We start from the raw sequence: 71,580 nt of genomic DNA, 5'->3' as shown, positions 1-71,580 counted from the left end.
ACGCCCTCACACCAGACGCTAACCACCGGACACTCCTAGAGAGCGTCCGGTGCTCAACTGTAGCAGGATCAAGCACACCGGACTCCAAGGCCAGCGTCCGGTGCCTCTGCACTCAGCGTCCGGTGAGTGTTTCTCAGAGAGAAAACACTCCCGCGACTTCTCCAAATTTCCCACCGGCGCAATAGAAAATGTACACTTATTTTTCTCAAAAGCGCCGAATCCCTCTCAACCCTAGGAACTCCACCTCCTTTGCAAATGTGCTAACACCAACAAGTGTCCACCACCAAGGTGCATGTGTGTTAGCTTTTCACAAACATTTTCACCAAAGGAGTTAAGTTAGCAATTTACTAGATCCTAATGCATATGCTCAAGAAGTGGACCAAGTAGCACTTGATTCGAGGGATGACCGTGATTTCCCCTCTTGATAGTCGGCTATCTATCCTAAATCCGGTCAATCACTTCTCTACTCATCTTAGACCGGCAAAAGTAAAACCATATGTTTATACCTTTGCCTTGATAACTTTGCTCCTCGTCTATCATCATGATCTCCACATCAAGCTTCATCCTTTGTGATCATGTGGCCACCTTTCCATGCCACCATGCACCTTCATCACACGTGTTGCTATGCCTAACTCAAATCACTTAAACACAAGGCATTAGCAACTTGGTGTCATTAATTACCAAAACCAAACTTGGGCTTTCAGATGGTTCTTGGCGTTTGTGGAGGAGAGATTTACTTGTGTGGTCTAAAAAAATGTCTGTTCTTTGTATGGTTTTTTTTGAACTTCTTTCTATAGCATTCAAACGAATTTTTATTTCTTCTATGTCTTTTTGTCCGTTTTCAGCACTTAACGGTGTTAAGTGGAGGATAAAAAGACCATAATGCCCCTAGCATGATTTTTTTTTCATAAAATTTGGTTTGTTTCTTGTATAAAAAAAAATTTTGAGCACATACTGTATTGTACTGTGATGCTGTCCAAATATTTATTATAATCCAAATATGTACTGTTATAATGTCTAAATTGTCAATTTATTTGTTTACTATTACTCAAAATATACAAGAAATAAATCAAACTTTGTAATTTTTTACACCAGGGGCATTATGGTCTTTTTACCCTCCACTTAACACCGTTAAGTGCTGAAAACGAACGAAAAGCCACAAAATGAATAAAAAAGTTCGTTTGAGGACCATAGAAGGAAGCTAAAAAAAAGATGAAAGAAGCATTTTTTTTAGAGTCATACAAGTAAATCTCTCTTTGTGGAGTGGTTCCTGGACGCGAACATGGCGGCGCCCGTGCTATGGCACTGCGATCGCGCAGCAAGGATGCTTCCGCAACTGAAACACGTCAAAGACCGGTGATGCAGCGCAACCCGGTTTTCCCACAACGGCTTGCGGCCGCATGCTTTATGGAGTGGCTAGTAGCTCTTAGAGATTCGTGCCATTAAAACCTCACCAATTCACCATGTTTCATTCCCACACATTTGATTTCTACCTTTTTCTGTATTTCTATTCCCAGCTCTTCTCTTATCTTTTTCACTGTCACTCTATCAGAGCTCTCCTCTCTGTCTCTGTCATCGCGCTCTCTCTCTCCATCACTCTTTGTCTCTCTCTCATACTGCTTCTTACTCCTACTTCATTACTTTTTTTTTTCTTTTTCAAGTCACTGGTATTTAGTCTAGGGCCTTGTTTAGTTCACCCCAAAATCCAAAAAATTTCAAGATTTTTTGTCACATCAAATCTTAGAGCACATGCATGAAGCATTAAATATATACGAAAACAAAAATTAATTACACAGTTTGTCTGTAAATCACGAGATGAATCTTTTAAGCCTAGTTAGTCCATAATTAGATAATATTTGTCAAATAAAAACGAAACTACTACAGTATCAAAATCCAAAATCTTTTCGGAACTAAACAAGGCCTAGATCCCATTTCTGTTGCTGTATATGCATTTGATTTTTTTTTCAACCGTCTAGTTCGTACTCTCTTCTCTCTATGATTTTTTTCGCCAACCTTCTCTGTCTTGTTTTCAACCGATGGCTTTAGATATCTTATTTCTCATTCCCTCTTCATTCTATCTCCTGTTTTTTTAGAATCTAGTACATAGATATTTCATCCGCACCTTTTGTTTAGTTCGCGAAAAATTTTAGATTCAGGTATTGTAGCACTTTCATTTGGATTAAGGCTTTGTTTGGTTGGGACTAATCGAATGTTTCATCACATGCATGAAATACTAAATATAGACTATTTACGAAATTAAAAATAGTTAGAGAATAATTTTTAGATGAATTTTTTAAGTCTAATTAGTCTGTTATTGAACACTAATTGTCAAATAAAACAAAAATACTATCATACCTGTTAAATTTTAACATCTTTAACTAAACACCTTCTAACTAGGCTCAAAGGATTCTGTAAATTACAGACAAATTGTATAATTAGTTAAAATTTTTGATGTGACAAGAAATCTTAAAAAAATTTGGAAACAATGCCTTGTTGCAAAACTAAACAACTGTCAAGATATAAAAATCTTTGGTGCATCTCGCTACTATACTTCTCATCATTAATTAGGATCAAAAAATTCGTTTCATAAATTATTTTTTAATTGTTGTTTTAGTTTTGTAAATAGGAAAAAGTCTACATAACCCTCTAAACTATTAAGGATGGACTACTTCACCCCCCGAACTATAAAACCGGATATTCTACCCCCTGAACTTTCAAAACCGGTCAAATAATCCCCTAGAGTGGTTTTGGATGGTGCTTTTGTCCTTTTCTTTTTTATTTATTTCTGCTAAATCTTTAAAAGATCATAATAAATTATAGAAAAATCATAAAATGAAAAACTCAATTTTGTTGGACTTTTAATGAGTAGATCTACACAGTAAATATATAATATGGTATACTTTAGTATAAATTTTTTGTTGTAGCTTTAAATCTATGTTTTTCTGTAATTAAATCGAATAATTGATATATACAGTTTCTATGATCCAATTGTGATGAAATTTTTATGGTGAGCTCATTATTGTATGCTTGAACTATGGTAAAAGTTTCATACCTAGTGGATCACGTATAACTTAGTTATCAATTTATTAACTTTATTCTTGTTAAATCTATGCTTTATCTATAACTAAGTTATACTTGATCCAATGAGTATAAAATTTTTACCATAGTTCAAGCATATAATAATGCACCCACCATAAAAATTTTACCACAATTGGACCACAGGAACTGCATATATAAATTATACAAATTAATTACAGAAAAACATAGATTTAAAGCTACAGCAAAAACTTTGTACTAAAGAATACCATATTATATATTCACTGTAGATCAACTCATCAGAAGTTTAACAAAATTAAAATTTTCATTTTATGATTTTTCTATGATTTATTATGATTTTTCAAAGATTCGGCGAAAATAAATAAAAAAGAAAAAGACAAAACCACCCTCTAAAACCACTCGAGGGGGTTATTTGACCGGTTTTGAAAGTTCAGAGGGTAGAATATTCGGTTTCATAGTTCGGAGGGTGAAGTAGTCCACCTAAATAGTTTGGAGTTATGTAGACTTTTTCCTTTCTAAATAGCATATATTTTATACGATGAGTGACAAAAGCTGCAAGGTTTGGCGGCAACGTGCTATGCTGATGGTTGCAGAGGTGGACGGCATGACTTGTCAAATCAGCTCGCGTTCGTTCATCTGTGCTGGCTGCCCAGTAGCCGCTAGCCGCCTAGCAGCACTAGGGTCTTGTTTAGTTCACCCAAAAACCAAAATGTTTTCAAGATTTCTTGTCACATCGAATCTTTCGGCACATGCATAAAGCATTAAATATAAACAAAAATAAAAACTAATTGCATAGTTTAACTGTAAATCACGAGACGAATCTTTTGATCCTAGTTAGTCCATGATTGGACAATATTTGCCACAAACAAACGAAAGTGCTACAGTAGCGAAATCTAAAATCTTTTCGCATCTAAACAAGGGCCTTGTTTAGTTCGCAAAATTTTTCAAGATTCCTCGTCACATCGAATCTTGCGGCACATGCATGGAGCATTAAATATACATGAAAACAAAAACTATTTGCACAGTTCATCTGTAAACCGCGAGATGAATCTTTTGAGCCTACTTACTCTATAATTGGACAATATTTGTCAAATAAAAACGAAAGTGCTACAGTGCCGTTTTTCACCCGTTTTTGCCAACTGAACAAGGCCAAGGCCTAGGTCTTGTTTAAGCCTCGTTTAGTTTTGATTTTTTTTAAATTTTGAATATTAAAGTATTTTTATTTTTATTTGTCAAATATTATCTAATCATAAATTAACTCTCTGAAACTAAAAAGACTCACAAGTCATCGTCAGCCGTGGCTAATCGCCTCCCCTCGCGGTAAGCTCCCCACAACCGCACGTTCCAACGAAAAAAACCAAGTGCGCACTAATCGCTGCCGCCTCGCGCGCTAATCCCCCGCTCGCGTCGCTCCGGAGAACCACCACTGCATCACGCACGCACTTTGCCCAGCTCCCCGTTCATCTCGCTCCAAGGAACCGCCGCCCCTGCGCCCTCGCCCTCGTCTTCGCCGGCTGCTCGTCGCCCTGCGTCGGCACGCGTTTGACCCTGCCTCACTCTCTGTGTCGTGCAACCGCCCGCTGCGCTCCCGCTGGCCTGCGACTTCCTCGCGCCGACTCCCTACGCGCCGCCCTCCGGCCGCCGTCCTCTGTGCCGGCGACGCGGTTCCTCGCGGATGAAAAAGCAGAGCAGTTCCTCATGGTGGTGACGTGGTTCCCCCTCGCCGCAGTTCCTGTGGCACAACGTCGTATCGTTAGCGTCATTGGCCTCTTGACTGATATGAGGTATGAACCATTTGCCATTTGCCTTCCGATCTATTATCCATGAGAGGTATCTCAATGGCTGAGGATATGGCATAATATTTCATTTATCCCAATGAACCTCTTTTGGCTGCAGATCGTTGCCCTCTTGGTGTTGATGCACTGTAGCTGATTTTGCGAAGGGAGAAGACAGGAAGCGGCATCTGGATGAGGGCAAGTTTCTGATCTGTTTGAGGTATTGAATCGTAGCACTTTTTCATCTGTGTTGTATGTTTAGCCCTGTCCGTGTATTGTAGTAGAATATGCAGCACGGTACCAGATCGAGGTCTCCCATTCATATAGCTGTCGAATTAGAATATCCCGTAGTACCAGATCGAGGTCTCCCATATAGATTGTAGAACTTTTCATTACCTTTCCAATTTAATTGAGTACTATTGGAGATATCGTGTTGTGAATATTAGTGTCAGTTTCTCTCAGAGTAATTCAGTTTGGACAATTAGTTTTGGAGGTCAATTTAGGAGTTCGTCGAGGCCGAATTGGTCCAGTATGCTATGGAGTTTTTTTTATAATACTTTGTATGATCTTCCTATCAAGTATTTTAAATCTTGTCAATAGGTAGTTTTACACTGAACGTATATTCATTGTTCACTACGAATTTAAATGTCTTCCAAACTGCGCTCAATATCAAATTAGTTCATTGATATATGTCTCGGTAATAGCTGCATTGCTTTCTCAGATGAGTGATCGTTTTTAAAGATAAACTGATTTTTCCATCTCTATCATATTGTCACATATAATTTTCCTTGACAAGCACATGCCTGTAATCATATTTGTTTGGTTGATTATAGTCCTCACTCATACAAGATCTGGTGCAAGTGATGTTATTCTGTAAAGCAGTCTGAGTGTCCTTATCCTCCATGTGTATATATATGGTCTATCTTGGTGTTTCAATTTGTTATACTGCAAATCATTTGTCTGCATTAATGATGTCGTATGTGTACCCAGTAGAAATTATCATGGACTGCATAGGGTTGTATGTATGGTTGTTTAGAAGTTGACAAAATTAGGCTTGCTCAACTAGGATGGGTGATTTATTTAGCCTCTTGAAATGTAGATAGCATTCCAGTTAGGTTAGGAAATTTCAAGTGTGTGATTTTGGACATGGGGAGGGGATGATTTGTTTTACGTGGTTCGGATTTCTTAGGTTGTGGTGTGATCTGTTTTAGGCTACATGTACACATGGATGGTGGAGACTGTTGCTGGGCCTATGAGATGATGGACGCCATCAACAAGGGGGTCTTGCTGTCCTGCATCCAATCCTATAGGAATTTATGAAGTTGCCCTTCTTCATGTACTTCAAGTTGAGCACTTTAGAATTTTTCCCCAATGTTGTAGACTGTGATTTTGGCACATTAGTGAAAGTTTACGATGTTGTGTTCCAAACGGAGAGATAGAATGGTTAGAATAGAGTCATGCGTGTTTGATTGGAGAATTTGATGCTTGGTTAAGGAGTTTTGGAGTCTCTACTCTCTCTCTCTCTCTTAAGTGCTTCTGCCATTTTATATATGGAAGATTGTCATGACAATTGTGTATGTTTTTTAGAATTTTTTAACTAGAGCAGTTGAGTGTGATTTTTTAGTTTTCTACTATTCTAAGGTGAATGTTTCTAACCTTAGGATCAAACTTTTTATGTACTTTACTGTTGTAATGTTTGTCTTTTGATTAGTAATAATTCTAATGAACAGTAATCGACCATGCTGATGCAAATCAGGAATGGAAAATAGATACAACAAAGTGGGAGAATTTTGTCAGAAGAAATCCTTCCTCTATAAAGATTTTCAGACCTCAAGGAAGAATGTACCGCATAGAAATGCAGATTTATTTTATAGAGACTATAGTGGATATGACATATGGTAGAAAATAAAAATTCAGGAGCATTGTTTTCTGTGCTCAGTGCTTTATGTCTAACTAAGAACTTTGCTCTCATGAAGAAATTAATTGTTTCGGTGCTCTGCAAATCTTAAATGCCTCCCTCACATTCTAATACATAATCTTCTGTGATCTACTGTGGTCAGGATGGAATTAGACATCTAAAAGCACTTGTGCGGGAAATATCCAGTGAAATTAGGCATCTAGAAGCTACTATATCAGTGTGTCTGTGCAATAGATTTTCTATAATTTCAACATGTGTATAGATAATATTTTTTTTCAGAGCCCCACTCTTGAAGTTTATTAACTGATGATGTCCTGGTTGTGTAAGCACCAAAAATTTGGATTTTGTAAGCAAATGCATATGAATGTCAGCAAAACATTGCTTCTCAGCCTATTTAACAATTCATGTTTTACTTTTATTTTGATTGATAGCAAAACATTGCTTCTCAGCCTGTTAAACAATTCATGTTTTATTATACTCATGGCAACATATGTTATAACATTCATGTGTTTTTAGTTCCTGTTTTCCTAATTCAAAGAATGCAGCAAAAGATTTTAATCATTGTAAGTTTTTGCTATTCTATTCTATTCTATTCATGTATACTACGAAGGATCTTTTAAAAAGGTTTTCTAGAGTTGTGTTTGTGATATCTATGTTTTTTTACAACAGTGATAATCTGTGTTTGTTTGAAGTGGAACACTCAAAGCTATTTTGTTTGAAATAGAACATTCAAATTTTATTGCAATTAGAGCTACATACAGTGGTAAAGTGTCAGGTTGTGTCGCCACAGACCTTGACTTTGGCTGTTGTTGGACCATGCTAAGTTGGTCAAATATTATTCCCGTTGCAACGCACGGGCATTTAGCTAGTAGATTTAAAAGATTCATCTCTCGATTTAAAAGCAAACTGTACTTTAATTTTTGTTTTCGTCTGTTAAAATTTATCGCTTGTCATATCAAATGTTCAAAAACATACTTAGAGTATTCGATAATAATTGTCCAATTTAGTGCAGCATGTGACTGGGCCCCACGGAAAGTGACAAAGAAAGATAGAGACAGTAGGAATGGAACAACATGTAGAACGGAAGGCTGGAATGGACATAGCAGGTGAAAAGGCTGGGAACGGAAAGATGGAAAGGAAGGAGTGGGAAAGGGAGTTGACTGGGCGTGGATCCTAAAGCAGGCGTGGATGGCAGGAGATAAGGACTGTGGCCGCATGCCGTTGCGGTCTTGTTCATTCGTGGTGCAGCGAGATCGGGAAGCCAGTGGAGATGGCACCACACACCCGCGGAAGCAAGCGGCGAGGCCACGACACCCACTACCATCAGCGGTGTGGCCAACGGCATGCCAGAGGAGACGATAGAGCGGATGAGCAAGAAGATCTACAAGTACGACCTCCTTACCAACGTGAACTTTTTTTAGAGCACGCCTTGGCACGTATTTCATTAAGCAGGAAGAGTTTCGAGTACAACAAAAGAGCTAGGTAACCCTGGTTACCCTAGGCAAGAAAAAGCCCACCACACACCTCCCCCCTCAACAACAAAAGCGACTACATCGAGATGAAACCTACAACAGAAAACACAAGGGTCTAAGCAACACGGGCAGCCAGCGCCGCAAGACCCCTGTAACCCGCTGAACACCACGAACTCAGCTCCTGAAGGACGTCATCCGCGAGCTTGGACGCTGATCTCTGAACCCTCTGAAAGGTTCTAGCATTCCTCTCCTTCCAAAGGTTCCAGGCCATCAAGAAAAAGAACGAGTCGAAGCCATCCCTGAAAGGTTTTTGGAAGGTCTTTCTTTTCTTGAGCCACCAGTCGATGATCGGCTGCTCGACGACGAGAAGATGCCCCAGCTGTAACCTGCGTAGAAGGATTCCCCAGACCTCCCTGCTGAAGACGCAACCCAAGACCAGGTGATCCATCGTTTCAGAGCTCTGGTCACAGATGATGCAAGTGTCACTGGTCTGCAGCCCATGGCGGAACCTCCTCTCCGCTGTCCAGCAGCGTCCATGAAGAATTAGCCAGACGAAGAAGCGAACCCTTGGCGGGGCTCTGGTTTTCCACAGTTGCTTTGCTCCAACCGGAGTCGACGACCCAAGGAACATTGCCCCGTACGCCGACGCCGCCGAGTACTGGCCATCCGCCGTGAGGCCCCAACGAAACGTATCAGGCTCTGAGGATAGGTCGATGTCCATTAGTCGATCAAATAAACAGCTTAGCTCCAGAAGAAGCTGTGCAGTGACCGGGCCATTGACATGTCGCACCCAGGCATCATTTTGGAGGGCCTCCTCAACCGTCGCATTCCTCTTCCTAGGCTTGACTGCAAGGACAACTGAAGGCGCGAGGTCCTTGATGCACTGGCCATCAAGCCATCTGTCCTTCCAGAAAAGGGTAGACCTTCCGTTTCCCAATTTCAGCACAGCAGCCGCACGGAAAAGCGCTTGCACCACCGGGTCTGCCTGTGCGGACACGCGACCTTGCACACGCTCCCGCCACAGCCATCTAACCCGCAGCGCGATCCCAGCACGGCGGCGAAGTGGTGCCGGCATCGGTGGCGAACAGGAAGAAGGGGTGATGGTGGTCGCAGTGCCAGGTAGGGCTCTCGTGGCAACGATAACCGCATCAACATCGGTGGTGGTGAAGTTTGGTCGGGATGCATTCAGACTGCATAAACCCAATACAGTACCTTAACTTAACGAGATTTCAGATGTGCATTCTAGTGCTGCTGTGGCATTGTGGCAAAATGCCAACATGGACACAAAAGAATATAAAACATGATGTGACTATCTATTGACAAAGCCTGTCTAGAGCACATGCAAAAAAATGACATGTTGCTATTTGATTCACAATGTCATCTGTGTAACAAATAGCACATTCTAAGGCCACTATCAATCTCCCAGAACAATAATTAATCTCCCAAAAACTCATGAACAAAACAAAAAACAAAAACATGTCCATTTCATATAGCTGCCCGCCCGCAGCAATGTTGTTGGCCAATCCAGCCCTCGAAGAGCACGGGCTTGAGCTCCGCACAGGTCGGGTAGATGGCTGTCGTGTGCGCCGCGGGGCCGCTCCGATGATGCAAACGCGCGTGCCTTGCTCTCCTCCGTGCGGGTAGGGTCGTAGATGGCTGTCGTGTTCGACAAATTGCTTTAGAGGCGGTAAAGTTACCTACACAAAGAAGATGTGACTTTATTAATGCTAAACCAGCCAACCAAACAAATAAGGTGTTAACCTTACTAGTAGTGTAGACAACCAAACAAGTTTATCTTGACTTGTTGGGGATGCAGTATTTGACTAGCATAGCTTATTTTCTAGCCAGGCTGAAAGGAAGTTAGGTAACTAAACATACCCATAAGTCCATTTCCAGTCCAAAATCCAACTAACTCAACCGTAAGCACACACTTTAGCTTTTTATCTTTCCTTCTTTTATTTTAATAATCTTGGTGTTTGTGTCCTTCTCTTTGAAAAAACAAAGCGCAAAGCATGATTGCATTGATGACACAAGGCCCACACGGTGACAAATAGCGATTCGTCTTCTTCCACCTCGCGCCACTACTGCATGCTGATTCTTTGCCGAGTGTCTGAAGCACTCGACGAAGGCGAAACTGCACTCGGCAAAGCCTTTGCCGAGTGCAACACTCAGCAGAGAGTTACGGCGAAGATGTTAACGGTAAAAGCGGCTTTACCGAGTGCCAAAATGCGGGTTCTCGGCAAAGGAGTTACCGAGTGCCATGGTGACGCTCGTTAAAGATTTAACGCCGTCTACCGGGCAGGTCACGCCGTTTTTTCTTTGCCGAGTGCAACACTCGGCAAAGAGTTTTATTTTTTAAAATTAAAAACTTTCTTTGCCGAGTGCAACACTCGGCAAAGACTTGATTTAATATTTTTCAGTATTTTCTTTCCCGGGTGCCCTATCTCAGCACTCAGCAAAGACATGTTTTAATATTATTTCAGTATTTTCTTTGCCGAGCGCAATAGTCATGGCACTCGGCAAAGACATGTTTTAATATTATTTCGGTATTTTCTTTGCCGAGAGCCATGACCATTGCACTCGGCAAAGCCACCTCTGAAAATTCTTTTTTTTTGTTTTACCCCATCTAGACAACAATGCATATATATATATATACATATATATATATATACATACCAGAAACCACGATTCAACAGCAAATAATCACAAGCGGCTCACAGTCCATAGTCCATAAGTTCACAAGTTCAATAGTTCAACAAGTTCACAAGTTCAACGGCAAACAAACCACAGCTCATAGTCCACTAATTCACAAGTTCAATACATAAAAAAAAATCCGCAAGCAGCTCACGGCGATTGTGAGGGATGGGACGCCCCAACGTGCGATCCCGGAGACGGTCCGGGTGGGGACGGGCCGACTTGCGATGCCGGCGATGCTGCACAAAAGAGAATAGATTGCATGTGAGTGAGAAGAAAAAAATGTAAATAGTTCAAACAAAACTTAAAAATTTTAGCAGCACCTCCCCTGCACGGGAGGTTCCCAAAACCTGCAACAAAAACGTCGGCACGAAGGCTGACAAACACATTTCCAGCACGTAGCCCGACATATGAACAAATCTAGCACGGAGGCCCACACATTAACAAATCCGCCATCACTAAGTTTGACACTAAGCATGAGCATAGAAAGTAACATATTCGTATTCGTACTCACAGTAGTAGAATCTACATGATGTGTTGGTCGTGGTGGTGCGAGTAGGTTTTCTGGGATCTGCCAACCTTGCTGCTGCCCAATTTGTTGCACCCACTTGAGCAAACCTTCTTGCTGGGCCTCCAAAGCTTGTATTCTCTGACGCTCGGCAACCCGCACAGCCAGGTCAGCCTCCTTCTGGGCCCGAAGTTGCTGCAGCTCAACCTACAACAATTTGATCCCAAGGTTTGAATAATGCAAAGCTAAAGAATATAAAAGCCAAAGAACGACGAATGAAACTAGAATACTTACTTGGAGTGTCGCAACTGTTGTTGGTCGTTTGCTTATGGGCACGCTAGAGCTCGTGCTCACTGCTCGGAGGCGGTTGAGAGGAAGAGTAGAGGTCGTGTTGAGGCCTATCCAGAACCGCCCATGCTTCTTACCTTCTCCCACCCTCATCACAAGCTCAGGATCAAGGCGCTCCTCGGTCCTAGGATCGTAGTCCGGCCCGTGGACTGACCTTGCTGCCTCCGTGTACGAAGTGAGGCGGGTGTGGACGCTGGAGTTCGTGTATGCCTCTAGGCCCGCATCCGGGTTGTACTCGATGTTGGACTTTGCCGGACCCATGTGGGCCAGAGCATACGCCGTGAGTTGGCCAATTGGTTGGCCAACGTGCTTCGCCGACTGCGAGAGAAACAACATGTGGTTAGAAGAGAGGGAGAATTGAGCGTGGTTAGATTATAGAACTGGTGGAGACTTACATATGTCTTTGCGTATTTGCTGAGGCTGGCGTTGCCCTGATGGTGAGGTACACCTGGCATCATCATACGGTGGTCGCTCTTCTCTTAGTGCGTCTTCTGCCATTCCGTGTCCAACCATTTGTCCACTATAGCAGCCCAGCAATCGCTGATTCTTCTGTTGCAGAACTTGGCGTTGTAGTCAACGTGTGCCTGGACACGGGCCTCGTAATACAAGTTTGTGACACACCTTTTACAGGAAGCGTAAGCCACCTGATACGCCCTTTCCTCCTGTCCTGGCTGGCATCTGAAGAAGTCCTGCACAAAGACACAAGGTTTCCGCTATTTTATTTGAAGAATGTGCAATGAATGCAAATAATTGAGGGCCGTATTGCGAGAAAAAGGCTTACCCACAACTCCATAATCACCCGATCCGCCAAGTTTCTGTGAACATCATCGGCGACGAGGGCGTACTGGTCGAACGAGGGTATCTCTGGGTTCCCATCCTCTGATGGCCACACCAGGCCAGGGAAATGTTCCCTACACAAAAGTCCTAGGATCCCATTGACATTGCGAGACGGGACCCCCTCCTCCACAAGCATCCAGTTCCTGCACAAGTGGTTCACAATAGTCATTATTAGCTCTTATTATTATTTTTCAAATATTAAATGAAGAATATATCAAGTTACTTACTTATCCCCCTCGGGTGCAATCAGTGGGCGACACTCAACAGGAATCGATCGCTTTGGGAGCTGGCTGGGACCTCGCAAGTAGGGTTTCGAGACTGTAGAGGAATTCGACCCCCTGCCCCCTCCTCGGACGTGTGCGGAACCTCCCCCTCAGACGTGTGCGGAACTGCCCCCTCGGACGTGTGCGCAACGACAACGTCGTACGTCTGTGGAATCGCCTCCTCACCCACCATGGGCAGAGGGATGATGTCGTCCCTACAAGTGTGCGAGGAGCCGCGCTCGTGGTCAGTCGATGGCTCTCGCCTGGGCCTGCCCCTCGGCCTCCTCTGCCTCTGTGACGGCTCTGCGTCCGTCTCCTCAGCCGGTGGCGTGTCCCTCGGTCTCGAGTAAGTCGATTGACAACTCCTCCTATTGGGCCCCATCACCTGCAATTAAAAAGAATAAACCAATATTAGTCCAGATAAACGAGAAGTAATTAGCAAGGGATGAAAAAAATAAAATGCAATTACAAAATAACATAGTATTACATGTATTTCTAATATTCTTCATGATTAGGATTATCTAGGCGATAGGTATCGTCGTCACTATCAAGAGCCTCCAAATCATCATCAGCCTCATCCTCATCACTGTCATTGCCTAGTTCTAGTCCGTCAAGCATTTTCAAGTCCCTCGGATCACGCACCTCATCTGCAGCTTCCTCGTCAACAACCTAGACATCCTCGTTTACTTCCATTTCAATCTCACTGGTTAAGTCTATCTCAAACATCCCTGGTAGCCCCTCGTCTTGTTGATAGAACTCTTCGTCATGCATGGGTGGGTTCAAGTTGTAATCATCATCGTTTGGGCGAGGTAATTTACCATGTGGTGATACCTTGTGCACAATATACCAACCCTGAAGACGTGGGTCAGTTTTGCAAGCATATGGACAATAATAAACTTGCTTGGCTTGTTGAGCCACAATATAGACATCATCTCCTGGATAGAAGGAATCCTGTATAGTTTCGACTATCCCAAGTTTAGGGGACTTTCTCGACACTGCAGGATTAAACCACTGGCATTTGAATATGACTGGCTTAGGTGCTTTTTCACCATAGTATTCGAGCTCATATATTTCTTCAACTATGCCATAATAGTCCTCCTGCTCAACGCCGGGCGTAACTACTCCGGGAGTAAATACTCCGTTATTCATGGTCTTTGCATTGGGTCGACCCTTGTCGTAGCTTGTTGTGTGAAAGAGAAATCCATTCACATCATAAGCGCTAAATGATGAGACCTTATAGTCAAAGCCTCTGCCCACTTGTCGTAATTCGGAACTTATAGACAAATCACTTTGGCACTGCAAAGCGCAAGCAGAAGAGAAATGAAATTAGACAACTAGGTGGCCTTGACGAGACCTTATAGTCGGTCAGAAGGTACCTTTCTTTGGAACCATGTAATGGAATTAGGCGAACCATGTTGAAGAAGAGTCTCTCGTTCATGATCAGAAGGTGGCCTTGAATGATGCCAGTGTGTATCAAAAAATTCCCTGCACCGAGAAGCATCAAGGTTGTTGGATGGAGAAAATTTATGGATTATGTAACAAGTTCGTTACGAACATACCTCTGGTACTTGTTGACTTCATCAAGGTTCATCAACACGTAGAGCATGATCTTGCGCCACTCTTCATTGGTCAAGCACTTTTTGGCCGCTCCGCTTGATCTCCCGCGTTGCCCTTTGAATAGGCGGAGGGTCGATTCATTTTCATCATCGTTGTAACGAGGGGGTGGATTATGCACGCTAGGAAGGTTCTCACTATAGTATGATGTTGTGAAGTTTGACACCTCCTCACGAATGAATGCCTCTGCTATGGAAGCCTCAATCCTGCCTTTGTTTCCACATTTGTGGTGAACAGTCTTTAGACATCTCTCAACTGGAAAGCACCAATGGTTCTGCACAGGACCCCACATTCGTACCTCATTCAGGAGGTGCAAAATCAAATGTTGCATTGACAAGAAAAAGGCAGGTGAAAAGATCTTCTCCAACTTATAGAGCAACTCGGGTGCCATTTTTTCCAGCTCGTCAACCACTTTTAGAGATATCTCCTTAGCACAAAGCTGGCAAAAGAAAAAGCAAAGCCTGCGACTCTCAGCAAATTTCCCTTCTCCCATAGTGTCGAGTCTATACTAGATAGAGGGTTGGAGAAATTTCTTAGATCTAGCCTTCCCAATTCCCATGATCCACTGCGAACGAGCAGATGAGACGTGGTGCCGGCGATATATGATTCCTCGTGAGGATCATTTTGGAAATGAAGATATGGCAGAAGCCACATCCATATATATGATGAAGAATTGTAAATTTGTGTTCCTTTGGAGAGGCGATGTTATTTAAGTGGATCATGCATGGATCTCATTCTCAGTTTTCAAAGCCTTATATGGTGAGGTTTATTGTAAATGTCTGTTGCCTTTGTTGTCTCTTCAATGTGTTTTCCAATTGTTAAACTCAATTACCTTCTCGGTCAATTAAAGATCGATGCATACATAAGCTTGAACAGTGTTGAACTGCCTAATATCTCCTACAACTAGAAAGAACAAAAGTAAGACCACCACATGGTGCGACTTTTTTTTGGGTCGCTCCCCCTCCCGTACCTGCGATACCTCTAAGAGGTGGAAGGGTGAAAATTGAAATAAAACAGGAAAGGATTCCTGTTGCAAATTTACGATAGAGAATAATATATAATCAAGGATGTGGAAGGGTGCGAAATGAAATAAGGAAAAATAAAGGATTCCTGATATAAAATTTCATCTACGACAAAAAATCTCGGTCCCTCATTGAGGAAAGAAAATTAATCGCTCCTCATCTAAAGGAAAGAAAATTAATCTCACCACCGAATCTTATCATGCGGGTGGAGGATCTCGACGAGGCTATCTCATCGCTGTCCCTGTTCCCGACGGGGAACGCGACGGAGGAGGACGTGAGCCGGGGCCTTGCCGCCTGCGACGCGATGGTCGCGGCCGCCGCCACGTTCCTGTATGTGGAGCGGCGGATGAGCGCCGGCATGTGGGACGGCAACGGCGTGTCCAACGACGGGAGCCTGCGCCGGCTTCAGGAGAGCAGGCCGGACCTCTCCGCCGCCGTCCAGGATTCCTACCAGGGCGCCTTCGCCGCTCCGGTGGCTCTTCAGCGGAGCAACGGCGAGCGGGTGCTGGTGGACAACATGCGTCGTGCCGTGCCCCTCGTCTCCTTCCTCGAGAACGCAGACTGCAAGAAGACGACGACGACGACGACGTGGGAGGCGGCGGCGGTGGACCAGCGGCTTCCCTTGCTCATAAGGTCCGTCGTGCAACAGCCGCCGCCGGATGAGGAGGACATGCAGATGCAGCTGGGCAGTTCGCCGGCGGCGGCGGCGACGGCGTGCGGCCAGGCCAAGCCGACGGTGCGGCTGGTCGGTCCGGAAGGGAGGTGCGTGGACGTGCCCTACGGCGTCTACTACAACGACAAGCAGGTGCAGCTGTGGAGCTGCAAGTCCAACGGCGACGTGAACCAGCTCTGGACGCTGAAGCAGGACGGCACCATCCGGTCTAACGGCAAGTGCCTGGCGGCCAGCAGCAGCGACACGGTGGGCGTGCGCGTGGTGATCGACGACTGCCCGCCGCGCGTCCCGACGGAGCGCGTCGTCTAGGAGGTCCGCGTGGACGGCACCATCGCGCTCAATGGGTCGTCGTCGTCCGGCAGCGGCGGCGGTGAGCTGGTGCTGGCCGTGACGTCGTCGACGCAGTTCGCGGGGCTGACGGTGCGACGGGACGACCGCGGGACGGGGCAGTCGTGGACGCCGACCAACGACACCGCGCCGCTGGACGCCGCCATCGTCGGGTTCCGCGACCTCTTCCTGCAGGCGGACAAGTTTGACCAAATTTATATGGTAGTATAATAACATTTATGATATCTGTTGGTGCAAAACTGATCTGCAAACACAAAGGGCTAATACCCGATTCAAACGTTAAGGCGTGCCAGCCGATTTGACCTTACTATCGGCAAAGGTGGTAACTCGAATACTTTAGTCCTGACAACAGCGATGCGCCCGGATGTCACGGCTAAGAGGTACTCACGCGGAACTTGAGAACGCGCCGAGCTTAAGTCGATGAATTCCTAAGAACTCGTAATAAAAGGAAAAAGTATGACGAAGTCGTCGAAAAAGTAGATACTGGAATATGAGTAAAAATGTGTGTTTGATTGATTGATAGATTATTCATTACAAGGCCCTTAGGGTCGATATTTATACCCTGCTCAAAGAGCTACAACCAGACACGACTAGAACTCGAATTCCAAATTACACAGAATCCGTATACAAAACGATTTAAATGACTAAGGAAAACATAAAGCTATTCCCCCGTGACAAGCTGGAACACCTCTACAAACCGACCAGCAGCTCCCGGACTCTCCCTCCGTATCATCGGCAGACTCCCTTGTCATAGTCATCGGCAGACTTCCTTGTCATGGCCATCGGCACAGACACATCACCAGCTATATACTTAGTCACGTTCAAACCCCTCCTTCATCGGCAACTCATCCTGTAGACAAAACACCGCCGTCTCATCCTGCCGGCCCGCACTCTACCAAACATGGACACGTGCCCAAAAACGGTGTCAACACATGCCCCCCAATTTCGGAGTATGAAATCATTAATGCTCTGAAATTCTCTGCAGTAATGATGCCTTTTCCCGCAATTAATGCTCCTAATAAGGTAACCGACAACCTCAATCTGAACAACTCTGATCCTATTCTTTTGCAGATCCCTCGAAATCCTCAACTTCCTAAACGGGCATTTCCTTTTTAACCGCACATCGGCAATATTACCGTTACAAAGATTTGCCGATGGACTGACCAGGACGTTCGTACAAACGGCTATCTCCACTTTATTCGCCCATCGGCAATATGACCGTTACAGGACGCTGCCGATGGACCGACCAGGAGATCCCGCATAGTAAAATATCTCTGGATAATGACCGCTTCCCGTCAAATCACCTGCACAATCCCTTGATTACCGTGCGAACAGTTACCATATCTACCTGACCACCCTCGGATTTCTCGGATGCGGCAAAGAGATAAGTCAGATTTGTCCTTGCCCGTTTTGTCCTATAAATGGTTCCTTCTCGGGTACTCCTTCTCCATCACATCATTCCACAACCCCAACCTCACCTTTCCGGCGGCGGCGCTATTCCAAAAGCTCCAAGACCTTCGACGAAGCCCCTTCTTCACCAACTCCGAAGTCCTCGTTCATCTCCCTCGTGGCAAGATGGCTGTCAACTTCATCATTCCTGAGGTCAGTTCTTTGCGCCATCCTTTGTACCTTTTCTCGCACCCCTGTTCATCCGCAATCTTACTGAGTATTTTTCTTTCTCTTTCTTTGTATTTTTCCTTTCTTCCTCCAAAACCACTAGGAATTGGCTAACAAAATTGTCATCCCCACCGATCAACCACACCTTCAATGCCTCGGCCCGCTAGGGGATCCAGATCCAACCGATCTCATTAACGCAAAAACCAACAGGATCCCTTTTAGAGCTGAAAATTTTTCTTTAGATCTGTGGAAAGACACCTTCCGTTCTTGGCCCAGCCCTACTGTGGGGTGGAAAGACTGGTTCTTGAGGGTCAGCAACTCCAATGAAGTCCAGTGGGGTGAAAGAAAGCTAGATCAATGCATTAGGTTGTCCATTGCCGATATGCACAGGAATGAGTCACTGTTGATAGCTGCATCCTACTTTTGGTCAGACACCCTCAATGCTTTCGTCTTTGGTCACGACCCTGCTTCCCCTACTCTTGCCGATGTAGTCATGCTCACCGGTCTAGATGTATCTTCCACCGATAGCACCCACTTTTTTGACACTGCTCCTAGCGCCAAAGTAGAAACTCGCTCCATCGGCGGCTGGTCAGGGTACATTCAGAAGTACCGTGGGACGGGGCCCGTCAACATAAAGGAACAAACCACCTTTCTGAACATGTGGCTGGACAAATTCGTATTTTGTGGTCGATCGGCATGACCGACCTCCGTCTATCTATCGGCAGCAGAGAGACTGGCTAACGGTGGTCGATTCCCTCTCGGCCGATACTTGCTTGGTGCTGCCTATCATCTTCTCCATCAGGTAGCCAAGAAACTCCTGCTCGGCCAGTCCATCGGCAACTTGGGAGGCCCCTGGTGGTTTATCAACATGTGGCTTAATCTGCATCTGCACAAACGCCTCGACTTTAACTTGTTCACACAGCGTTTCCCAAGAGATATAGCTGAAAATCATGTGTTGGGTGAAGAAGAATCGGCAACACGTGCTCCTTTAAACTTCGGCGAAGCTGTCATAGTTCTGCCTGGTTCAGGGGGTAATCCAGATCAGGTCAGCCGATTCTTCCAGACTTTGTATGAGGGTTTGGCCAGAGATCAGCGAGCATGGTTGGCCTATGATGACCCAGACAGTGTGCTTCCCCTGGTTTTCAACCCATTTGATGAAGCTCTTGACAGGGATAATGAAGTGATGATGGCAATGGTGACTCCTAGAGCCATACCAGTGAATTTCTTTGGTAGTGGAAAAACCTCCCCCCAGACTTATGAATTTTACAACCCATCGGCGTTAGCTCGTCAATTAGCTTTTGGCCAGTTGCCGATTGCACTCTGTTATGCCGATGTGATAAAACCCAGGGAGCCCATCACTAGCCTTCTTGAATGGATTCGAGTAGCTCAACTGCCGCCGAATGCCGATACAGATGCAGATTTGTCAGAATGGGTTCCAGCCGCCTTCATTACTCAGGCGTACAAGCTATGGTGGACAGAATGGAAGGAGCATCTATTCTGCAAATCAGCCCTTTCATACCGCGGCATGATCGATCCCGAGTACGAAGTCCCCGATGATGTCGTAAGTATTTCCAAACCGATGTTTCAATTTTCTCAATTTTATTTCCATCGGTGATTCACTTTTGTATCTTTTTGCAGGTTGACAACACTCCCTCATCGGTTAGCAGAAGTGGTAAGCCGATTGACCTGTTTCCACCAGGCCCAATCTCTTCAATCGACCACAATGCTCCCACTCTGGCCACCATTGCGCATCGAGGTGTGCGCCTTAAGAAAGTCACCACCAAGAGAACCCAGACATCACCAACGGTAGCTGCTTCCACTCTAGCACAGGCTTTCAAGGCAATTGTCAAACTCTTTTCATTTATACCGATCTTCCTTTTACATCTGCTGCACTGATACTCACAAATTTTCTTTTTTGTATCAGCAAACCAGTGCATCGACAAGGGCCAAAAGTAAAGATGCCGATGCCCCCAGTCCAGCCAGCCAAAGAGGAAGGGCGCCAAGGGTACCAGGGCTGGAACAAAGCGCCAGAAAGTGGCAACTCCTCCTCCTCCTCCTCCGGTATCTCCTATTCCGGTGGAATCTTCTCCTTCCCCTCCAGATGTAGAGATCCAGCAAGCACCATCTCCCCCTCATCCGCAAGAAGCACCAGAAGTAGACGAACCCCAGCAGGAAAAGCCCCAAGCAGAAGGTACAGCAACTGATGTAGGTGAGCAAACAACTGGCCCGGCAGGTTCAATCACGTCATCGGCAGTTCCCCCAATTCAGACAAGCATCGTTCCTCCTCAAAGTAACGTATTTTTATATCATCACTGCCGATGAACTTATCCCTTTTCTGATTCTACAACCCTTTCTGTTACTTTTCAGCTGACGTCGTTCCATCGGCAACCCTGGCCGATCAATCTGTAGCTCCATCGGCATCTTTGGCCGATCAGCCTGCAGCCCCATCAGTACCTCCCAGTCAAAGGCAAGAGATCGCCTTGAAGCAAGTAAGTCATCCGTCTGCCGTCAACATTATTCGCCGTTTCTCCGAGTATAAACTAACTTATTTTGTTTTTCCTTTTTAGGAACAAGACTCTCCTGACAGCTTATTCTCTTTCGCCATCGACATCTCTGAAGAAGAAGGTGAAGAAGCAAGCTCCTCCCAGACAGTTGGAATTACATCGGCAGAGATCAGGGCCAAGCTGGAAGAATTGTCAGCTCTCCTTCACCAAGACACGGCTCAACTGGTCGATGACTCTGATCCAGCCAAGGTTCTGTTCAGGACTCTTAGAGGCCAGATTCCAGCCGATGTCGAAGAAATCCTCTTTCAAGCCGCGCATCTGGAGAGCCGTCAGCTGCAGTACCAGAGGGCTTCTCGGCGCCTTGCCGATAGAGCTGCTCAGACTCAGCTTTCTGAAGAAATGATGAAGGAGAAACTCTTAACCGATGAAAAGCACAAAAACATCAGCGCTTTGAAGTCTTCAGAAGGTGCACTGGAGCAGAAGATTTCTGATCTATCGGCAAAGAGAGAAGCTTTGTTGGCAGAACTCAAACAAGTGGAGGATGCTTTGTCCCAAGCCCAACAGGAGAAGAGCCAACTGCCGGAGACCATCAAGCTCCTCGAGCAAGAAAGAAATGCCCATGGTCGCAAGGCGCTGCAGTTGAAGAAGAGGTTGAAGCCGATAGAAGGCTCTGCCGATGATGATATCAGAGAGATAGAAGCAGCTAACCAAATCCGGCTACGCGCCATATCGGCGATCCAGGCACTGCTGAACACATGAAGCTCTCATCGGCGACATATCTGTTTTTTCCTGCTCTTTCAGCTTTCAGTCTAGCCGATAGGACTGTTATCGGCATCTTTTGAAACATTAAGTCCTGCCCCCAAGCATTTAAATCCAGCCGATAGCAGTGTTATCGGCACTTAAACTTTTATGCATCGACCCATATGCTGGGGTAGTACTTCTTTAAATATTTGCCATTTAATGCTCTGGGAAATTCAACTCCTTCGAGAGTTTCTAGAATATAGGCATTACCAGGAGCCGATCGACTTATCCGATAGGGACCCTCCCAATTGGGAGACCACTTTCCAAACTTCGAGCTTTTAGTCCCGATCGGTAAAATTAACTTCCATACTAAGTCTCCATCGGCAAACTCCTTAGCCTTTACTTTCTTGTCATACCATCTAGCAACTCTTTTCTTATTCTCTTCTATACTCATCAAGGCTTTCAGCCGATGCCCTGCTAGATCATCCAGCTCGTCTGTCATCAAAGTAGCATAATCATCGGCATCCAACTGATCTTGAAAAGATAATCGCCTAGACCCAACCTTAATCTCCCAAGGTAACACTGCATCATGTCCATACACCAGTTGATAGGGTGACACCTTGGTTGATCCATGACAAGCCATCCGATAGGACCATAACGCTTCATTTAATTACGTATGCCACCGCTTAGGATTTTCTTCAATATTTCGTTTGATAAGCTTGATAATTCCTTTGTTAGACGCCTCGGCCTGCCCATTGGCTTGAGCATAATAAGGAGAAGAATTCAACACTTTAATCCCCATACCGATTGCAAATTCATCAAACTCCCCCGATGTAAACATAGTGCCCTGATCGGTAGTAATTGTTTGAGGAATCCCAAACCGGTAAATGATATGCTCCTTCACAAAATCAATCATATTGGCCGATGTGACTTTCTTCAAAGGAATAGCTTCGACCCACTTAGTGAAATAATCAGTGGCAACTAGAATAAACTTATGCCCTTTGCTAGATGGTGGATAAATCTGGCCGATCAGATCAATAGCCCATCCTCGGAACGGCCAAGGCTTTATGATAGGATTCATAGCCGATGCAGGTGCCCTTTGAATATTACCAAACTTCTGACACCCTTTGAAATACTTAAAGCAATCCTCAAGTATAGTCGGCCAATAATATCCATTCCTCCTAATCATCCACTTCATTTTAAAAGCCGACTGATGTGCTCCACACACCCCTTCATGAATTTCTCCCATCAAACTCCTAGCTTCATCATCACCTAAGCATCGGAGAAGAATTCCATCAATAGTTCGATAGTATAATTCATCTTCGAGGAGCACATACTTGGTTGCTTGAAATCGAACTCGTCTCTTAACTTTCTTAGATGGATCTTCCAAATAATCAATAATTGCTTTCCTCCAATCATCGGCATCGATTGCCGATACTGTATTAATCATAGGCTGATATCCTGAGGCATGCTGAGCTAACCGATTGGCCTCTTCATTATGCAATCGGGGAACATGCTCTAAACAGAAATCTTTGAATTCCTTTAACAGTTGCATGCTCTTCTCGTAATAAGTTATGAGAACTTTACTTCGGCATTCATAGCTCCCGGCCAATTGATTTATAACCAACATAGAATCCCCAAAGACTTCGACAGCGTCAGCACGAACTTCCCTTAACAACTCCAATCCTTTTATCAAAGCCTGATATTCAGCCTGATTATTTGTCGATGTAGCAACAATCAGCAAGGAAAATTCATACTTCCTTCCCTTAGGGGAAACTAATACTATGTCGATTCCTGCCCCCCGGTCACATGTAGATCCATCAAAGAAAAGCGTCCAGGGCACAATTTCCAAAGCCTCCACTGTACCGCAATGTTGAGTCACAAAATCAGCCATAATCTGCCCTTTAACTGCCTTAGCCGATTCATAACGCAGATCGAACTCCGACAGCGCCAAAATCCATTTACCGATCCTGCCACTCATAATCGGCATGGATAGCATGTACCGGACCACATCATCTTTGCAAATAACGGTGCATTCGGCCGATAACAAGTAATGCCTTAACTTGACACACGAAAAATATAAGCATAGGCATAGTTTCTCAATGGCCGAATACCTGGTCTCAGCATCAATCAACCTCCTGCTCAAGTAATAAATCACACGCTTTTTCCCTTCAAATTCTTGAATCAAAGCTGAACCGATAACCATCCCATCGGTAGACAAATATAATCTGAAGGGCTTTCCTTGCTAAGGTGGAATTAGAACCGGAGGATTCACTAAATACTTCTTGATTTCATCCAGAGCCAACTGCTGTTCTTTCCCCCAAATAAATTCTTGATCGGCTTTTAACTTAAGAAGAGGACTGAAAGCACGAACTTTACCAGACAAATTAGATATAAACCTCCTGATAAAATTTACCTTGCCGATCAAGGACTGAAGCTCAGTCTTGTTGGTAGGGGCCACTATCTTATTGATGGCAACAATAGATCTTCGACTAATTTCAATCCCCCTTTGATGTACCATGAAACCAAGAAACTGCCCTGCCGATACACCAAATGCACACTTATTGGGATTCATCTTCAATCCATGCTTCCTTGTGCACTCCAATACCTTTCGTAGATCGGCAAGATGCTTTGCGAAGTCCCCAGACTTGACTACCACATCATCAATATAAATCTCTACCAGTTTGCCGATGAACTCATGAAATATAAAATTCATGGCCCTTTGATAAGTAGCACCAGCATTCTTAAGGCCAAAAGTCATGACTATCCACTCGAACAATCCAACATGACCAGGTCATCTGAACGCAGTCTTTGAAATATCTTCTTCAGCCATGAGTATTTGATTGTACCATGCATTGCCATCCATAAAGCTAATAATCCGATGCCCAGCCGCAGCGTCAACCAACAGATCAGCAACTGGCATTGGGTATCCATCCATCGGCGTAGCTTTATTGAGGTTCCTGAAATCAATGCAGATCCGAAGCTTCCCGTTCTTCTTGTAGACCGGAACAACATTGGAAATCCATTCGGCATACCGACACTGCCGAATAAATTTAGCTTCAATAAGTTTGGTTATTTCGGCCTTGATATCAGGAAGAATATTAGGATTACATCGGCGAGCTGGCTGCTGATGTGGCCGAAATCCAGACTTGATAGGCAACCGATGTTCAACAATTGATCGGTCCAGACCAGGCATCTCAGTATAGTCCCAAGCAAAGCAATCTTTATATTCCTTTAACAAATCAGTTAATTGTTGCTTACACTCAGAATCTAACTTAGCACTAATAAAAGTGGGTCTAGGCTTATCACCACTACCTATATCTACTTCTACTAGATCATCGGCCGATGTGAATCCCTGGCCTAATTTTCCATCATCGGCAAACCTATCCATTAAAAACCCTCATCGGAACCGACTACTTGGATCGGTGGAATTTCGTAATCGGCAACCTTGAGAAAATCTTTTTCCCAAACTTCCCCTGAAATACACCTAGTCCTCTCATAGGTGTCTGCTTCTGCCGATGCAATGACATAAGAAGAATCTCCTGGGACAATTTCAATCTTGTCACCTACCCACTGGACCAAGCATTGGTGCATCGTAGATGGGATGCAACAATTGGCATGAATCCAATCTCTTCCCAACAATAAGTTGTAAGCACCCTTTCCACTGATCACAAAGAAAGTTGTCGGCAAGGTTTTGCTGCCGATGGTCAACTCTACACATATTGCCCCCTTGACCAGAGACACATTCCCTTCAAAGTCTTTGAGCATCATATCGGTCTTGGTTAAATCTTGATCTCCTTTTCCAAGCTTCCGATACACCGCATATGGCATGATATTGATAGCAGCTCCTCCATCAATTAAGATCTTAGTCATCGGCTGCCCATCAACCCTTCCTTTGACAAACAGAGCCTTGAGATGCTGTCTTTCATCATCGGCAGGCTTCTCGAAGATAGCCATCATCGGATCTAGAGCCAACTGAGCTATTTGATCGGAAAACTCCACCTCATTATCACTGGATGGCGCAAGGAGTTCCATCGGCAACATAAAGACCATGTTGACATCTGCCGATGGACCTTCCCCCTTAGGATCTGGTTGTTGCCGATCCTCAGGTTTTCCAGAGCTCTTGCCCTTGCTTAGCCCTTCTTGCCTTTCACGCTGCAATCTCCTCTTCTGTGTCTTGGTCAACCCTTCCGGACACCATGGAGGAAGTGGCTTCTGCCTTGCTGCTGGGCGTCGATTCTCCCTCGACTCCATCCGATGCGTATTAGCATCCCTTCAAAATATGAACTCATCGGAAACTCATGCATTAGCCATCTCCTCGAGCTCTTCCTGGTTCCTGGGAAAATATTGGACACGATCACCAAGCCTATCGTGCACACTGAGCCTGCCCCCCAACCGATCATGAACTGATGCTCTTCCTCTGATCGGCCCATTAAATCGCCGATTGTCATCATGATAACGCCGATCGTCCCTATCATATCGATCATAACCATTGCACTCAGGACAGTCCCTGACAGTGGGAAGCTTAATATTCTCCTCCCAACAATGGATGAAGAACGGACAGTTCCAGTGATCTCTATACCGATTCCACTCCTGTCGGCGTCTTTCTTCTTCCCGACGATAATCTTCTTGCTGGCGCCGATACCGATCTTCCCGTTGCTGCCAACTTTCTCGAGGCCTTCTATGAGTTATAACGATGCCAGACCGAGGAGGCCTACCTGAGCTGGTTCCTTCCTGAACCAAGCCCCTACCTCTTGCATCGGCAGTAGTAACCTGATGCTGAGGATCCACCGATGCACTTCTCTTGGCTGCTTCTGATGTTAAGACCTTAGCCTTTCCCTTGGCATCCAACATGTTTGTTGGGAAAGGATGTTGGTCTATCTTCATCGGCTTTTGGGCCTTGGTACTGTCAAACTTGATTCTCCCAGACTCTATAGCCGATTGCAGCTGCTGTCTGAAGACTTTGCACTCATTGGTGTCATGAGAAGTTGCATTGTGCCACTTGCAATATTTCATCCTCTTTAACTCCTCAGCCGATGGGATCACGTGATTAGGAGACAACTTGATCTGACCTTCCTGAAGTAGAAAATCAAATATCCTATCGGCCTTAGCGGTATCAAAAGCGAACTTCTCTGGTTCCTTCTGCCCAAAAGGGCAAGACATCGGCTTCTTGTTCTTCACCCACTCTGCCAAGCCGATGACTGGTTCCTCATCAGAATCTGAGCTTGTTGCCTCATCAACAAATGATACCTTCTTGTTCCATGCTCTTTTGGGCTCGAAAGGCTTGATATCTTGATCAGAAATCCTCTGCACCAAATGACTTAAGCTTTCAAACTCCTGAGAGGCATACTTATCCCTGATGTGTGGCAACAAACCCTGGAAAGCTAAATCGGCTAGCTGCCGATCATCCAGAACCAGACTGTAGCATTTGTTCTTAACTTCCCGTATCCTCTGTACAAAGCTTTCAACCGATTCATCATTGCGCTGTCTCAATTTGACCAAATCGGTGATCTTCTTCTCATGGACCCCAGAAAAGAAGTATTTATGGAATTGTTTTTCCAGATCAGCCCAAGTAATCACTGAGTTGGGAGGCAACGATATAAACCAGGTGAAAGCCGATCCAGACAATGACGACGAAAACAAGCGAACCCTCAACTCGTCCCTGTTACTAGCTTCTCCACATTGAATAATGAACCTGTTGACGTGTTCCATGGTTGACGTGTCATCTTGTCCAGAAAACTTAGTAAAATCTGGCACCTTGTACCGATGCGGAAGCGGGATCAAATCATATGCGGGAGGATACGGTGTCCGATAAGAGTAAGTATTGACTTTGGGTTTTATCCCAAATTGGTCTCTCATTACTTCAGCAATCTTATCGGCCCAGTATGCATCGGCATCCTGCCGATGAGGAGGTTGCGGATCTGGCATCTGGTGGTGAGCCTCCACATGTCTGTTCAGGGCACGATCCGCACGGAACATCGGGTTGATCATCTGACCTCCAATCTGCGGACCACCAAACTGCTGTCCACCAATCTGCTGCCCCCCGACTTGCTGTCCGAGATTCATTGGCTGGTTAGGGATCCCCTGATTCTGGAACCCGGGATAGATCTGTCCTTGCTGGAACCCTGTAGCCTGGTAACTCTGTTGGGGCGTTTGCGGAAAGACTTGCTGCCCAAGCCATCTATTGTTGGTGTTCATCAGCATAGGCCCTGCCGATAACTGGTAATTGGGCATCATCATTGAATTGACATACCCTGACTGAGCCATAGATCTTTGTTGCATCAGCATTGAGTCTGCCGATGCGTTAGGTATCTGGAACATTGGATCTTGAGGATTCCCAGTATGAGGTCTTGCAGTAGTAGTTGTAGTATACCGGGGACTCTGGTTCGTCGGCGCATTAGGAGGTGCCGATGTCATAGGAGTCTTGCCTCTCATGTCAGTTAACCAGTTGGGAGGAAGAGTCAATCCTGACATTGCCGATGCCAACATATCTGTAGTCAGTTTATTCTGCCCACCTGAAGTCTGCGGGTTAGTCATCGGCACAGATTGTGCATTAGTAGCTCCCAACGTACTTGGAGGAACGGCAGATTGTGCACTCGCAGCGGTCATAGTAGCCGATGGAGCCGTGACCTCTGGTGACCCTGGCTGGTGATGAGAGGGGCCCACATAATCTGGTGGGATTTGTCCTTCCTTGAAAGTTCTTGCCACGACATTGAAAACCGTATTAGACAGTACGCCAGCTTGGTTAATCAAAGCACGGTTGATAGCACTGTCAACCATATCTTGAAGCTTGCCAGGATTGGCTTCGAAAGTAACCTGCCGTGGTGTCGGCAGTGCATCTTTCTGGATCACTTCGCCGCTCCTGTTCATGCTGAAGGACCTCAGGCATTGCAGCTTGTATTCCTCCATGGCTTTGGCAATAGCTTGCTTCTGCTCATCCTTGAGATTGGCTTCCGTCACGGGGATGACGTTCTCCTGATCAAAGTCAGAGGTCGACATGTTGATCTTGATTTTGAATCGGTCCCACTGGGCGTGCCAAAAGATGTGTTGGTGCAAAACTGATCTGCAAACACAAAGGGCTAATACCCGATTCAAACGTTAAGGCGTGCCAGCCGATTTGACCTTACTATCGGCAAAGGTGGTAACTCGAATACTTTAGTCCTGACAACAGCGATGCGCCCGGATGTCACGGCTAAGAGGTACTCACGCGGAACTTGAGAACGCGCCGAGCTTAAGTCGACAAATTCCTAAGAACTCGTAATAAAGGAAAAAGTATGACGAAGTCGTCGAAAAAGTAGATACTGGAATATGAGTAAAAACGTGTGTTTGATTGATTGATAGATTATTCATTACAAGGCCCTTAGGGTCGATATTTATACCCTGCTCAAAGAGCTACAACCAGACACGACTAGAACTCGAATTCCAAATTACACAGAATCCGTATACAAAACGATTTAAATGACTAAGGAAAACATAAAGCTATTCCCCCGTGACAAGCTGGAACACCTCTACAAACCGACCAGCAGCTCCCGGACTCTCCCTCCGTATCATCGGCAGACTCCCTTGTCATAGTCATCGGCAGACTTCCTTGTCATGGCCATCGGCACAGACACATCACCAGCTATAGACTTAGTCACGTTCAAACCCCTCCTTCATCGGCAACTCATCATGTAGACAAAACACCGCCGTCTCATCCTGCCGGCCCGCACTCTACCAAACATGGACACGTGCCCAAACACGGTGTCAACAATATCAAACAATATCAATAGGTTCTTCATTAATTATATTTTCATAGTATATCTATTTGATGCCACAAAACTTTATAATCTTTTCAATAATTGGTCAAACTTGAGATGTTTTGACTCTCTAAGATTCTTGGAATGACTTACAATTTGGGATGGAGGGAGTACATCTTATCCGCTCATTCAAATGCCGAGAGGGTAGACGGGGGCTATGCACTGGGCTTCCCTTCCCTATCTTATCTGCTCATTCAAAGCCCGCTCCAATCTCATTTGATTTCTTTTTTATATATGTTTTGTCAGGTGAATTCATGATTGGTTTGGTCAAGATTTCGCTATTGTTGCTACTCGAGTAGACAGACTATGGTCGGACTATGACGACGAGACCTGGCTGTCGTGCTGTCGCTACACCCAATTCAACATGGACAATGTGATTGCTTAGCCACGGGCCACAGCCTCACATAGTGTTTTTTTTGTTGAATTACTCTTGGCATTCCTGAACAAGGAACTGTTTGTTTTGCGGCATGTTTTTCTATCTAGATGATAAACCTGTGCAAGTTGGTTGTACACGCTGCATACATAACAAGGAAAGTAAGCTTTGTTCACCAGATGTCTAGAAAATTAGATAATGCAAGTGTGAAAAAAATTGATCATTTGTTTGGCTCCTGATCCTTCCACTAACCCGTTGTCAGGATTTGTTCATGCTACTTCTTATACTCTGAAGAAAAACAAGGTGAATAGCCCTGCAGCTGTACATTTTCAATGTGCCCTGTAGCACACCAGTAATGATTTATCAGTCTTCTAGGTGTATTGATATCGTCTAGATCATTATTTGGTCGTTACAAATACAAAGTTTTTAAATAACGAATGCACAAATAAACAATTGGTACATTCACAAAAACTTGTCTATAGTGTTGGGCATTTGGGTTGGGGATCTGATGACAAAAAAACCTGACGCTCCCCTACCCTTTCCCTCTAAATGAGAGCCCTCGTGGACCAACACGAACGCTTCTTGATAAAAAATGCCACCTTGCGAAATGGACGACCGTCGTCGTGTCATCGCAGTAGGAAGCAATGCCCCACGCTGATCGTGGCTCGCCTTCCGCATCCACCGTCTCCATTGCCTTCGTCATGTTTGTAAGCCAGCGACGTCGTGCTCTTCATGATTGTTAATTTCATGAACTTTGATTTTTTATTAAATATCACTTTAACATCGGTATTTAATTTTACAATATTATTATCTTATCGTGTGAAACGTGTGTTCTTAGTATAAAAATTTAGTTGTCCCGTAGCAACGCACGGGCACGCTACCTAGTTTAATATATATGTATAAAACTATCATGAAACTCCTCGTACCCGAGATTTACCTTTTCGATCGATTAAGATATCTCTCTCTCTCTCTCTCTCTCTCTCTCTATATATATATATATATATATATATATATATATATATATATATATATATATATATATATATATATATATAAAAGCTTGAACAGTGGTGTTCAACTGCCTAGCTGGCAACTTGCATGTTTGTGGAGGCAGGTGCGACTACGACTACGACTGCGACTGCACAGGCGTCATGCGCGAATGGAAACGTCTGCTAGCTAGTACAACGTTCCATTTGCCTGCTGTCCCCTCGTCCTCGTAGGCCCATCCCCTCTCACTATCGATCGATACGCGGATCGCCCATAGACGTTGAACGTTGACCCAATCATATGACTAGTAGGTGCCGCCGCCGCGTTTCTACGCCTCTGATTTAAGGACATGCAGGGTTCGGCCGCCGGCGGCGTCGTCGTCGTCTTTACTCCGCGTTTCCTGCATGCCCGTGGTGTGCTACTGTGCTAGCGCGCTTCCTCCGTCCGCTCTGACGATCCGCCGGATCGGACGTGCAAATCCTCCGATCCGGTGCCCTGCGCAGCCGGCCGGTGAGTACTCCGATCCTTTATCTTGTATGTATCTTGTAAGTTGGTATTTCGTATTCAATTTTCGTACGTCGACTGTTTTCGACATAATTCCGATCGAATTGGTTCGTTTTCGAATACCGTAATTTCGCTTTCGTTTTCGTTTCCGACTATACCGTTTCCGTTTTCGTGTTCGTATTTAAATATAAATATAGAAAACAATAGAGGAGTTTTTCGACCGTTTCCGACCGTTTTCATCCTTAATCTTGTTTATTTCTGAAAATTTAACTAGCAAAAACCAATTAGGATATATCGCTTGTTGTCGTCATTTCTTCTATACTTTGTTGTTCGACGTGCGTGTGCGTACACAACTTCTCCGATCCATGTGCATAGACGATATGCGCTTACGAAATGATCGTTTTGTTCGTTTGGCTGATAAGTAAACTATAGAAAGTATTATTGTTGGCTGAATTATACATGTTGTGAAAGAAAAACACTGTATCTAAATTCAAGACGAACGGGCCGAGTCTGCACCATAGCTAGTTAGTTTAATGTTTGCTCTTGCGCATGCATGCATGGTTGAGGAACATAATGTAAAACCGAGTTCCACCCGCGGAGGAAAAAAATATTAAGATTGATTTCGGCCTTTAGTTGAAGTTCTTATGAAAACCAGTCTCAATGCATAGTTTCATGACACAGTTACCAAGACTATAAACTAGGTAACCGAGCCATAGGAGTTTTATAGGGATGAAACTCCTCTCTCATATGATGAAACTCATTCATTTAATGACCCTGCCAAGTCAGCAATTTTGCTTACGTGGCACCCTATTTAATATGCATAACACTCTTATGAAACATGCATTGAGATTGGCCTTAGTAGTTACATATAGAGACTTGCAGCGGCCGCTAGCTCCCCGTCTGTCGAATCTACCCGGCCGTCTGATGGATCAGCTGAGATGAGACACCCTCCGTCGTCGTCCCGCTCGCATATTCGCCGGCCGGCCGGCCGGTACGGCGGAGCCGGAGGAAGCAAATTGAAGGAAAGGCATGCAAGCTCGCCGGCCAATAATCGAAGGCAGTTTATGCTTAAGCTGATTTATTGTGAGAGAAAGCGCAAACGAAGAAGGCGTTGTCCACTCGATGAAGCCAGGAGACGGAGCAAGCGACGATCCAAGTGGGGCTCAAGCACGTGGCACATAAGGGAGTAGTATTCTATTTTTAACAGTTCTTAGAGAAGATTTCGAACAAACTTTACTTTACATGCTCAGAGGCCCACTTTGAGTAATGCAAGAGAAATAATATAGTTTGTTTTCTGTATGAAAATGGCCCTGGAGGGAGAAATAAAGAACCAATAGTACATTTTGGGCTCATGAAATAAAAAAAATTAATATGTTTGCTAAAGAATAACAAGAGACAAGCTATCGTATGAATTGGCTCTAATTTGCCGATATGTCTTGTGTTGTCTAGACTAGTATATTATCCGTGCTAACACTACGGTGACATCTAAAAAATAAATTATAAAACTAAAATAAAATCCATAAAAATAATTTTTTTGAAGGCAATGGCTATAAATTCAACCCAATGCTCACTAAAGCAAATCCACAAACACTTGAACGGTGAGAGCAGAGAAACACCCACCGTCCAACTGCAGAGCACAATGTTGATTCACATATACCCATTGATTCAATTCCCAATCATAATGTACCTGCAGATTAGCATGATGAAGATGTTGATCCACAGCTGAAACCAACTACCTTAACAACAGCAACATGGATGTGAAGCCAATTAGCAATTCTGGGTTGGATCGCAGAAAAGCAAGCCAATTAAGCCATGTTTTAGCAAAAAGCAGCAGATCCAACCAAGAAATACACTTATACATCATGATGTCAAAAGAATAAGAAAGGTCAAAAGCTTTCGACGCTTACCTCACGGATTCTTCACATGGACTCAAGGAGCTAGCTCAATCTGAGGATATGAAGTTCTGAACCGTAGGGGAGAAGATTTCGTGAATGGGGTCCTGTTGACCACCGCCAGTGGTTCTTGCTAATCCACTTGCTTGTGTTCATGGGCCCTCACGCTCCAAGGGTGGTGGCGTTCGTATGCGCCGGACTTGGCCCAAGCATGGTCCTCCTCCTCGGCCGGGCGCAGCGCATTCCGGCGACCAGCCTAGCGTCCGTCTGCCTGCCCGCTATAGATGCAGGCCTGTCCTCATGCTTGCCATATGCATCCCTGAAGGCGAACACCTGCACCCTCGGCTAGGCCACGTTCTTGCTAGGTCTACCCTTGGCGTGCAGCGTAGGGAGAGGGTCTAGGGCAACGAAGAGGTGACTGCCCGTTCGTCGATGAGGAGGGCTCGGCTCACGGCGGCGTTTCTTTTTTTTCGCGAGGAGGCTGGGATTCGATCCCTGTCCATGGAGCGTGTGTGGCCATGCAGGGGCGGCTCGAGGTGGAGGGAGGACTCAGGAGGGACCATACACGAGATCCTGACCGTCAGATTTGAGTGAGTAAGGACAGAGAAGATTTAGAAGTAATCTGGACAGTTCGTTTTTAATGTGCTGTATTTTTTGGTACAATTTTTTTGGTGGATGGATGAAAGGTATCTCAGTGGGCGATGTTTTATGGTGTAGATTTAGCAATGAAAATGTCGGTGCATTAGTAGGGTAGATAAGTAATTGACTTAATTATTAACCTTGCTCTAATCATGCTAGCTACTGCACATTAACAAAAAAATATTATTGCACATGGATCGGAAGAAGCAAGAGTGCTCCACTTTATATTTCTCAGTTTTGCTATTCATTCCATTCAAATGATGATCGTGAAACCCCTCGCCGGTGTACCTATATATTGCGCCCTCAAGGTTTTAAAGGCTTAATATAACTTGAAGTTCATAAATGCCTAAGCTAGTTTTGTAACACACATTTTCTTTCTCATACTTATTATGCCCCTCTGGTAAATAATCATTTTTAATTTTATATAAAGGTCCTTCAATTTGGTCCAATTCATAGATATAGGTATTCTTTTAGAAGACAAAACAGGTCAAATAGAGTCAATGTTTCTGAATATTTTAAAATTTCTGCGGTTTACTTTCAGAAGCACATCTTGTAAGGACTAATATGGAAGCTTCTTTGGAGTCTTCAATCAGGCTATTCTCTATTTAACTCAAATTTTGGAAAACATAAGTCTTCAATTAGGAAAATTATAATTGTGTTCATTTTGCCTATCATACAGATGTGGAAATGATACTCCTATGCTTTAGAGCATCTCCAAGAGGTCCTCCGCCACAAAATACAATATATGGTAGTTTTCTCATGAATTTAAAAAAACACCCTTCTCGCTCTTTATCATAAATTTAGAAAACAAACAAAAAACATGCTCAACTCTCTTGACCACTCTCTACTTTTCCACCCTCCAAAACCACCCTTCTCGCTCTCCCTTTTAAGAGGCTACATTAATTTCTAAATATACACACCTAAAAAGACTGTAACGTCATCATCTATCCGCTGATACCAAATCTTGATCTTGCTCATATATCCATGTCCAACATGAATAATCCTCCACTCGGGGCTCATGCGTATGCGTCCTACCTGATTCCAATATGAAGACCAGATCCACATATCTCATACGATGTTCTTGGGCTCATGCGTCTGCATCCAATTACTAAGGTTCAGTAAAAAAATCATGGTCCTAGTGCAACAAGCATACTCTAGCACAATATATAATACCTTTATGATGATTTTTTCACACAAGGAATTTTTTGGTAAGCTACTGGAGTATAGAGAACAAAGAATGAAGAGTCTATTAGAAACACGAGAGATATACATAAAGACTATCCTTTGGATAGCTCTACAAATAGGGATCTATAGGCGAATTGCTCATGTTTCTTAATAAATATTTAGCACTATGATGTCATGTCACTTATTGTCTTTTATAGTGGATTGATTATGTAAAATATTCTCCATATATACCCCCCCCTGTTGTACTACAAGGTTAACTTACATCTTATTTATTTTGTGTAGTAGGGAAACATATTTGATCTTCTACAAACGTACAACAAATAAGAAATGGCCCCTCAAGATGATACATTTCACACTCTTGAGGACATGTTATGTAATAAAATAGGAGAGCCATTGAGTCTTAAGCAACACTTCTTGGAAACCATCACAAATAACTTCTCCAAGGACAACCTTATTGGTTGTGGCGGATATGGGGAAGTTTACAAGGTATGTGGGACTTTTTCTTTCTAGTCACAAAAGCATTTCAAAACCTAATAAATTATACGATGTATTTCACTATGTATAATTCATTTTTTTGTCTAACACTCTAATTTTATTGACACATACTTATTCAGTAATAATCAGAACACTTTCTAACAAACTATGAAACCCTTAGAAGGGGTGGATTAGGGTCTCTTAAAACTAGGCCAACTTTGCACATATAAAAACCTACATAAGCCAATCTAGATGTGCACTAGGTTTCTGCTTATGATGATATGTCTGTTGGGTATTCTTAACATCATTAACAAAAGTAGACTAAGTTCTAAATCTAGTAACGGTGCCAAAAATGCCAAACCTATCCCTCACACCACTTAAGCCAAGTTGTCATCCCCAGCATGACATGAGAGACGCGGTATTGAAATATGCAATTGCTCTTCTAAATAAATAATGAATGGGATCTGCAAGCGCACAGATTAATACCGATGCAGCATTTTAACCGGGAAGTATTCCAGGTATCGTTATTTATATTTTTACCACTGGGAAGGGATTAACAATCATCAATATTGATTACAGAATAGAATATGAGATTATTGAGTATCTATCATTGCATGTATAATTGAGAACATTTATCTAACTCTTTCATACAGGGATAAGTGTCACATAAAAGATATATGAAGTAATGAATAGTGACAAAGATAATTAATCTGATCACAACTAGCCACATAATAAATATGATAAGCACCTCAATTAGATACTCTAGAAAGTCATTAGCATGGTATTAGAACGAACTACAAGAATATTCCCTAAGTTATTCTCAACTATATAGTCTAGCATTATCATAATTAGTGCAAGCATACTTAGCAATCATTGTGAGACAAGACTACGCCCATGCATAGTGATATTAGCAAGGTAAATGAGAAACATAGCAATCACTCCCCTGTAATAATATTGCTCTGCCAGCCCAATACACGAGAGGGGGACTATATAAGAATCAATGAAGCTGTCACTATCACGAACTACCCCACGATCTGGCATATTGGGTACAATCGCAGATAAATACGGTATAAGCACCACGCCTACACAATATCTATCATTTACCCATGAATCCGATGGATAAACGCTATACGATCCTAAGCATGTATATAGATCCAATCTAACTAAGCCAAGTACATAACTATGATAAACTAAGAACAATATAATCTTGAATATAAGCAAGTAGAGCAAAGTCATAAGCAATATATTGAAGTAGAACAAAGTCATATTCATAATATTGAAGAACAAAGATAATTAGAAGAACAATTAGAAGCACAATTAGAGAATTACCAAGAATCCTCTTGACAGATCCGGAAACCAATCGAAGATTGACTCCTTCTAGTTCTAATCCTATGTAGCTATGCTAATCTAGATGTCTAATTGATGTGGTGGCTCTAATCTTGATCAGAGGCTTCTTCTCCCTTGTGAATAATGAATTAGGGTTGAGAGGCTCTCTCCTCCAGGGGCCAGGGGGTCTGGTTTTATAGTCCCTTCAAGTGAATATGGGCCGTTGGATCAAACCGACATAGATTGAACGGTTATCCTTGATCCTTTAGGTCGGTGGAGATCTCTCGAGAAACAGAGTCCTGTTTGGACTCCAAGTCAGGGCGGGCGCCCAGGGCAGGAGGGCGGGCGCCCTGTCTCTGGCCCCGTTCGGCCTCCGCTTTCTTCCCGTGGCTTCTGGAGTCTTCTAGATATAAGATAATTGCGCGGCACGTTAATATCTCTATGTAATCCCGACGTGTGGGCCTTTCTTCCGTATTTCCTGATAACCCCCTGCAGAAATAGACAAACACCAAAACTCGTGGAATTCTGTCAGATAAAACCCTAAGTCTAGATGTTGATTTCATTTGGATCCTTTTCTTTGTTTATTTGATAACTAAATTTGATACTTAAGGACCGTCAACAATATCTATCACAGAAAAGTTTTTGCATAGATTTCAATCCTATTAACTATTCTAAGAAAGTAAAGCAATCAATACATGCACGGTTAAAGAATATATTGCGGTATGTAAAGAGTTAAGTACAAAAATGCAAACTCGACCTTTTCCGTAATCCTTGTTGGTGTCCATAGCAAGCTAGGAAACCCTTACAGGGCCAAAATCTCGGTCGAGTAACTTGACACAAATAACCAAAGGGCTCTACTATGCGTTGGTGGGTATTCACATCACCACATCTGAAACACTCTCTGTATCTTCACTGAGTAGAGGTTTTGGGTAAAACCAAAGGGCCTCTCACCCTCACACATTGGTGACCACAAAATAAATTCTATTTAGGGTCTCACAAGAGTACAAGACATGCAAGCCACAAATTACAAATTACAACATTTGGTGTGCACACACAAGCATAACAAGCAAAGAGATATGCAAACTAGCCTACCACTATGCGCAACTAGTTCTAAACAAGAACTAATCATTAGCACTAAAGACTTAACCTTCCCTTGAACACTTCTTGAGGCTAGAGACCACAATTATGTGTGTCTACATCTTATCCCACTACAACAATTCAAAATGGGCTGAACCCATATGTATAATAGCCTCCAGTACACAAACTAGTTGTTGCACACGATTTCATACATTATGTGATCACTAGATATTCTAGTGGCTTTAAATGACCATCACTAGAACATCCATGGTTGTTGTGCCCTAGTACACATCACATCATGGTCAAAAGAAAATTCTCGATGGGAACTAGACCTTTTGTCGCCTCCTACTATGTCCTTGGTGTGCTTCTGTAGTCATTAGATAAGTAGGGTGAATGATTTCTCCAATCATTTAACCTTATATTGATCCTACCATGCCTTTATCTGATCCTTAAAATAGAGCTCTAGTAGCAATATTCTAATAACTCAAGTTCATCACAAGGCCATCCAATGAAATATTTCATCAGATCCGCATGGTTCTTGACAATTAATGTGGTGGTCTTCATCTATTAGTCTGGTGCTAATATCCAAAGCTATGTTGGTCTATGTTTCTTGGTTTAATTTTCTTTCTTCATGATGGGTTGTTTGTTGATGTTTTGGAGTCTTCAACACGTACACTTGGTCTTCCATTGAGGTGCACTCTCCCAAGTATACCTATATGCATATGTGAGGCTAAGTCCTTATATACTAGCACATGTTGTTAGCCCCATTTGTCATGTTGTCACACAATCAACAAAAATCATAAATACATTCTAGAAAACTTGGGAGCACCTAGTGAAGTCAAGAATGTGAGCTTGAGTTAGACATGTTCGACTACAGGTAATGTTGTCTGTCACTAAAAGAATTACACAATTGAATCCTGAAATAAAATTTTGAAAAATGTGAGCACCCATGTGAAGTCAAGAACATGAACTTGAGTATATAGGTTCCATCACAAGGAACCTAACCATTTGAGCTACACTCAAATTGCATCTTTGTTCCTTTCCTAATAGTCGATAGTGTTGCGGATTATGCAATTTTGCCTTTCGATGACAAAGCCTTGCATGAGCACATGTACACAAAGGGGCACCATGTAGGCAAGAAGATAATTGGGATCCACTTCTACTACATGCTAAGGGATGCTTTCTTCAAAGTTGCACTAAAGAAGTTCAAGATTGAACTATTCAATGTCTTCCTTTGTATAGTGCATGCCCCTAACCATTGCTACTGTTCCTCTTAGTGAAGGGTTTCATTTTCATTAGAGTTTGTTGATTTTTCTAATATGATTACAATAATAAATTTAAACTATCCTAGTAAAGGCTTTAGAAATATTCGGGACATCTCCTAGAACTGCTTAAGTCAGGTTGTCATCCCCAACACAACTCTAAAAGATGTGGTTGTACTTATGATCACTGCACTATAGAAAATAAACAAAGATTATCTGCAAGCGCATAGAATAAAATACACCCATTGTAGCATTTCACCCAGGAAAGTTCTAGGTATCGTTATTTATAATTTTACCATTGGAAAGGCACTTGGAGGTATAAAAGCTACATCTTGCACTTGTGATAAGAATTCCACTAGATCAATACTAGAAACAGGGATCAATCATATCATAAATAAGGATACAACATATCTCAAAAGGATTCCATCGAGCTTTTCCTACTTGAGCGTGATTCTAGAAAGAACGAGAAAATAGAGACTAACTCCTAGGGTTATTCTAACTATAGGTCATTGAGCTACCTTAATGAGTGCAATTGTATTTAGTAATCATAGTCATGACTTAACTTGACTCCATACACAAGAGACAATGCTAAGGTGGGTCAAGAACATAGCAAGACATCACCCCGCAACTCCACCTTTAGTCCTATATTTGGGGAGTGGACTATGCAGGACTCAACGAAGTTGTCACCTTAGCGATCTACCACATGACCCGTGCATTCGCAGATAGGCATTGTCTAAGCACCACGTTTACACAACTTCTATCACCCAACCCTGAATTCAAAGGGTAGGCGCTATACAAACAAGGGCATAAACACAAAGCTAATCCAACTATACTAAACATATAATCAAAGTAGGCAATGAACATTATAATTATGAATATATAATTGTACCAAGTCATATCAAGTATTCAACTCAAACACGAACTAGAATAAGAAATAGAGGGAAACATGAACTAGACAAGAACACAATGAACTAGACAATGAACTAGACGAACTAGAACAAGAACAAGATGAACTAGACGATCTAATTGATGAATTAAAAGAACAAAAGTTGAGCTAGAAGATAAACACAATGAACTACAAGACAAATAACTCAAATAGATTAACAATGTTGAATAAAAGAGATAAGTACAAGGCTTTACCTAGCCTCCTCACGACTAGATCTGGAATCCAAGCATTGCTTGACTCCTCTAATTCCTATTCTTATCTAGCTATGCCCTAATTGGTGGAGTTCTAAACTAAACTATGAGATATGAGATATGATTATGATGGATTAATTATGGATTGATTCCTCCAGGGGGTTTGCCTCTTCTTATATAGTCCGGTGGGATGAACCATAGCCCATGGATCAAACCGACATAGAACAAGAGTCAAGATGCATCGTGGAGGTCAGTTGAAGGCCATCACATAAAGGAGAGGATGCTTCCAGGTGGGCCTAGGCCGGCCAGCCTAGCATGTGGGGCCGTCTTCGGTCTCCTGCTTCATTCTCATGTCTTCTGGTGTCTTCTACATCCTTCTAGTGCCCCTTTCCGATCCATTTGCATAATGAGTCATATCGTGGATGGATTCTTTCCTTACCCAGCTTCTGGATAAATCCCTAAAAAAGATTATTTCACAGAGAGGTGGAATCTTGTCGGTTTAGCCCCTGATCTTGTAATGGATGATGGTTCTAGGGTCTTCTAAAGTCTTTCACATCGTATCCATCGGGGACTTTCTCTCCGGTGCTCCAAATATGGCAAATGACATGTTTGTCTTAATCGTCTTGACGAGCTCTCCACAATGGTGTAACTTAGATTCTTCACCTAAAATACTTTTATATGTTGAAATATTGAATTATCCTGCAAGGCAAGTGAGAACAACACAACTCGTGGAACTCGTTAGAATAAACCCCTATAGCCATACTTTATAAGTTATTTTATATCTCTCCTATGGTTAGTTGATGGTTAAAAATTAGAGTTAATTACCATGAGTTGCAGAAGGGGAGTTGTTTCATCTAGATGCCACTCATTGTACACTTTCAAAACATGGAAATTATTCCACACTAACATTGGGCACATTAAATTCTATGACTAGCCAATAAAACAAAACTAAAACTATGCATTGGAATTTGTGGTTTCATTCGTTAATGCAATAGCTCTAGATGATGTGGCCCTCTTACAACATCTCCAATCAATGAGTTTTCCAAGTTGCTAAAAAAAGTAGGGAGTTGTCTTACTCCAACCATTTCCAAATCTCATTTCTAAAAGCTAGAATGCAATTTTGTATCTAGAATCCCAAAGTCTTTCAAATCATCCCAATGACTTCTATACTTTCTTTCTCTTCTACATTTTCATAGTTTCTCTCTTGTACATTTGAATTGTGAATCGTATCCTTCTTCTCCATGTCCTTCCACCCCTAGATCGGCCAATTGGATACACATGCATATTTTGTGCCATTGGATTAGTTTTACCGAGTGTAGAAAGATTGGGAGTACATATGAGGAGTTGTGGTAGAGATTTTTTAATCTTTCCAAAAAATCAAGATTGGGGCTGGGTTTGGAAACTCTCGGAGATTCTCCTAGAATGAACAAAATATCGACCCATTGAGATTGGCCAATACTATGGCTACTGAGATGAATAATGCTTAAAGAAACAATATAATTCAAATGATATGTAGGGGCAACTATAAGGTGGTTGCCATCAAGGGACTTGATATCACTCTTGGAACACTATATAAATCAGCGCTAATGGCCTCATGCGAAACATTGTAGGGCCACACACGTGACCCACTTAGGAGTTCCTTATATATGCAGAGCTAGAACCAGATTATGAATACAAAATTCTAGCTGATGATGTCATCTAAGGAAAATAATTTTCAATTCCTAATCCATTATAAACTTAATGCAAAATGACTAATGTATAATCCAATCCTTTTAAGACCAAGACAATCAATGATGATCAAATAACAACAGAATTAGTATATCTACATGTAATCCCATGTCAAAACTGGATGTTGGGTTTAAAATCTAGTGTCCACATATAAAAATTTAGCAAATTTCACAAAGTTTTACTATAGATGGCTTAGTGACAGTAAGCTAATTGATGCAAATAAGGGAGCCTAGATATATGTGCGGACCCATGTTAAACCAAGCACCTACAACTAAATGTCACATTCACACAGTAAAATTTTAATGAAATTGACTAAAAATTATTTGATCGGCACATTATGATACATAGGTACTTCTTGCAGATTAATATATGGCTCGATTTAAATGTGTGATCCATGTAAAAAGGTAGATCTTGGAATTTGAAAACATTGTGTTCACACCTTAAAATATTAGTGAAGTTAACTAAAATAGTTTCTAGGCCAACTAGCAAGATATATATACACCCACATACTTCTCTACCAATTTGGAAACGTCTTATCATAAAATTCAAGCTCTAGGTCCATATAGTATAGATCTATCCCTCCATCTAACCAAAACATAGCATTGCATCATAATTGATGTCACTCTAGCTAATTTGCAAAATCATCGGGACACCTAGCTTGCTAAGACTTTGCATTGGACCCACGATTGAAATATTTCTAGCACCAAAGTCGGAATTCCTCTTTCATACCAGCAAAACAACATCCACCTCCCTTGAGCTCACTATTTTTCAGGACGGTCTAAGCAGTGGAAGTTCATAGAGGAAGAAGACTATTTTTATGATAGTGATTATTTCCCACGGTTTGGACCATTAACCTGATTAATTAGTATGTAGAAATCAGGTGCGCTTGTACCAACATATTTTGGTAAGATATACATACTTCTTTTCCAACGTTTATAAGCTAAACTGTAGAAATTAGTATGTATAACTATGTCAACACCAAATTATGACAACTTCAAACTATTTTAAGATAGATATAACTATGTGACTTTGATGTTTCCAAACTATATATTTTATAAGAGTTATGGTTTGTCAATGCTTTACATGTTTGACCAGATCTTGTCCAAAATGCCAAGTATTTATAACTAGGTTGAGTACATCCTCACTATAGGCCTTTTTTGAAGTCAGATATTGGCAATTGTGCTTAGCTATTTAATTGTTTATTCACCTATAGTTTATTTAAATAATTAGTTATGATTTAATCGCATAGGGCATCCACAAACATAAACGATCAAATATGTTATCAGAATTTGTAGATTATTTCTTTTTTCTAGACATTGTACATTTATATATATACATGCTTGTGCTAATATTACAAAAAAATTGAGAAGAGTAATTCAAAACTTACAGGGAGTTCTTAAAGATGGCCTTGTTGCAGTCAAGAAGTTACACTCAGCGCATGCAATTGAAGATGAACCATTTCATCGTGAGGTTGATTGTCTAATGAATATTAGGCACCACAATATAGTCTTGTTTGTTGGGTACTGTGCTGAAACACATGAAGAGGTTTTGCATCAAAAAGGGAAATATATTTTTGCAGAAAAACGAGAAAGGTTGCTTTGCTTCGAGTATTTGCATAATGGAAGCCTTCACAAGCATATTACTGGTATGATTATGGAATAAATTAAACATGTGATCTAGCTACTTGAAATAGATGAGCTTTTCAATCTTAGCAATCCATCGAGTCCAAAATATGTTGCGCTTTTGATTTAGCATGGTCTTCCATGTGTTTGGAATATGTAATGAATTTATGAGATTGTGGTAGCACTTTCCAAGAAAAATGCACACATACAACTATTTTTTAGAGTAGATATCTTAAAAGTTATTGATCATCAAAATTCAACAAGTTTAATTATATTCACTTCAAAATGTTAAGCATGTAAGACTAGAGTAGTAGATGGGTGAAGTATACATCAGCATAAACTTTAGAAACCATAGTTATATTGGTTAGTGGGACCCATTCAAAAGCTGCTTTTAATGTAAATTTGGATTAAACAAATGCAAATTTTGTTTTACAGCACACTGCAAATGAGGTTTTATTCACAAGACACTTGACCAAATGGTTATCTCTACATTACTGCACAAACAAGTAGCTTTTTTCCATGAGACATTGGAACAGGGGAAAGCACCATTATGAATGTTTCTTCTCCATGCATAAGAAACTTTGCAAAATGATGCAATATTATAAAATACACCACTATAAATATTCTATTTCCCATCTATGTGTTTATGGAAGTTTTGGATTGCTAGCACGGTATTTTGGATTTTTCCATCCTAAAATGTTTATGGAAAACCAAACAATCCAAAAAAATCATTACAAGGTTCACATCCTCATAGGTATGGGGATTAGACCATTCTAATTGAAGGCATTTCATTTTGTAAACTGAAGAGAAAATTCATAATAATATTTTCACTTGCTGCATTTATATTAATAAAATCGATGAATCCATTGTCTTGCAAATAAATTTACACCTTTGTGGTATGTTGTAGATAAATTTCCAGAAAGAAACTATGGTACAAGCTCTAGTCATCAGAGTGGTGGACAAATATGGTACCAATCAGTCACTAACATGGTATCATATAATCCATCTGTTTAAATTATAATTCATTTTAGTTTTGTCCAAGGTCAAATATCTCTAATTTTGATCAAGATTATATAAAAGATATAAAGATTTAAAATATCAAAATAATTTCATTAAATTCCATGATGTATACGGAATATGACTTGCTAGTGTATATATTTGAACCTGCATGCAACTGTTAAGTTTGAGAACTTTGTCAATAATGCTAAAGTGAAATATAATTTGGAACGATGAAAATAGTGTAGAGCTATAAGGCCTTATATTGAAATTATAATTTGCATGTTATGACTTTGGCACCACCTAGATTCCAAACTATATATAGGTTATGTTTTAGATTTGTCCTAAATCAACTATTTAATTTTGACCAAGAAAAGTGTACATACATCAACAAAATGAAATTAGTTTTTAGTAAATTATCCATGAAGAAATGGTCTTCATAGTACATTTATTTGAAAACCTATAGATCTTAATATATTTTTTCTAAAAACTGCTAAAAGTTATAAAGGGCTTGATTTTTTGTCAAAGTAAACTATAAATTGGAATAGAGAGAGCATAATACTATATGAAGTTTTAATAGAATGCATTTTTATATACTATTTCCATTGTTGATTTGAGGATTGATTTTATTTTATTTATTATTATGGTTGACATACAATGAGTGATATTCATGTGTTTCAGCTGGACCATGTGGGCTTCCATGGCGTGTTTGTTACCAAATAATAAAAGGAATTTGTCTGGGCTTGCACTATCTCCACGAGAAGCACATAATTCATTTAGATCTCAAGCCAGACAATATATTGCTTGACGATGGCATGATACCTAAAATTGCAGATTTTGGTTTGTCAAGGCTGTTGGGGGAAAAAAGCCGCACAATCACACAACTAAGACTCGGAACACCGTAAGATAAGTATATACCAAAAAATTAGGGATATTATCATCGCAGGTTGTTTTTAAATCAAAGATATCAAAATGTTTTTTCTTTGGGGTAAACCGTGACATTATCAGTGTTCATGCATGCAGGGGTTACATGGCACCTGAGTATATAGATGATGGAGTGATCACAATCAAGTCAGACATATATAGCTTGGGTGTGATAATCAGACACATGATGATGGGACGTAACTCAGGAGATACCACTGATCAAGATGTATGTTGAAAAAGAAATATATTATATAAGTTTTTTTTGTGTATGTGTGTTCTTGTAATAAAAAGGAGATACATTGTTAGCCAGATACTGGAGAGCTGGATGATTAGGCTGGAAAAGGATTCATCACAAATGAGGCAGCAGACGCAATTATTGGAAATAGGCTACAAAGAGCAAATAAAAGCGTGCATCGAGATGTTACATAGATGCACGCGGCCTAAACCAAAGGACAGGCCAACGATAGAGGATATCCTACTTACACTGGAGGAAACAGAAGCTAGGGTCAAATTGGTCGCTGGGCCTACTTCAAATACTGTTCAGGTATGTACATACTTATTGGGATAATATATTAGACATTTCCAATATGTACGTACAATAGTAACATAGGCCTTTGTTGCAATAAATACAAATTATCACTGCGAGGACCTCCCCCACAGTTTTTTTTTTGCGTCAAAAAATAGCAACATAGGCCTATTTTGTGTGAACCGTTTAAATTCCACATTATACATTTTTATGTATGGAACAGTAACCTTATTTCATACATCTTTGCATATTTATCCATCATAAAAAATTAAGATAGAAGAGAAAAAATCCATAATGCACTAACTAAACAGCTATAACCACACCTGATTGGTATAATTGCAGTTTTATTTTTCGTTTAATCAATGAAATATATATAACTGGTAGGCTTAATTATTCATTTATTGGTTTGGGCATGCCCACATAGTGCCATAATTGTAGGCAATGTGTTCTACTAAAGGATGCATCAAATGATATGTTTAGTTAATTATTTGTAGGACTGAGAGAATAAATAATATACTAATATGGATTAATTAACTTTCCATAATATAAATGCATTTGATCTTATATTTCTATGGCAGTGTCAATTAATCTTATTCAGCTTACAGATTTTTAATCTTAATTGGTATGCCACAGCTTGAGCTTGCCAAATTTGGGCCATGGGGTGGAGATGGAGGGAAGCCACGAGACATCAAAATGGTGCCTTACCTCTTGGACAACATAACAATTAGCAGTGGAACTATTATCGATTCTATTGGGTTTTCATACACTGACCACTATGGACAGTACCACACTATAGGGCCTTGGGGTGGTAAGGAGGGTAAGAATAAGGTGAGCATGAAAAGAATAATGCTTTCTGTACAAATATAAATGATGTTATTTATATGTGTGAAACACAGTTAAATTTGCACTTGTGGGTGTAATCATTGTTTAAGCTTGGGGACCATCTCAAGACATGCCAGCATGCATAGGCAAATAAAGGTAGCTAGCATGATGATATGACTCCAAAGAGTTCTCTCCAAAACTCTCATTTCATATAAATATAAGTACAAGCAATACAACCCATCCAATGTGTAGTCTATTAGTGATGTTTTATAAACCTCTAGTAAATTATCTATTGTATATATTGTATGTACCTGTAATGAGATAGGGTTGATTCACACCACCCCTTAACATGTGGCAAAATTTTCATAGTTCCCATTGGAAATATATATATTAGGTGTCGTAGATACACAATGACTCGATAACAATGCAAGAGAATGTCTGGCAAATGGGACCCAAAGCTTTGAGTGGTCTGGCATGTCTAGTAGTAGTTTCCTACCTCTGATATTGAAACCAAGCTATATCACTAGGATGACACTACTTTTCTCTCTTTCTTTAATTCCAGTGATAAATCAGGTAAAACCAGGTGGCGGTCATCTATCTTTGTCCTTAATCAAACTATTTAAGTTTGACCAAATTTATAGAAAAGAATGTCAATTAATAACATGAAATAGGTTAATTTGAATGTATATGTCATGGTGAACTTAGGGACAGTTATTGATGTCATAAATGTTACTTTTCTTATAATCACTTAGTCAAACTTCAGATAGTTTCACTTAGGACAAAAGATAAACCATCACTCTTTTGTGTGATGGAGGTACTGGGCATCAAATTGTTGCTGCTAGGACATTTTTTTGACATGGTAAAACTGTAATGAAAGAAGTGAGGTACACCTTGGGCATCAAAACATTTTATTGAAAACACATCTTGGTTCCCTTATCATATCCATAATTCATACAACAATTAATTGACTTCTAATTACTAAGAAATAACACCATGACAGTACTACTATAAGGGTATATCATCCCTCTTCATAAAGCATGTCATCTTTGTAAAACTTGCTATGAAAGAATGGATTTGGAGTAGCCTGATAACATTTGGAATCATATATAATTCTATAAAGAATCATAAGTAAACTAGGGTTTTTGAAGACATTCCTAAGTTATAATTTAAAGTACTAAAAATTGGTACTTGAGATGCCAATTTGACATACCTCCTATGTGCTGTAGTAAAGCTAAATCTTGATACCTCTCCAAGGCAGTAGGACTAGATCGTCACTATCTGACTACTCATAATAGTCTACAGGATATTTCAATGTGAAATATTGTTTCTCTTTCTCTTGCAGATTCAACTAGGTCCTTCAGAGTTTCTTACAGGAGTATCTGGAACAATCGGTCCATTCAAAAGTCTAATAAACGTTATAACATCACTTACGTTTGTCACCAATACTCGTAGTTATGGACCATTTGGAAAAGGCCGAGGAACACAATTCCACATTCAAATGCAAAACAATGGCAGGGTTATTGGTTTCTTTGGTCGTTCCAACCAATATCTCAATGCGATTGGTGTCTACACAAACCAAAATGTATTACAAATTTAGTCCATACTAGTTTTTTTATCTGTGCTTTCGTTCAAAACTTTACTTAATCATTTCACTTCTAGGCTAGAGTTGCAAGGATTGGGCCTTCGGGTGGAGATGGAGGGGTTCTTCAAGACATCATAGTAATAAACCACATCACTTATTAAGAATGGCAATTTTTAATGGAAACAATCATGAGTTCACTCTTAAGTTTTTATCCAGGACCACAATGGGCAGCAGCATAGTGCAGGTCCATCGGGAGAATGTGGAGGTAGCGATCATAAGGTGAGCATTAATCGTTATGAAATCTAGCTCTCGATTCTTAAGATAACTTTCCTAATTTCTAGACTTAATTCCTGTTCCTCAGCCTGATGTGTATGCCAAATTTGGCCCATGGGGTGGAGATGGAGGAAATCCACAGGACATCAAAATGCTACCCTACCGTTTAGATACGGTTAAAATTAGCAGTGGAGTTATTATCGATTCAATTGAGTTTACATACACCGACCATGATGGCCAGTACCACACTATAGGCCCTTGGGGCGGCCATGGAGGAGACAATAACTCTGTGAGTGTGATGAACAGAATAAATCATTCTTGTACAAATATGAATTATATTGTTTAGATGCGTGCTACACAAAGTTCAATTTGCTTTTATGAAGTTCATGGTTATTGTTTTAAATTTGGGGGACTGCATCCCAGTACATGCCAACATGCACATGCATAGAACCAGAGACAGCTAACTAGCTTGAATTTTAATGCCACTCTCCAAAACTCTCATGTCATACATGAAGAGACATAAATTAACTTTGAAGAGAAACTATCCATTGAGAATGTGGTTTCTATTGGAGTGCCTACTTCACTTGGTAAGTATGGAAACTATCTCATAGTTTCTGAGTTAAGAACAGCCCTAAGTAAACTAGGGTTCTTTTAGACATACCTAAATTCTAATTTAAGATGCTAAAAGTTTGTACTTGAGATGACAAAAGTTTTACGTACCCCTTGTGTGTTGTACTAATGTATGGTAAATCTTGATACCTCCCCAAGGCACGTACTAAAAGTCACTACCTGAACCTACGTATTCATAATTGGCGGAGGGGTGGGGGGTGGGGGTTATATTTCACTGTGAAATATAAGTTCTGTTTTTCTTGCAGTTTCAGCTAGGGCCTTAGGAGTTTCTTATAGGAGTATCTGGAACCATCGGTACATTCAATAGTCAAGTAAAGGTAATAACGTCTCTTACATTTGTCACCAACAACGCTCATAGCTATGGACCATTTGGAAAAGGGAGAGGAACATCTTTCCACATTCCAATGCATGGCAATGGCTGCATTGTTGGTTTCTTTGGGCGCTCTGGACGATATCTCAATGCAATAGGTGTCTACGCAAATCCTGAGTTTAAATTAATTAGGAAAGAAGAGGTACTAATTTATTATTCCATACTAGTTTTAGTTATAATTTGTGTTTTTTGTTTGTTCGTTCTAATTTTTACTCAGTCGGTTTTATTACTTCCAGGTTGAGGTTGCCAGGATTGGACCTTGGGGCGGAGATGGAAATGTTCTTCATGACATCACAGAAAAACCAAATCACCTGCAAAGAGTGACAATTTTCAGTGGGACTATCATAAATTCAATTGAGTATTTGTACAGTGACGACAATGGGCAGCAGCACACTGCTGGTCCATGGGGCGGCTGTGGAGGAAATGGCCGAAAGGTGAGCCTCAATCGTAGTGAACGCTTAGCTTATATTTATATAGTAGTTGTAGAGATATCTGTAATCCATGTGGTCCATAACTTATATCTTTTTTGTAGAAATAATATAATAACTAACCAGCAGCAAGCAGTTTTTTATGTTTAGTAGTAGTATGAAACAGCTAATGCATCTGTTTGCCACCACCAAATTTCCAGTCATTGAACTCCATCTGGTGACACAAATTTGGGTGCTGGAGTTTACACTAATAGTGCGCTTTTGCCTTTTGGTTTCTGGGGTTGTTTTTTTTTTTTTTTTTGCCTTTTGAAAGGTCAAAAGTTTCTAGGAAGCTCAACCAAACAGGCCTTGTCCAAATTATGAAATATAAAAACATCAGCTTAACCAATGTTAGTTTGTTTTTTCTCTGTTCGTTTTTGCAGATTCATCTTGACCCTGAAGAGTTCATAGTGAAGGTTTCTGGAACATTTCATCCATGTGCATGGGACAAATCCATACCGAATGTTGTATCGTCTCTTACACTTGTCACCAACACAGGCAAAACACATGGGCCTTTCGGAAAGCAGATCGGAGCTGATTTCCACGTTCCAATGGGGAGCAACAGCAGGATCGTTGGCTTCTTTGCCCACGGAGGCAATTACATCGAGGCAATTGGTGCCTACGTTCGCACTCTGTAACCACAGCCTGTACACTGTATTCTATATGAGTATATTGTTTCTCCATGATCATCGGTATCTTATCTTCTTAGTTACGAAAGAGAGAGCCAAAATGTAAGCAATTAGCTGCTGTATAGTAAATACATCAGGGCGCTTCATCTTGTGTATCCATTTGACTGAATATTGAGCACTGTCAGCAAAGTTTGACAGAATATTGAGCACTTATGTATCCATTGTTTGGCAGTAATGTTTCTGTTTCCTGCATAAACACAGGCACGCTCTGTTCTCCGAGGAAGGGGAAGGAAGAGTAAGGGGGGAGGCTGACAGGTGGGCCTGGCATGTGGGGTCCGTGTGTCAGCAGGGAGTGGCCAAAACATATATATTTACATGAATTCGCTAATTACAAAACGTATATCATTAGGGCATCTCCAGCAGTACTACCTAAAATAGACTGCCTATTTATCTTTTTAGGTAGGCACCAATTTTTCTACTACCTATATTTTATTCTCAACTCCATTAATACTACCAAAAATAGGCTACCCAAATCCATCCCAGCAGAGAATGACAAGCGGGTCCCACGTGTCATCTTCTTCGTTGGTCTTCTCTCCATAGCCGCACGCCAGTGAAGTCGCACGATGGGGATGGCCGCGCGCCGGTGAGGCCACCCGCGGGGAGGCCGCAAGCGCTGGGAGCAGGCTGCCCGCGCCGGTGAAGCTTCGCCCGACAGGGAGGGCTGCGCGCCAGTGAGGTCGCATGCCGGTGCGTTTGTGCGCCATGAGTAGGCTGCGTGCTAGTGGAAAGCCAAATCTGGGTGTGGGCGCCGTGGGGGAGGGCAATCTAGGGTCGGGCACCATCGGGGAGGGCCGCCATGGAGGGATGGGGGACGTTGGGGAAGGTCGGTTGGGTCCCTGGCGGCGGCGAACAGAAGGCGCGAGGAAGAAAACATCGGGCGTGGAGAGGAAAAGGTGCGAAGGAAATAGGTAGTGAGATTTGTTGGCCCAACAGATGTAGGTAGTGGTTGAGGGAATTTGTTGGGCCAACAAAAGTAGGTAGTCTGTTGGAGTGGATTTTTTTGATTTCACTACTCAAATATAGGATAGGTAGTGAGTTTAGGTAGCCTGCTGGAGATGCTCTAAAGGCCGAACAGCTTGTAATTAAATTTTGTAGTACGCAGTGTCCAGCAGGCTGCGGTCACTAGTCAGAAGTCAGAACAGCATGTAAATGTGAGCAAATTGACACTACACGTGCAAAAAAAAAAACAAAATATCTAATGATGGTACGATATGCATAGATCTGTGGACACAAGGAAAACAGCTCGCCACACCATCTGATATGGTCATAGAGCAGTCCCAAATAGATTCAGTATTTTGAAAGCTTTCAAGATTTTTATCTCGTGTTCAGTATATTCAGCTATGTTCAGTAACCCAGTTTCACAGAGTGATGTTGCATGAACCGCTGCCGTGCTGAGGTGTGGTGCTTACGAAAATGATTGGATCCGTTGCATTCGGAACAAGTTGCAGTTCCAAACTTCCAACAGTATGTCGTGTCATCATTGCATCGAGTCGTCATTGCGTCTTATTTCTGAAAACTTTCCAGTTTTCATCCTTGTTTTCAGATATCGTCCGTCCCCATGAAAAGGCTAGCGGGGACAACGACCCATAGATCTCATCTCTCGCCTGGCGATCTGGGCCAGTAGTACTACTTTGGCCTACTGAGTACTGACTAAAAAAATGTCTCCATTTTACCTGAGATTTCGTCATTTTGCAACTGATCTCCTACGAGAACACAGCAGAACAACACTTTGCACAGTTCTTCTGATCTCTCTCTCTCTCTCTCTCTCTCTCTCTCTCTCTCTCTCTCTCTGATCCACTTTTCTATCTCAATTTTGTGGTGAAAGCCTTCTTTCTGGCTCAGGCTCAGTATTTGTGACTCTAGCATTGTGTCTCTGCTGTTATTTCCACCAAATTCTGTAACTTTTGGGGCCTTTTCTACTGTCCTGCAGATTCAGCTTCTTCGACACGTCTCAACTTATGGTGAAACTTTCTGGAACAACATAATTGGTATACATTTGGGGCCTTATTACCAAATGATGTAACTTATCTAACACTTGGTATGGCTGTTTGGACGAGGAGGTCAGGAGGGAATTGCTTTCCACGTCCAGCAATGACAGCACTGTTGAGCAGAGCAGCAGAGGAATGCATCCGTCTAGCAATTACAGCACTGTTCAGTGTTCTCTCTCTCTCACTCTGACTATTGACATCTTTGTTACTCCCCTGTTCGAAATTGTAAGTACCTTTTGTTTTTCTAGACAGAGTTGTGAATACAAAATAAGCATGTTTCTTATGAGTTATGACTGAGGATGATTGGATGAACCTGGTCTCCTACCAATGACATGTTTCACTGATCATATGGGGGCAAGGTGTTGGCAACAGTTCAGTTATGAGCTCGCTCCCACTTGCTCTATGATTTTAGCTATCAAGCTTAGTCTGTATGACTGTATATTCAAACCTTGCACCAATTCGATCCCGGCTGATCCAGAGTTTCAATTGGTGGCTGATCCAGAGTCTCATGTCTGATACATCTCAATCATGTTCAGGACTGTCATTGACTTCCCCAAGCTATGCCCTGCAGGGTTTCCATCCTTATCTCTTGGGTATCCTATATACTTCCAAACTGGGTGCACGATGACTGTGCATGATGTTTTGCGGTATCTATCAGCGGGAAATGAGATTCAGAAGGGAAGACAATGAGGAGAAAATGAAATTGACAGGGTCCAGAAATCGTTACTCGGAACAACTTGCAACTGTTGACATTGATGCTACTCATGCTAAATAACACGGGACAGATGTGTCAACACGTTGGATTTCGTCACATATCCTGTTTACAAATTCATGTCAAAGATCACTTTCCAAGTTGCAACACATACATTTGGATCATTGGATGGTTCAGAAAACTTTCCAGCTTTTTTCCTTGATTTCAGATATCAATGTGGACCAAGAGAATGCTTTGGATGACATGACAAAGGATACCAGAAACAGAGACAGGGCCATACTTTTTCTGTCAGCCAACAGTGTTTTTCTCTCACGATAAATCAGCGAACAGTATTTTCAACCATGACTTAAGTTAGTCCAAATGGACAAGTAGCAATCAAACAGAGATTGCTCTGACAGTAACATGCATGGACTAAACTGGATTGTGGCACCTCCAGCATAACCTGCTCTTAGGTACAATTTTTTTGACAGCATAAAGCCATAAAAAGCTCAAGTATGGTGATACATTTTCTTAATGCTTTGGCAGGGATATGCATGGAAAGTAAGCAAAATAACAGATGGATAGTGGTTATGAAGTTAATGATCTTCAGCATGGGAATCATCGATATTGCAATAAACGAGAATCCATCTCAAATGTTTTAGCTCTTTCTCATGTTTTTGCTTCTGAGGAATCTTTTCTATGTCTCTTTTGAATAATTACAAATCTTGCACTTATCAGTGTACCCATTTCAGTGAGGAGATGAGGACAAGGTGCTGACGAACTTGGGGTCCTGACAACTGAGCTCCCACTTGATCTCCGATTGCTGCTTTACAACTTGTCTATATGCGTTGTTCCATCCTTAGCTTAATCAAGCCTGAAAACGTGTCTGCATACGTTGCTTGTTAATCCGGAATTTCAGTTAGTGTTGTCATGTTTCCACTTCTACATCAGTCATGTTTCAGGATTTTAAATGACGATTGCGTCCGGACATGATTAGGAAAAGAGTGTTTTTCCATCCTTATTTCCTGGATATCCTCGGAAATTTCCAAAGTGGGTGACGTTGCAAGATGATCTATGTAGTATGATGTTTTGCAGTACCTATCAAAGAGGCAAAATATTCAGGAGCGGATCGGAACATGTGACACTGACATAATCCGGAAGCATTCAGATCAGATTGCAGGTTGAACAGATTAATGGACATGATAAATATTGATATATATGTGGTCATGTGGACATCACGAACAGCAAGTCACCACTACATTTCTAACCATGCATGTCAATTACAGCTCATTTGGAAGCTTCTGAAAATCTTCCAGCTTCTGTCCTTGTTTTCAGATAGCAACTTGGACTGATGAGAATCTATTCTCACGAGCAGAAAACGCTAGTAGGGACAACGACCTGCACATATCATGTAGCAGTAGTGCTCTGACCTAATGACCTATTGCCATTGTTTCTTTAGAGAACATTGCATAACGAGACTTCGTAAGCTGCTTCTGAAATTTGCTTTCAAAAGCATATTCTTTATGAACCTGTCACCGCTTCTTGGTTTTGTGAGCAACGGCTGTGGTTGGCCACAGTCCATGCTAATTTGCATCCGCTCATTTGCACTCGTGATATTGTACACATACACTCGGGGCTAATTAAGGGCTCAACTTCAGTCACAGATATGTGAATGAATAGACAAAAAGCAGGTGGAATCCAGTGTGTTCTGTTCTCACGACAGAACAGCTAACAATAATTGAAGTGGCCAAAGACATGGATACTACTGGATAGGACGGTTTCCTCTTTAAATTCAGATAATGACCAGTGCTATATATGTTTGTTGTGATGATGAGCACATATGTATGCGAAAACTTTGTGCTACTGACCTCTCAAATCCAATCTTGTGGTTCAATGTGTCATGATTTTCGGTGTACCTTTTCCTTCGATTTGGGGATGTTGATCGAAAATGTGAGGCCAGTCGTCATTTTTTAACAGCTATTTTGTTTCTTCAGTCCATCATTGAGTACATGTAATCTAAGATGATTTCACTAAAGTTATGAAGATCTTTTGAAAGAATATATATATATATATATATATATATATATATATATATATATAGTAATTTTGGTTTGGTTTTTATTGCAGTGCATCTAGGTCCATCATAAAGTGACATCCCAAGTCTTTCACCCTATGAAGGAGGGCAACTAGTTGGTTGGTGGGTTTCCTTTTTCACTCATGCAATTTTCTCTCTATTTAGAAAATCAAGCATTGTCTCAGTGTGGTTAAGAACTAGTGACGGAGAGGTCCCTTTTGAATAACCACTTACTTACCCCAAAAAATAATCATTTTATTTTTTCTATTTTTTCTTTTGTCACGTGTGTGAACAAGTGAAATCATGCAAATAATATGGGTATGTTTGGTTGGGTGGCTAATTTTCTAACCATAACTGTGGGAATGCAAACAATACGTGCCCTATTTATTAGAAGGGTTTCTCATACTCTTTTCGAACGAAATAATTGCAGATCTCGTTTTTAGAAGTTAAACGTTATTATATTACGCTAAATATCTATATCTATGTATCTTATCTTATCTTATACTCTTATAAAAGCAAAATTCTACTATTTATTTCTCTCCATATGCAAGTTGTCTAACTAGGCAATCCACTAGCTCATGCGATTGTAATGTCTACGTCAATAAGTCACCTATTTCTATAAACATACAAGCTATCCAACTAGGTAATACACATTCTAACCTATTGATATTCCTTCTTTATACATGCGGCAACGTGCGGGAAATCCTCTAGTTTTTATAAAGGTAAAACCCACTAGATGTTTTATCTCTTTATATTAGGTGTCTACATTATTCACCACTAAATGACCCCATAGGATATTCTATTTCTTCATGCGGTGTCCACATTATTCCCTACTACTCTTAAACCACACTAGATGTTTTATCTCTTCATACAAAATGTTCACATCATTCATCACTAAGTGATCCCACTAGGATGTTTTATCTCTTTATGTAGGGTATCCACATCATTCCCACTAAGTGTCCACTAATTTACAATCCTTTCATGCAAGCTATTCATTTTATCCCTTATTAATTAAAAAAAATATTCACATCATCTCTACTATTATTTGAAATACTTCTAATCTTTAATGTATTAACGTACAAGTCTTCTATAATGTGATCAAATATTCTAACGGTTTTTCTTCTCTTAGCTTACCGATTTTTTTCTAGATCTGATATAATAAAATAATATGCAAGTCAAATTCATATATATACACAATATACATAATGCTAATAGTAATGTTATGTATATATAACATACTTGTTTTTAAGAAATTTTTGTGGCAACGTGAAGTATGCTTGTAGTATACAATATTTATGATGCCTAATAGATATTATTAGTAAAATACTTTTAAATAACTGATAAGATATTTTTCTAAATCTGATCGTTTAAAAAAAAGACTTTTCAAAAAACATTTAATTAGTTCCACTACCGTATTTTTTTTATTCAACCCTTCAAATAAGTGAATGGAAAAACATGCTGTAATTGGGATTTTAATTAATCTAGCCGTTCTTGGAAAAAAAATGCAACTAATTAGGCATATCCAAGTGCTTTAGAACACACCTAAAAAAAGAAATATTGTTTTGCTGATGAGGAGAAAAAAAAACAGAATCTTGACAGATCACTAATAGTTTGAAAAGCAGAGGGTTTATCATGGCACCATCAGAAAAGGACATCCTAGGCACTTCACCGTATGAAGGAGGGCAACTAGACGGAGACTTGGAGGTGCCTTTCACATATATGCCACTTCCCTGTGTTCCTGCATACACCAACAATTCCATTTTGCTCCAGTGAAGAATTAAAATTGTGAGGACAAATACATCTCCGTTTACCTACACCCCTTTACTGTATGAGGAGAGAGGTTTGCTCGTGAACCTCTATAATTTATTTCAAGTGTTTAAAGAGGATTAATTTGCTTCGTTAACTATGATTTAGTTCAAGTTAAAATTTGAATAAACCGTATATGGTTTTATGCCCAATCTGTACTAAATACATACCAGTGATTCTATTCAACCGACCCTCACAGTCGTCCCAAAAAAGCTCAAAAGGCAGCAGCCTTTACACCAACCCCACACACAGTCATGCTGGGTGACTGGTTTGACACGCTGAACGTGTGCCATGGGGTTGTCTTCACAATCCATACTTGCATGCCCTGTCGACTGTCCTTCGGTTCCTTTCGGCCCTTCATGCCTTGTTTTCCATCCCAAAACTCAAAACTTTTTAAGATTCTCCGTCACATCAAATCTTTAGACGCATACATGGAGTATTAAATATAGACAAAAATAGAAACTAATTGTACAGTTTGATCGAAATGTACGAGACGAATCTTTTGAGCCTAGTTAATCCATGGTTGGACAATTACCACAAACAAACGAAAGTACTACCGTGTCGCGAAATTTTTCCCTTCAGTAACTAAACACGGCCTCAATCTTGTCTCTCTGCCAAAGAGCATCAGGACTCGATCGCTTTCTGTGCGTGTGCCATGAATTCAGCTTGGAATGAAGAAACCATCCAAAGGACATGGAATCCCGCGTATTCTCAGGACGACAGCTCGACTCTGAAGTGACGAATAGGCCATGGATGATTGCTTCCATGGGAGGGGAGCTGGATGAGGATGGCTTTGGAGCAAAATGTGAGGCACGGCCTAGACTGAAGTGGGAACAGAATATATGCGTCCCCCTCCTCCCAACACTGCACTAGATTTTTCTTTTGTAGACCTTTGGATTTCACGAAAGATTTTGTTGGTCATTGTTTTTTGTTATGCTGTGATGGTGATCTAGTGGCTAACCTTCAATCTATGAGGTGTAGGCCACCGATTTGGGCCGGCATCGATGCAAAGAACATAACTCTTGCTTTAGTGTTGTGTTATCTAGTTTGTTTTAGAGGCTAAGAATTATCAAAAAAAAATGGTTTGAGGCTAAGATTGAATCTTTGAGCTGTAGGACACACATGTTTGGCCCTTTTCCACGAATAGTTCTCTCTTTCTCTTGTTTAATGTCCAAACGTTTCTTCATTGTAAAGCATTCTTATTCCACGCTTGCTTGCAGGTAGCTTTTTTCTATATACCAAATAAATTAAATTATAGGCATGTGTTTCTTCTTTTTCATTTGATAAAAAACACTCATGTACATGAATTATGAAGCACTTAGTACATCAACATGTGCTCCTACACAACCTAGCAATTTTAGGAGACATGTATTTTAGAAGGCACATGAACATTAATAGTTTGTGCACAAATTTGGTGCTTACGACCAATCAAAATTACAGTATTTGTAAGTTCTCTGTATCTTTTGTTTATCTTTGAACACAATACTCCTATAAATATTTTGTAATCTTCTATTTGATCATGATAGACTTCGGTTGTAATTGTTCGATACATTTTCCATCCTCAATAATAGTTTTTCTTGTCACTATAGCTTTGCATTTAGTATTATTCGACATAGATAGTTACCTTAGCTTAAGGTAGGTATGTCAGCTCTTGTTTCATCCCATGTGTCCTTACTTCATGAATAATCTAGACTTTTGGCTTTTTAATTGCAATAATATTACATGTTATATTTTGTAAGAAAACCAGCCACCCACAGACACATACATGTCAACTGAAGCCATGCATAGAGCCTGTTGTACCTCTGCTTCAACCATCACTTTACTTTTGTTAAAATACATGTAGACATAAGGATAAGACGAGACAAACAAGAGGTTATCACCAGCTGTGAAAAATAATAAAATGGGATGGCAAATTAAAGCAGATTCTTTTCCTTTTTTATTTCTTTTCCTGGAATGGGAGAACTAAATTCCTTGTTAGAGCATCTCTAAGAGTCTATAAAGCCCACCCTTAGTCTTGATTTTTTTGACAAGATTAAAAAAATCTCTGTCCACCAAGTACTTATTATTGCAACTCTCAATTTTTCTCCACTTGAAAAAATTGATCCAACCGCGCGAAAATATACACCTGATTGAATACCAATCTGGAGGCGGAAGAACATCTGGACATGGAAGTATAAAAGTGGTTGGAGGTGATCTGTAAATAGTCTAGATTTCTGATGCAAAACTGTATTTTAGCTTTTAGGAGTAAGATATTGAAAATGGTTGGAGAAAGCCAACAAATATGCTTTTTACTTTTTAAGCTTCTTAAAAAACTCATAGATTTACCATTTTTTTCATGAACTATTGGATGTGTTCTTATGCTGAGAAAAAAAATGTTAAGAACAAAAGTGTCTAGGAATGGATTAGCTTGCCAATAATCGATACAACATTTTCAACTAATCTAGCAGTGCTAGAAGATGCACCTTTGATACTAATATAGCAATAGCATTCTTGAAGCCGAGTTGGATAACTCAGTGTCACAATCATCCAGAAAGAAAACTGAGGAAAACTGCAGTATGCTTGACGTGTTGAAGTTTCAGTGAAAGCTGATCTGGACAAGATTATGTAGCTGAGTCAACGGTCAAAAGCACTAATTTTATACATATATATTGTATTTTACAGCATGGAACGTTGCAACCATAGGTTATTTGCCAATTTGCAGTAGAATAATACAGACAGCAGTTAGTGCCGGATAAATTTACTCTATAATTAGTTAAAACTTTAATTTGCTAATAACTGTACTGATAACAACACACGATTAATCTAAGAAGGGATGAACTCTAATCGAGTGGAGCTTATAGACAAATGCATACACTCAACAATCTTTAGTGTCATGGGCCCTTGTCATCATGAAAGGTACATTTTGGCCGAGTAAGCACAAACACACAGAGCAGAAGACTGACGACCCTCTAATTTGTCATCCACGTATCGTCGTTTCAGACTTTCAGTATCTGGGAATAATAAATGCCTCAACAGAAGCAACATCAGTAGGTACAGTGTCACAGTTAGACTTATCTACTATGCAGCTCAGTTCACTTGCTCCACTAATTTTGATTTGTGTTAAACAAAAACTTCTTCCATGGTTGAATCCACGTCAGATATTCTTCCAAGTAGTCCTACCATAATTGTGTGGGACCTGGATGCTGCAAGAAAATATATGGAAAAGTCAGGGTAGTTTGGGTGAATTTCCCTGTCCATTAGCAAGTCAATGGGGGAGAGCAATCATAGTCGTCTTAAACAATGTTTGGGCTCATACCCCAATCCTATTTATTCAGCACCCTATGCTATGCTCACCTTTCCTCTTCTTTTCTACTCCTATTCAACCTGCTCTACTACTCCTAACAAAATCTTATGCCCAAAAGATTGTAGTTATAGGACCATGTTATGAGATTAGAAGATCTACTAGTGGGATAATTTAGTAGGATAAAGATCTCCGTGCTGATACGGGTACTTGAGCCAAGTATTGACTGACAGCCCTAGGATTACAAGTGGAGAATCTCTACGGTAGCCAATCCGAGCCGTTCGCGCGTGATCCAATGAGATGGTCAGGATTACCTACCTCCTGCTTCGACGTTCAGGGAGTGGCCCGATAAATTTGACCATCCAATTGTCTCCTCAGTCTCTCTCAGCTCAGTGCTGAAGCTTCTCTCCACTATCCTTTCTCCATGTCTCCCAAGTCGCAACTGAGTGTTCGTTATAACTCCTGAGGCTCAGTCGCTCAGAGAAAGTTCTCAGAAGCTGGGTGCACCATAGACCTGACTGATGCTTCTCCCCCCTTCTCTTGGTAAGTTCTTGCCGGTCTGTCTTCCTTGCTGCATGCATGCTCGTCGTCTGTCTTCTTTGAGTATCTGTTTGCTTGACTTGATTGCTAGTTCTTGCCGGTCTTCCTTGCTGCATGCTAAGTTGCTCACATACAAGTATTGCCTGTTGACTTGTTCGTCATCGTCGTCTTCTTCCTCCTCTTCCAGTACCTGTTTGCTTGACTGGATTGCTTCCTCTCCATTAGAGCCGTTTCCCCTGCTTCAGAGGGGTTATAGCCGCCTCTGCTTCTTGCTTGCCTTCTGTGGCGAAACCAATGGAAGGATAGTAAAGCTTTGTTTCAGCCCAAACACTACCAAACAGGAAAACACTGCCTCTAGCGACCAGAAGCTTCCACCTGCAGAACAAAATGGAGAGGAAATGAGTGAGAAAGTTCACCTGCATGCATATCATGATCCCAAGTTCTTGAAACAGAGTAGGAACTAGGAAGTGACCTTTAAGCGCCAAAAAAGGAGAGATAAAAACATGCTTACTGCTCAACGAATCTTGATGCTGGCACAACTGGAAGAAACTCTGCTTTGCTGTACATCCCACTACGTGATTACTAAATAAAAAGGGGAGCTTTTATCATGGATGAGAATATAGGGGCTGGCTGTAGAACTGACAAGGTATGTATGGTCATTAGGTTCCATCTAGACACAAATAATCTCACTGGCTCCGGATTCTGGAGGTACATGTAAATATCTATGCCGGGTGAACTTTTCTTTCTGAGAAATGTATCAGAGGAAACTTTCTGAATACTATTGAGCTACTGAAGCTCAGTTACCACACCGAGACTCATTTCACACATACAAATCTTTTCCCACTCTCAGATAGGATACACTTTTTTTTCATACAAGAAGTCACAAATAAACTTAGACCACTGTACATAATCCTCAACAAAAACATTGTGCTAATGAGATTCTTGGCATGTTGTTACACCATTCCATCTTGCTTCCAGAACTCCAGCTGTGAACCATGACAGATTTCTTTGTATTCCATTTTTCTCTGTTTGCTCTCTTCTTATACACTTCTCTGAGCATTTGCCTTCCATTCTTCTCTGTTTGCTCTCTTCTTACACACTTTGTTTCATTGATGCAGCAGTCTAGCATCCATTTCACTTCACAAGGGCTTCTTCTTTTTACTGAAGTAAACAAAATCAGAGTACATTCAGCAGTGCATCTGCTCCTGAAAAAAAAAATCATGATGAGACATTCAGAAATAATGAAGCTATTAGCTTTTGTGCTACTTATGTTGGGATGCCAACAGTCTTCACTTTGTCTCGCTGTCGACTCCCAAGGTATGGCTATGGCAGTTAACATTTTTGCCAAATAGGATGTTCTTCATTAGCTGGCATTAGATAAGTAATTTATATATTTAAACTGAAACTTTGATTCTGAGTGACAAGCTTTCATCAGAGGCATACAAATTATTTGCTATGGACTAGGTTATCTCTACTGACCACATAAGTGGATCTTAGACGTTTGGCTCCCTGTCTGTCACCAGTCAAATCTTTGAATTAGAAACTCTAGAAGAAATCTGCACAATAGATAATAATGCATACCAGGAATGGTCAGACTACCTGCTTGACCCCACTAATTAGTGCCCTTGTAATATTCTCACAAGGAGGGACATAAAAGCATTTCTATTGAGCACTTCATTTTCTTTGGTTGAAATATATATATCTCTCCAATTTGTGAAATATAGTCTGCCATGCCCTGTGTATTTAAGTGCTACAGATTCCAAATTGCATGTGAGGCACTGAATAGATTTCAATAAGAAGTATTTCACTTTTTGAGAACTTGAGTCTACCTTGGGCCCCAGAAATAAGACTGTTTTGTCTGCAGTCGAAGCACTGGTTGAAATGAAGATGCAACTTGTCGATAACCGTGGTGTCCTTAGTGATTGGAAGGATAATCAAATGAGCCCCTGCTACTGGGAATATGTTAATTGTCAGGACAACAAAGTTTCAACAATGTAAGTTCAGCCTATTCATCTCAGCTTTTCTAGACTTGGAACTCCATTACTGTCAAAGGTAGAAAATTCACATTATGGTCATTGAAGATAAGGAAATCTCCAATTCTAACAGTTGACTATGTTTAAAGTGATTAAACCCAACTTGTAAAGGAGAAGAGTTTTCATTTGAATGGAATTGTTTCATGCTCTATTCTTTCCTAATTTTACTATTATATAAGCTTGTAAGCTGTGTGCTTGTGTTCACATAACTATTTGCTTAGTTTCTCATTATGAGTTTGCAGAACTTTGAGCTCGTCTGGGTTAACAGGAACCTTATCACCCAGCATTGCTAAGCTAACAACTTTACAGCAGCTGTAAGTTGCCCATAGCCATGTATTCTTTTGAGTATCCAACATTTGGTGCCCATGAAAATAGGTCCAATCATACATAAAATTATGTCTGCATACTAGATGGATAAACTTGCTGCTTGGTACATACTATGTTTCAGGAAACTGGATAACAACAACATAACTGGAGGGATTCCTCCGGAGTTTGGAAACCTATCAAGTTTGACAATTCTAAACCTTGGAAGAAATAATTTAAATGGATCGATACCAGACTCCCTTGGACAACTTTCTAAACTCCAAATTCTGTAAGTCAGCCATGACCCATGTTATTATGACTGATAAAGAAACCCTGAGTGATAAATGATAACTTGTGCAGGGATCTAAGTCACAATCATTTAAGTGGGAATATCCCAAGCTCTTTCTCAAATCCTCCATCATTGAATGATATGTAAGTTTTTTTTCCTTCATGGCGACAAGATGTAAAAGTAAAACCTGTCAAATTTACCTGCTGTCATACTTGCTAGTGCCGTTATATTAGTCCATTCAAGAAAGTGAATAGTTGTTCAATTGTCATGTAACATAACTCAATTTATTTTGCAGTAATCTAGCATATAATAATATTAGCGGTGAAATCCCACAACATCTACTTCAGGCGGCTCATTACAAGTATGTCATATATATGTAGGAAAGCAGATTACAGAAACAAAATTCATCATTTCATGTGTGCTACTTTACAGTATCCTTAGTAGATGAGTTTTGCTTCCCAGCTTTACAGGCAACCACTTGAATTGTGGCCAAAATTTATTTCCATGTGAAGGAGGTAGCACAATGACAGGTAATTGCTAGAAAATCTGGTAAACCATAGTGACAAATTGAGACTAAATTTGGAGGGAAACTGAGGGCAATTTTCTCAGAATGAATGCTTGCTAATACATTTAGGTGGATCGAAAAATTCCAAGCTAAAGGTGGTTATTGGAAGCATTGCTGGAGCAGTCACTCTTTGTGTAACTGTAGCTCTAGTTTTGCTATGGTGGCAAAGAATGCGTTATCGGCCTGAAATCTTCATTGACGTGTCAGGTCTGTCCAGCAGCATAACTATGTTTGTTAAATAATTACCATAGTGGTGATTTTCAATGAGGAAAACATGTTTCCATGGATTGAAATGACTCAATATGTTACGTATTCTGAAAGAAAATATGCAACTTCTTTTATCTGATAAAAGATAAACATGTTCAACGATTCCAGGTCAGAATGATCATATGCTTGAGTTTGGGCAAATAAAGCGGTTCTCATGGCGAGAGCTTCAGATTGCAACCAACTATTTCAGTGAACAAAATGTTCTTGGCAAGGGTGGTTTTGGTAAGGTGTATAAAGGAGTTCTTCCAGGTCCAGACAGTATAAAGATTGCAGTGAAACGACTATTCAATGTGGAGAGGCATGAAGGGGAATTGGCTTTCCTTAGAGAAGTTGAATTGATAAGCATTGCTGTGCACAAGAACATATTAAGGTTGATAGGATTCTGTACAACACCAACAGAGAGGCTCTTGGTCTACCCTTTCATGGAGAATCTTAGTGTTGCTTCTCGTTTAAGAGGTAAACTAAGATATGATCATCACTTCCTCATTATATATCTTAATCATACTAGGCCATGGGCCATGGCTATGTCTGTTTGGCTGTCCTTCGCTCATATTCATCCATTGAAGCATATAGTTGTATCAATGAGCTAACATATTGCTAAAGACTAGGAGTGAATGCAGTAAATGTTTGATGCTGAAACTACGCAGCATTAAAAAAAGGATACATAGTTGAACTTTCTCTAACTTTTATCCAGTATTCTATAGAAGTTTCAAACAACTTAGGTAACATAGTAATTTTCCCTGTATCCTTCATATTTTCAAATATGTTAACAATGATTGCAATGCAGATATAAAATTAAATGAACCAGTATTAGATTGGTCTACAAGAATGCGAATTGCTCTTGGTGCTGCCCGTGGTTTGGAATACCTTCATGAGCACTGCAATCCCAAGATCATCCACCGTGACGTCAAGGCTGCAAATGTCCTGCTTGATGGGAACTTCGAAGCAGTGGTAGGGGATTTTGGGTTAGCCAAGATGATGGACATAGGGAGGAATACAGTAACAACAGGGGTTCGTGGGACTATGGGCCACATAGCTCCTGAGTACATAAAGACAGGAAGGCCATCAGTGAAGACAGATATCTATGGATATGGTGTCATGCTGTTAGAGATTGTGACAGGAGAGCGTGCAATTGCATTCCATCCTGACCGTATGGAAGAAGCAGGGGAGATCATGCTCATTGATCAGGTAGGATAATTACAAGATCCTATTGGTACGAGTAAATCGGTACATATCAGGTGCATAGTGTTACTGAGAGGTCAAGAAAAACTGAGTCGCATGTTGAGGTCTAAGCAGAAATTTTGCAAACTGTAGTAATCTGAAATCTAGTATCAGTAGCAACTAGGTATAACCATGCAATCATCTTACATTTTCTGGTCAAACATTGGTTCACATGTTCACATAGTTGTCCCCTCTTAAGGAAACAATATTTAAATTCATGAGTTGATTCAAATGACTGCGATCGTGAAGGTCAAGCTATGGATGGAAGAAGGGCGACTACTCGACCTAGTAGATCGCAATCTAGGTGGCGTCTACAACCTTGAAGAGCTGGAGAAGGTTACCCAGATAGCACTTCTCTGCACCCACATGGAACCTAGTCAACGCCCTACAATGTCAGAGGTCGTGCAGATGCTGGAAGGAGAGATTGTCCCAGCAGAGCGGTGGGAGGAATGGCAGCTGGCTGAGCTCCAACGACGACAACAGCATGAGATGAGGCAACAGGGAAAACTATTCAACTTCAGTGAAGAGTCTCTAAACATCCAGGAAGCCATTGAGTTGTCAACTGGCAGATGAGCTGTCATAAGAAAGTGACATGATTTTCACTCGTTCCTTAAGTAGAAAGGCTATATGGAAATTTCAGGAGTACGCACTACAAATATTGACTATTAGGATTTAGGAATAGTCTATAAGGTCCTGATGTAATAGCTTGCACAAGTAACTCCATCCAAATGCTGTTAATACAGCGATAGGACCACACCTAGCTTAGACCATGTGTATATTAAGACTATAGACTGTTCTACATTTTAATTGCGTTCTGTATTAGTGGATAACTCTGAAATTCTCTGTTGTGTGTGTGTAAAAATTAAAGCCTTGAATTCAAAATTTAGCTTAAAAAGCCAAAAACTTCAGCAATCATATAACGAGAACTTTACTCACAGCGTGCTGTATTGCAGTTATCTTATAACAATGAAATAGAACCATCAGTAGTAAGTATGGCAGGACCAGTGGAATGGAACCTTGTCTAGATTGACACCATGCAGTAACTTTCCTTTCGACTAGATAGTATGTAAGTATAAAATACAAGAAACAAATAATGATCATATGGACTATGGAGGTTGAGGTTTCAGAAAATAAACATGTGGAACTTAGAATCAAACATATTCATAAGGACCCACAAAAAGAGCTAAAACATAAGACATCTTCAATTAAGAATTAGCAAATGGAGAAATCCCACAATCAATATTTGTGTAGACAGCAACAGTTCGCTGAAATACCGACAATCACAGAGATTTGTCTAACTGGGGATGAAGAATTGACTTAGCAGTTATAACTATGAAAGACTGACACCATCAATGAGGTTCACATAACAACAGTTAAGTTAGAAAGTATTACCTCCATCCCAGAAAGGATCCAATTCTAGAATAGTGTCCAGTCAAACCTTCTAAAGTTTGACCAAACTTCAATACAAAGATAGTAACATTTAACATACTAAATATGTATCATTGAATATATTTTCATAGCGTACCTTTTTGAAGTCATCAATGTTGATACTATTTTCTATAAACTTGTCAAAGTTAAGATAGGCCGACTTGGACCAGACCTAGAATTGCATCTTTTCTGGGACCAAGGGAGTAGAACAGAGATAAGAAGCATCTGCTTGTGCAAGTGTTTCAATTAGTGTAATATCAAATACATTTTTGAGAACAAGGTACCGTGGGTAAACTAACCTTAACTCCATCATACATGATGCAGATCACATAACATTGATATCTTCAGAGTATTTAAGAAAGACTTGTTACCCTGTAGAAATATAAGGATTCACAAAAGTTGCATCAAACAAATGAAAATAAGGCTCAAATGAAATACTACTATGGTCCTGAGTCCTGACGATATAACAATTTGTGTGCCCATATGAACAACTTACTTTCTTTCAACTCACATGGTTTATGCAAAAGCAGACCCCATACAAATCCTCAAACAGCTCTTATCCAATCAATTAATCAATATTTGGTCATCTTAACCTTGACATGGATATTTTATACGATCATCAAGTATGCAAGAGCAAAAAATTGACAAAGTAATACTGAAAAAACTTTATATTGTAGTTCATGGCACCAAATAAGAAAGGCATACCATTTACAGCCATTGATAGGCATAGAAGCTGTGCTAAAAAGGAACATCGAGCGATTTCTATGCTGTATGAGTGGGAGAAATTCGGATTGCTCTTGCAAGTCAAGCAATAACTGCAACATCCTTTTTCTTAAAGCCAGAAATCCGCTTTGAGATCTTTTCAGAAATTTCAGAAGCTAGAGCATATCTATTGCTTTCATAGCATGAATTGATGAAGCTTGTATAAGTTGCATGGTCAACAGCATAATGCTTGTCCAGAACATTTTTAAGGAAAAGACTAGCAGCATCCAAATTGTCAACAGCACTGAGCTTTCTAACTAGTGCATCTGCAGCATGAGCCTGTTGCCGTTTGTCCAGTCCATCCAAGAATGATACAGCAATGGTTGTCTTATCCCTCCTGCAGTATTCATAAGCTAAAGTGACACAAGTTACATCGCATGGCACCATATGTTTATCAAGCATGGTCTCAAATAATGCCCTTGCTTCCTCTAGTCTTGATTCCTTGCACAACCCACTTATTAGTGCCCCATAAGTTATAGGGTCAGGAAGGCATCCATGTTGAACCATCCTCTCAAAGACCTTGAGAGCCGAGGTCGATTTGCCAACTCTACAGTATCCTGCAATCATCGAGGTATAAGTTTGCTTGGTTGGCACTAATCCTATGGAAAGACATTTGTCAAAGAGCTGCTGACTTTGTTCCATTTGCCTCTGCTGACAATACATAGCAATGATGGTGGTATATGTGTCTATATCAGGATGGCAACTGTTCTCTGCCATCTGGTTGAACAAATCCAGAGCATAAGTTATGTGGCCCTGTTTGCAATGTTCAGTTATCAGCATAGTGTATGTCACCTTATCAGGACACAGCCCCTGACTAGTGGCCATCCGGAGCACCTTGTAAGCCTGTTGAATCTTTCCCTTCTTGCAAAATCCCCCAATAATGGCATTATATGTGTAAATATTGGGCAGGAAACCTTCCAGCTTCATCTTATTCATCAGCTCAAAGGCACGGTCGAAGCTGCCTCCTCTACAGTGCCCATCGATCAGCGTAGTGTATGTGTTTGTGTTCGGGGCCAGTCCCTGCTCAACCATCCTCCCCAACAGCATCTCGGCTCTAGCAAGCTTGCCCTCTTTGCAGTACCCACCAATCATCACAGTGTACGTGTGCACGTTCGGCTTGTACGAGCTACTCTTAACAAGCTTCAAGAACAGCCGGAACGCCCGCTCCGTCCACCCAATCTTGCACAACCCATCGATGAGCGACGTATGCGTGTACACATTCGGCTTCAACCCCTTCCCGACCATCTCCTCCAGCACATGGAACGCCTGCTTGACATACCCTCTCTTGCACAGACCATCAACCCACGCGGTGTAATTCACCACGTTTGGCGGGTTGCCCATCTCCACCATCCTCCCAAACAGCCCAGGCACGTCCCTGAACCTTCCCTGCCTGCAGAACGCGCGCACGACCACCGTGCACGTCGCGCTGTCCAGGGAGAACCCCTCCCGCCACATCGCCGCCAGCAGCGCGTCGGCCTCCTCGAACCGCCCTTCCTGGCAGCACCCGAGGACGAGCGCCCGGAAGCTGCGTGCGTCGGGGCGCACGCCCATTCCGTCGAACGCCTGGCGCGCGTGGGCGAAGTGGTGGCGCTGGCGCAGCCCGACGCGGAGCACCCAGTTGGCGGTCTCGACGACGAGCGGGAGCCCGTGGCTCCGCAGCTCCAGCAGCATGTCAGTGGCTTCCCGGAGGCGGTTGGTCTCCGCGAAGGCGGCCACCATCGCGCGCGCCGCCTCGTGCGCCATCGGCAGGTTCCCCCGCGCCACGAACAAGGTGGCGGCCGTGGCGTAGAGCCGCATGAGGTGGCGGAGGTCCGGGCGGGTGGACAGGCGGCGGAAGAGCGCTAGTGCTGCTGCGGAGCCCTCGTTGTCCGCGACGGACGTGAGCGACGCGATGGCGTCGTCGGGGGAGAGAGCGGACGGGTCGAGGTCGAGGTCCGGGGCGGTGGGGAAGGCGGCGGCGGAGGAGGAGGGAGCGGGGTGCGGAGGTGAGACGGCCGTGGTGGCCGTGGTGGAGACAGGCAGGGGCTTGGGATGGAGGAGGAGGAGGCGGACATGGCGATGGCGGGGGAGCATCTCTGTTAGTCTGAATGAAACTCTGAATGGAGATGGCCTGAAGAAGCGGAGTGCGGAGACATAGAGAAACCGCCTTCCCAGCGAGAACGTGAATATAGGTGGACATGAAATACGTTTCCTTATCTCGAATACGGGTTTTGTCAGTGGATCTTGTTCACGATTTGGACCGTTGCAGTTCAATGATAGCTTGGACTAGTGGGATTGCCCAATTTACAGTCAGAACCCCGCAAAACTCACAGAAACGTAATAACAACAATACAAAATTGCTCCAACAAATCAAATTTAAAATTGAAAAAAAAAGGATTACCACTATTTGGTATACACAAGTATTTGGAGGAGAAAATTTTTGCTGAGTTTCACTCATTCATACATCATATGACATTGGCTTGCCAATTCGAATGCAGATCAACAATACTATTTGGACATCACAAAGAGGATACATGGATGGGCTGTTATTCAAACATAGTCATGGCATAATCAGACAATTGCAAGGATTACAGTTACAAGAGCTGTTTTCAATGTTCATCACTCATAGTACTCATCAACAACTATTGTGGGTTTCTTCGAATGCATGCTTACTGAACTTCTGATGTTAGACACTTTCTCCTCTGATGCTTTAGAAGCCTGCTGGCTGATTCTTAGATAAACTTGTTGAAGAATTACAAGGTTTTCCAAACCGTAAGCACCTTCGGATAGCCTGAACTGATGTTCAACTCTTTGAAGTTCTGGCATTGACCCTTCTAGGAAGCTCATCAATGGTATCACTGGTGCTGACAGTCTTAGCAGTTTAAGACTGTGAAATCCACCAGCCGGTACAAAGTAGTGCTTCAGTTATATTAAGCTTGTGAAAGCTGCCGGTTGGTAAAACATTATCACTGTTGGCTTGTTACACAAACCGGCAGTGATAATGGCAAACCAGCGATGCCTGATTATCACTGTTGACTTTTATCACCAAAGCTCAAAACCGGCGGTAATAAGAGATTTACAACCAGGGGTGAAAATGTATGTGTAGTAGTGACAATAAGATCTTGTATGACGCGTCAATCAGGCTTATTAGTGAACTATTCGGTTTAGTAAAGCAGACTTTTCCCCTTATGTTAAAAGCTCCTAAATTTTTTCTTTCCATGTTTATATGGGTCACCCACGATGTTTCAGAAGAAAATACCTGCAAGCCAACATGGCAACATATATAAATGAAATCAGAGGCGCTCTAACAACTCCGGCTAAGTCAACTATACTCTAATCCAGTGTTTTCATGACGCAATCATCCTGGACAGCTTCAGGTACTCGATCAGGGCCTCCGGCTCGGTCAGACCATCCACAAATCTGATTGTCCGATTAGTCATCGTACAGTCCGTTAAGACTGTGTGGTCATCTGGCCAGAGGATGGGCTGCATCTCTGAGTTAGGCCTAGCTAGTTGTCTTCTGTTTTGGCCCAAGCCCATTAGGGCTTCTCTTCTTCCTACCCCTCACTCCCTCAGCCTCTCACTTACTCAGAACTCATAAGTCAGCAGAACACACACTCTTCCTCTCACTCAATTATAAGTTAGAACTCAGAAGTCAGCAGAACACACACTTCTCACCTCTC

General features: G+C 41.6%; 5 protein-coding genes across 16 annotated transcripts; 4 read left to right on the top strand and 1 right to left on the bottom strand.

The window, feature by feature from the left end:
* Positions 15,708 to 30,780, top strand: LOC8074386 (ricin). The gene is given in 2 exon segments (XM_002451054.2): positions 15,708 to 16,711; positions 30,675 to 30,780. Coding segments are annotated over 2 exon segments (1,110 nt in total).
* On the top strand, positions 30,880 to 50,833 carry LOC8074385 (probable serine/threonine-protein kinase PBL4). Of its 8 annotated transcripts, XM_021460656.1 has the most exons (16): positions 35,131 to 35,253; positions 40,202 to 40,333; positions 43,161 to 43,241; positions 43,351 to 43,416; positions 44,301 to 44,383; positions 45,071 to 45,290; positions 45,413 to 45,539; positions 45,624 to 45,857; positions 46,473 to 46,667; positions 48,004 to 48,243; positions 48,321 to 48,380; positions 48,460 to 48,522; positions 48,605 to 48,805; positions 49,392 to 49,658; positions 49,753 to 49,950; positions 50,367 to 50,833. In XM_021460656.1, the coding sequence occupies exons 6-14, from the start codon at positions 45,205 to 45,207 to the stop codon at positions 49,407 to 49,409; spliced, it is 1,224 nt and encodes a 407-aa protein (XP_021316331.1). In that variant the 5' UTR covers positions 35,131 to 35,253; positions 40,202 to 40,333; positions 43,161 to 43,241; positions 43,351 to 43,416; positions 44,301 to 44,383; positions 45,071 to 45,204; the 3' UTR covers positions 49,410 to 49,658; positions 49,753 to 49,950; positions 50,367 to 50,833. The 8 variants fall into 8 exon arrangements, with proteins under 8 accessions (XP_021316328.1, XP_021316327.1, XP_021316326.1 ...); XM_021460652.1 differs by lacking the exons at positions 40,202 to 40,333; positions 44,301 to 44,383 and adding an exon at positions 30,881 to 31,057 and having other exon boundaries at positions 35,053 to 35,253; positions 43,161 to 43,416; XM_021460651.1 differs by lacking the exons at positions 40,202 to 40,333; positions 44,301 to 44,383 and adding an exon at positions 30,881 to 31,057 and having other exon boundaries at positions 35,050 to 35,253; positions 43,161 to 43,416.
* LOC110436009 (protein GOS9-like) lies at positions 49,551 to 52,262 on the top strand. Its single transcript, XM_021462151.1, has 6 exons — positions 49,551 to 49,658; positions 49,753 to 49,950; positions 50,367 to 50,617; positions 50,874 to 50,927; positions 51,383 to 51,495; positions 52,216 to 52,262. The coding sequence occupies exons 1-6, from the start codon at positions 49,551 to 49,553 to the stop codon at positions 52,260 to 52,262; spliced, it is 771 nt and encodes a 256-aa protein (XP_021317826.1).
* Positions 60,035 to 70,011, bottom strand: LOC8066709 (pentatricopeptide repeat-containing protein At4g19890). Of its 5 annotated transcripts, none has more exons than XM_021461263.1 (7): positions 67,863 to 70,011; positions 67,654 to 67,750; positions 67,457 to 67,529; positions 67,255 to 67,382; positions 61,524 to 62,256; positions 60,830 to 61,426; positions 60,035 to 60,413 (listed from the first exon to the last, which is right to left on the bottom strand). In XM_021461263.1, the coding sequence occupies exon 1, from the start codon at positions 69,990 to 69,992 to the stop codon at positions 67,962 to 67,964; it is 2,031 nt and encodes a 676-aa protein (XP_021316938.1). In that variant the 5' UTR covers positions 69,993 to 70,011; the 3' UTR covers positions 60,035 to 60,413; positions 60,830 to 61,426; positions 61,524 to 62,256; positions 67,255 to 67,382; positions 67,457 to 67,529; positions 67,654 to 67,750; positions 67,863 to 67,961. The 5 variants fall into 5 exon arrangements, with proteins under 5 accessions (XP_021316938.1, XP_021316937.1, XP_021316936.1 ...); XM_021461262.1 differs by having other exon boundaries at positions 61,563 to 62,256; XM_021461261.1 differs by having other exon boundaries at positions 60,830 to 62,256.
* LOC8066710 (probable LRR receptor-like serine/threonine-protein kinase At5g10290) lies at positions 60,916 to 66,572 on the top strand. Its single transcript, XM_021461265.1, has 12 exons — positions 60,916 to 61,054; positions 62,170 to 62,368; positions 62,916 to 63,045; positions 63,327 to 63,398; positions 63,533 to 63,676; positions 63,748 to 63,819; positions 63,972 to 64,037; positions 64,139 to 64,206; positions 64,311 to 64,448; positions 64,617 to 64,964; positions 65,296 to 65,696; positions 65,979 to 66,572. The coding sequence occupies exons 2-12, from the start codon at positions 62,272 to 62,274 to the stop codon at positions 66,300 to 66,302; spliced, it is 1,860 nt and encodes a 619-aa protein (XP_021316940.1). The 5' UTR covers positions 60,916 to 61,054; positions 62,170 to 62,271; the 3' UTR covers positions 66,303 to 66,572.

The sequence above is a fragment of the Sorghum bicolor genome, chromosome 5 (assembly GCF_000003195.3).
Source record: "Sorghum bicolor cultivar BTx623 chromosome 5, Sorghum_bicolor_NCBIv3, whole genome shotgun sequence".
Classification (NCBI taxonomy): domain Eukaryota; kingdom Viridiplantae; phylum Streptophyta; class Magnoliopsida; order Poales; family Poaceae; genus Sorghum; species Sorghum bicolor.
The sequence above is the reverse complement of the archived record's forward strand: the minus strand, read 5'-3'. Positions and strand labels throughout refer to the sequence as shown.

Coding starts and splice junctions, on each gene's coding strand:
- LOC8074385 (XM_021460652.1), top strand. CDS start 35,095: ATGGCCCCTCAAGATGATACATTTCACACTCTTGAGGACATGTTATGT. Junction 46,668..48,003: donor GTAAGGAGGGTAAGAATAAG/GTGAGCATGAAA, acceptor TTTCTCTTGCAG/ATTCAACTAGGTCCTTCAGA. Junction 48,381..48,459: donor GGGTTCTTCAAGACATCATA/GTAATAAACCAC, acceptor GTTTTTATCCAG/GACCACAATGGGCAGCAGCA.
- LOC110436009 (XM_021462151.1), top strand. CDS start 49,551: ATGCATGGCAATGGCTGCATTGTTGGTTTCTTTGGGCGCTCTGGACGA. Junction 50,928..51,382: donor GTAAGGGGGGAGGCTGACAG/GTGGGCCTGGCA, acceptor CGCCATGAGTAG/GCTGCGTGCTAGTGGAAAGC. Junction 51,496..52,215: donor GATGGGGGACGTTGGGGAAG/GTCGGTTGGGTC, acceptor CCTTGTTTTCAG/ATATCGTCCGTCCCCATGAA.
- LOC8066710 (XM_021461265.1), top strand. CDS start 62,272: ATGATGAGACATTCAGAAATAATGAAGCTATTAGCTTTTGTGCTACTT. Junction 63,046..63,326: donor GACAACAAAGTTTCAACAAT/GTAAGTTCAGCC, acceptor ATGAGTTTGCAG/AACTTTGAGCTCGTCTGGGT. Junction 63,820..63,971: donor CCTCCATCATTGAATGATAT/GTAAGTTTTTTT, acceptor TTTATTTTGCAG/TAATCTAGCATATAATAATA.
- LOC8066709 (XM_021461261.1), bottom strand. CDS start 69,992: ATGCTCCCCCGCCATCGCCATGTCCGCCTCCTCCTCCTCCATCCCAAG.